Here is a 69,895-nt window from a genome sequence, read left to right as displayed (position 1 = left end):
AGATTGTCATTGGAAGATTTTGGTAATTATTTATTCTCTTTGTAGGATTTGATTGTAATTCTCCTTTCTTTTATCTCAGCTCGAGGTGCTTTCACTGAAAAAAATGAAAGAAATGACATTGAAAAAAAATCAAAGGGTGATACAATTAGAGCATGAGTAAGTCCAAATAGGAGAATGTGGGAGGCAAGGCCGTCTCGTTGAGACAACATCGTGCGAGTTCTAGGCATGTGTTGGGTTGCACTAGGGCAAATCTCATCGGAGGTACCTTGGGCAAGGTCCAATCTCCAATCATAACACAATATATGCTTTATAATATTTAGTAGATTATTTATAAATTTTCGGCCATATTTAATTGAGTATTCATTCAAGTGGCAAGTTTGATTTTAAGGTTGAAAAATAGAAGTTAATAGTTTAAATTAAGGATAATATGGAAATGTTATAATAATGTTCAAAGAAATCAAAATTTCTCTTATTCATTTTAAACTCATTTTTTAGTCTATATGATCTAATTAAGGGCTTGTTTAGAATGAATTATAAGTAACTAATTTTTAATTATGATTTACGGAATATGAGGTAAGTATGTGAAAGAAGTTTTGTCTCAATTTACATGAAATGTGCTTATAAATAATTTCAAACGTAATGACAAACGAGGCCTAAAAAGACTTAGTTGGCCGAAAAATTCAAAATTATTTATAAATAAGACAAGAATAGGTATTAATTATTCTCTCAAATAAAAATTAAAGGAGCTATTGTCACCGGAAAAAAAAAATAAAAGAGTTATTTTTTATTTATTTAGACGGTAAGCATAAAGCCTGATTAATTACTGGGATTAAACCCAAGACCAAGTGTCACCAAGGACACATCTTGTGCCACTAGACCAAATGATCTTTGATAGACGTAAGAGCTAATTAAGAGATTTATTTTAGTTATAAATATAAAACTTTAATCTATGTTGTCTTTTAAATTTGGAGTTTTTTTTTCCAAATGTAGATAGTTTTCAATGCAAACATTGAGAGGGAAAATTTTAGTTTCATGTAGTTTAACTAATTTTCATAACATATTTATATAAATTACTTCTCAAACTCTTATAATTTAAAGTAGAGGAGATAACTACTACTTTTGATCCTTAATAGAAGATCTAGTTGAATAGTTTGGAGAGATTAAAAAAATTAGTTAAATTAATTATTTGTAATAAATAGATATTATCTTTTCCAGAATATTTTCGCTAATAATGTGTATTAGTTAAAATTACTATTTGATAAAACATTTAACGTGTGTAATTACTACAAAAACTACTTTTAAAAAAATAAATAAATGTAAAAAAATAGATTAAGAATTTTATCTTTAAAACCAAATTAAAAATTAAATAGGTTTTTATTTTAAACACCGGAGATAGTATTATTAATAGAACATCTTTTATCTGGTCAAAAAAAAAAAAATAGAACATCTTTTATGTTTGGGATTGTTTAAAGTTGAGAATGAAAGGAAGGGTGCCGGTCCGAGCAGGTTGGAAAAGGAGCAGCAGAAAATGGCGGCATGAGTAACGGAGAAAAGGTAATTAATTAATTAAGCTAAGCCGATCAGTTGATTTGCTGGGCTCTGTGTTCCCACTCCTTACCTTTCACATTTCCTCTTCTTTTTGTTTTCCAACGCCGGTCTAGGAGGAGAGTTTAATTAATAAATAAATAAATTAATCAGTCATATAAAATAAATCTTTCTAGGCAGAATGATATAGTTATGCCTTAAAATCTCAATTTAATGACTTTTAAGTTGCTTATAATATTATCTGAAAAATAACCTGCAAATATTTTTTTTAACCAGCAGTAACTTACAAATATTGATCAGAAAATTTCAGTTACAAAAATAAAAGTTACACTTGAAATTGAAAATTAAAATACTTGATTTGAAATTGAGACTCCAAAATTAAAGCAAGTTCTATATCCTTTCAAAAGTCTTAACTCTTAATATTCACTGCACATTATTACTCCTCCGGTCCTTAATATAGAACTTAATTTTTGAGTTAGTTTTGGTCCTAAATATAAGACTCATCCCTCATATTTATCAATTTTTTTGAAATTACTCCTATGGATACTCCCTCTCAATCATAATTAAATAGAAGAGGGAGAGGGGGTATTAAGAAAGATGATTATGATGTTTTAGGAAAAATGTATCACTTTTCTTATAATTAGTTAACTTACCTAACTTTCTTAATCTAATCAAATTAGTTAAATGAATCTTATATTAAGGATCGGAGGAGTATAAAAGGTAGTCTTGATGTAGCTAATGAAATTGAACCCACTAATTATCACCCACTAAAGTGAACTCCCTGCTATTAAGTCATATTAATGCCTTTGGCTAAGTTTTAGGTATTAAAAAGAGAAGTCGATGACCAAAAAAAAAGGGAAGGAAAGATATTAAAAAAAAGTCCTCTCATACGATAAAAAAATAGATTAGATAGGCATAAACTCTGAAAATGAGTGGTTTAACTTTAACAAAAGACATAATTAAGACATATGATGCTTTAAAGTTTCAGTTGACATAATTAGTTTAGCTTTTGAAAGATAAAATTGATGACAGGAATAGTACACCAAAAGAGCCGGCGATGTAAATGATGATATTAAAATCTTAAATATTAACAAAATATTAATAAAAACATATTAAGTTTAATTGTTTTAAATAAATAATAATTGTTGTAAAAATCATATGAGACTTTAGGGTTAGAGCAATGAAAAATATTTTATAAAATTAAGGGATCAAATTCAACCTTACAAGATCAAATATGTACTTTATCTTATTTTTATTAATTTATTTTTATGTATTATCTTCAATATAAAATCTAATTTATAGTGAAATTTGCACTATAAAGTAAAATTTATATTTAGGATCGGAGGTAGTAGTATTATTTTAGAAAGCTTGTTGTTCATATGTAAAATTATACTCTTATTATTTTTAATAATATTTATCATTTGATTATTCAGTTTCTTTGAGTGTGTGTGAATTTTATTTGTTTTATGACTTTTTAAAATTAGTTATTTTGAGCAAATATTTTTTTGGGATTGGACAATTTACATATGAGAGGTTAATATTCAAAAACATACCTCTTCTGTTGCCATAATTTTTCTTGGCTGTGAAAAAATGCAAACATTTATACGGTCTATTCATTCATACCTTATAAAATTAGCATTTGTTTTGCTTTTCCTATTTAAGATCAATGCTGCCCTGAGTTACTGAAGTTGCACGAACCTTTTCAATATCCTTCAGCTACATCAATATCATTACATGAAAAAAAAAAAAAATTTGCTCAATGATCTATTCATTCATCCAAATTTGAATGATATCTTACAAAAAATATTCATTTACTGCGTCAATTTTTTTAACCACTTTTTTTTAAAAACTAATATTATACTCATCCGGTCCTAAATATAAGGTCCTTATACACACTAGTATAAGGATCTTATATTTAGGATTGGAGGAGTATTGACTCTTCATTTTTTATTTTATAAAAATTGATTCTTGTATTTAAAAAAAAAATCTTATTTTCCAAAAGAAAAACAAAATTGCCAATCTCATGGTAGTTTCACCGGGATTCTCTCTTTAGAAACTATCACGCCTATTTCGTTGACCAACGCAAAACGCACCTTTCTAGTTTCATCATTTACCTCCTGCTCCGTTCGTAATTGATGACCCCTTTTCATGTCTCCTTTCACTTTCCTCTCCTGGTTCGGTCATTCACGACTTGCAGACCTTCTTCGAAGCTCCAAAGCCTTCTTTTTTAACTTTTCTTCCGGGTTCTGATCCTATTTTCATGCTTCTTTAGCATCAGTCGTGGTGCTGTGAGCAATGGCAGCTTGCTGCTGTGACCTCGAAGTTGACGTCAACGGCGAAGCAACTTTCATGGTGAACAAGGTGATTCTTATTTTTTCTTGTACTTCGTCGTTTCTTCAGAAGAATGCTTTGTGGGTGTTTGTTCTTTGTTCCGAGTCAATGAAATAGTTCATTTTCTCACTTAGTTGCAACTTTGATTCCGGAAATTGACCGTCGTTGCTTTTCCTTCTTTCTAACTTGATGACTCCACAGAGTTCGTTAGCCTTAGTTCCTTTTCGTCAAGGTCTTCTTGCAGAACAATTCTTAGGCGCATTCATTGCATCTGAATTTCTGAAATAGGTGTAACGTCTAGAAAATCAATGAAAATTCATCGGAGTTAGTATTTTGGAAAGTGAGATCTGTTGATACACCCATTTTGATGAATTTGTTTTTCCTAGTTGCACTTATTTCTAAGGTGAGGAGAGTGTAATATTGCTTCTTTCTTTATATGGGTTTTATTGCTAATTCCAATATCCCAAGATGTGCTTGATGTTCCCCTGTTATGATGCATGCTATTCTCATATCTGCCATGGAAGTAAGCTATCTGCTACATTTTTCTTTCACATTCTGAAGCTCTTCTTGATTTCTTTGTTACAGGAACTCTTTTTTTTCCCTTTTTTTTTTTTTTTTTTGGGTTGAGTGCTTTTTCTGGCCATCTAACCGTCATATGAAACCACTTTGCAGAATGTTCTTTCTTCCTTCTCCAGTAAATGTAGCAACTTATTGGTAATTTCATGGGTAAAAATGAAGTCCTTAAAGTTATCTTCAATGACTTTCCAGGAGGAGCACATGGTTTTGAGCTCATTGCAAATTTTGTTACAGTAGCACCAAAATGGTGATTACACCTTCCAACATAGTCCTGCTCTATTGTGCGGCTCACTTCATGGAGATGCAGGGTGATTGTCCTTCTGGAACACCAAATGTCATATCCCAAATTGAAAAATTCGCAAGTCATAAACACTGTAGGTTCATTTTTCGGACTTTGCAAGTGCCTGGTAAAATATGTCTTTCATGTTTGAGGGTTTCATTGATATTATATGTGTGTGTGTGTGTGTGTGTATATATATAATGTTTACAGGTTCACGCGGGACTAACTGAAAAGGAAAAGATGAGTATCTGCTGTGCACTGAATCACGAGAAGCTGTCAGCTGAACTTTTGAGGAATCTCACCAGAAACTTGGTATTTCCTGCAGAAGCAAAACCCAGAAGTCATGCTCATACACAAAGCAGAATAAAACACTTACTCCAAGAGAATGATCATCTGAAATACTTTCTTGATTCAGTGTTTCGTAAAAGCTTAAAGAACACAGATGCCAAAGAAAATTCTGAAAACAGAACTGCAGGTGATGGAGAGCTGAAACCTAAGGAGGATTTGCAAGTATTGCAGAGTGTGATGAAGTCTGGATCTCAGATCATGAACAATGCTAGATTCTTACCAAAACTCTGTTCAAGATGATTGGTTTGAAATTTGACACCGAGGTTTTTGTCCCCTTATTTTTTGTTTTCGGAATACAAGATCACTGTCAAAGCCATGCAAGAGAAATCAAAATTAGATCAGGTTGGGAAGCCAGAAAGAAAAAAAGGAAAAAAAAAAAAAAAACTACATCCTAGAGGTGGGTCATTGAGAATCGTAACATCCAAGTTCTTGTGATACGCTTGTTGAGCAAGCCAGTTCGCACAATTATTTGATTCTGTGAAGACATAATTAAGACTGGTGATCCAATCCTGCATGATAGAACTTTGTATAACCAAGAGGTTTGTTGTTTTTGTGCAGTGTGGTTTTCCTTGAATTTAGTTCCCGAGTGATGCTGTAAGTAAAGTGAAGAGAGAGACAGTGATGAAGAGATGAACTTCCTTTTTATGGAGCCCCTGTTGTTAGAAGTGGGACCCATCATATACTATCTTCTTTCTTCACCTAGAATCATTTGAGGATCCAACGATGGTCTTTCTCAGTGATCAAATTTCTAGTATCAGAGAGTTGAGGTTGATAGCGAATTTATATGTGTATGTAAAGTTATGCCGGTCATGTATAGACATTATGAAAGATTCCAAGTGTAGTTTGACATTTGAAGAAGGAAATTGCCAATGAGATTCAAAGATAATATATAAACCACTAGTTCTTTATTATAATATTCAAAGATCACAGTTTCCAGTTCACTTTTAACAGCACAGGTGACCGCTTCCTCCATTGGCAATGCTTCTGCCATGAGAATGGATGTAGCTTTGCGTTTCTTCACTAAACCAGCAAGCAACCAACCATTAGAGTCTAATCACAAAACCGATAGCAGCATCACCGGAGTCCTCTACAAAAGCACAATCTATTTCCTGCTAACTTTCTTTATTTCTTTTAACTATTATTTTTTCCAAAAAATAATTTTTTATTTAAAACGAATTAATTAAAAATAGGAAAAATTCGTCATTAGACTAAGATGATGACTTGCATAAGAAAAAATAAGTTGCATGAAGGGAAGATAATTTGAACAAAATATTATTTGAACACAAGAAACTACTTTGCATATAGAGAAGATGACTTGCACACAACAAAAATTTAGGAGTATAAAAAAAAGTTGAGTTACACATCACATAAAGAAAGATGATTATGCAATAAGAAAGATAAATTGCACGTAAAAAAATTAAATTGCATGAAATGAAAATTGAGTTACACAAAGTACTCAGAGAATACTCCTTCCGTTCCTTATTATAAGAGACAAATAACCAAATTCGTTGATAAAAAAACAATTAAAATTAGTTGAGGACAATTAATATGTAAAAAGTATAATGTTTTTTTCCAACAATGCCTCCATTAATAAGGAGAGAGAGTATGAGAGAAAACAATTAAATTATTAAAAGAAAGAGAAGTGGGAGGAAGAGAGAGTATGAGTTGGAGACAAAATAAATAGGGGTAAAATAGGAAATCAATACAAAAAAATAGAAACAACTTTTAAGTGTTTCTTATATATGGAAACATGTTATAAGCATCAAATGTCTCTTATAATAAGAAACGGAAGAAGTATTTGCCAGTTAAATTTAACAAGAGATTTATCCTCAATTTTTCTTTAAAAATATTAAATCTGGATTGGAGATATGATAAGCACCCAGACGAGGTCACCAGAAGGTTGATTTGACTGGGTTGAGTGTGGACGCTTCCCGGGTTCTCCCATGATTTTAACTAGACGCTGCGTTTTGTTATGCGGAGTACCCAAACCAGAGCGGATGCAGAACGGCGGGAGAAAGCCAAACCAAACCTTTTCTTCGTGATAAGTTTACTGCCAAAACTGGGAGAGTATACGAAAAACAGCAATTTAAGAACAAATATGATTCCCTGCGAAAAGAGTGGCAGACATGGGATAGGCTGCTTCGCGAGACAGGATTGGGATGGGATACTGAAAGGAATACTGTCAGTGCAACTGATGATTGGTGGGAGAGGAAAATAAGGGTAATTATTAAACCTTTTGATCTTACATTTTCTCTGCCTGTTAATGTTTTGTGCATATTTACTGTTTTTTGAATATTTTATGATATTATTGATGTATAATGTGCAGGAAGTTCCAAACTACGAAAAATTTAGAGAAAGAGAACTTCAATTTAGGGATCAATTAACTCAACTGTTTGGGAGTGTGGCTGCAACTGGACCACAAGCATGGGCACCTTCTTCCATGACACTTCCAAGTGAAGGAACACCGAATGAAGATTTGGAAGAAGGGTCTGGAGATAGTGATGAAATTTTAGGCGCACCAACTGGTATAAGTGGGGAATTTAACACAGTGAACTTCAATGATAATAGTGGAGGTAGTGGAGGCAACACTGAATTGAGGCAGGATACCAGTGGTGGGGGTACAAGCAGAGGTAGGAGTCGACCTAGTAGCTCACTGGGGGTCAGAAGGAAGAGTGAAGTCAAGAAGAAACGCACATCTCCCTCTATGAAAATAGCGGATGCAATTAGCAAGATTGCTGAAACAAATATTTCTGAGGCCGAGCATGGAAATGAGGTCATTTCACGAGCAGAAGCTAGAAGGTTGGAAGAAGAAGCGCGTGCTTATGAGATTTCAATTAGAGGAGTCCTGTCTCACCTGAAAACAATTCCTGAAGTTGTCAGTGATCCTGATTTCTTTAGACGGTGCACACAACTCCTTATGGAACGGTCGGATGCACGAGAAATGTATGCAGCTCTGAAGGATCAGAAGGAACAACTTCTACCCATTTTAGAGCATTTTACTAGGGATTTATGACTTGTTTATTATATTAGACAGTTCCATATGTGTATGTTTTATGTGACCAGTGGATTGTTATATGAATCAGACAACTCTGTAACTTTTATAAATGTTTCGTAATTTCTACGTAGGAATTCTAAACTTTATGTGTATGTGCACAGGATAAAACGAATATGGATGATGAAATTAAACATGTGGAAGAGCATGCTAAGGGACGGAAAAAAAGGGTTAACAAAGTTGCAGCATTGGTTGGTGCATACGCTACTTTGAACTTGTGTAAGGAGCCTCGGCATACAAGTGCTTATACAGGCTGCATATGGGTAAGGGATGTTTTAGATGGCAACTCCAGTCGTTGTTATAACATGTTTAGGATGGAACGGGATGTGTTCTTAAGTCTGGTGGAACAATTGCAACAACATGGTCTAAAAGAAACTAAAAATATAGGGATACATGAATCAGTTGCAATGTTTTTACATACCGTTGGGCATGCACTTAGTAGCAGAATGCAGCAAGAAAGATTTCAACATTCAGGGGAGACAATTAGCAGACATTTTCATAATGTCCTAATGGCATGCTGTAGACTTGCCATGTCTAATATCAAACCAAAAGATCCAACATTCCGCCATGTTCATACAAAAATTCGGTTTGGTAAATACTGGCCTTTTTTTAGACATGCTATTGGAGCAATTGATGGCACACATGTTTCCTGCGTTGTCAGTGCAACAGATCAAACTAAATTTATCTCTAGGAAAGGAACAGTGTCACAAAATGTCATGGCGGTTTGTGATTGGGACATGTGTTTTACTTTTGTCTTGGCCGGATGGGAAGGTAGCGCACATGATGCTCGGATATTTGATCATGCCCTCACAACTCCTTCAATGAACTTTCCCCATCCACCTGAAGGTATTTTTTTATTTCCTATATTTTTTTTATATTTAGCTTAACAATAGAAACATAATTTACAATAATTTCATTTTTTATATAGGAAAATATTATTTGGTGGATGCTGGATACCCAACACCGAATGGATATCTCGGCCCATATAGACGGGAGCGTTACCATTTGCCTGATTTTCAAAGGACATCTGGGTTTGAAAATGACAATGAGATCTTTAATTATTTCCATTCAAGTTTAAGGAGTACAATTGAAAGAACTTTCGGAGTTTGGAAAAAAAAGTCGCAATCTTACAAAACATGCCATCTTATGATTTTGAAACACAAGTTAAAATCGTTTGTGCAACGATGGCTATACATAATTTTATTAGAACGACATCTATTACTGATCCTGGATTCGTTCAGTTGGAAGAAGAAGGTACTTATGCAGAAGATGATGATGATGGGGTTAGATTTTCACGTATACATTCATCAATTCAATCTTCATCTTACATGGCTCAGGTTCGTGACAGCATAAGAGACGAACTTGTTAATTCAATACGAGGATAGTAGTCATGTCTTATTTATTTCCTTTTATCATAGATTGTAATATGTAGTTAAAAACAAAACCTATTACAAATGCTTTGTATCGATGCATCATCTTAATGATTACGACACTTCTTTATTTATATTTCTCTTATTAATATTATGCCTTATATTCTCAAGCTAATTATTACTTACTTGAATAATTAATAAATTATTTTAAGACGTGTTTATTCTATTTTATCAAACAATATCATCCCATTTTATGTTTATAATCTTCATGAAAAATACATGACTTTCTGTTTGCAACAAAATAATTCATCTTCTCTAAAAATATTTTTCACTCTTATATTTTATGAATATATATGTGTGGTGACAATTAATTAATTAATTGTATTAAACATCAGAGGTTATTATACATGTAGTATGTTATTACAAAAAGTAGTTATGAAAAAATGTTATGGGATTTCACGTTTACAATCTTTAAACAAAATTAATATTTTTCTATTCTAAAAAAATCATTTTTCTATAAACATATTTAATATTATGTTTTATAAATATATGTACACATATTAATTATGTATTAATTATATTATCTTATATATTATTAATTATGTTAGTAAAAATTATTTCATTAACAATTTTATTTCTTCAAATCAAAATAAATCATAAAATATATCCCTTATATAATTATCATATTAACTTATACCCTTTTTGGTCATTTCCACATGTAAAAAGCACTTCTGGTAATAACTATCCAAACACTCTCACTTCTCAGAATCACTTTTTCTCAGAATCTATTCTCCAGAATCACTTTTCCAAACCACGTTTTGAAGTCATCAACACGCCCCTAATCTGCCTTTTCCCCTCTCACCGCTCTACAACAGTGCGACTATTCGGGCGTGGAATTCTCGTTCCTTTGGTTTGGAAATTCACATACGTTTCCGGATTTGTGAGTAGTCTCTCAGTGTCAGAGTTCTTTCTTTACTAGTTTTGTGGTAGTAATGGATCCTCTTGGTACTTTCTTCGACAAATTGAAAGGTTTTACTAAATCGAGCCAAGAATTCTTCGCCGGCCTTATCCCTGGCAATGGCCACCGCCGGAACTCTGCTTCTCGTAATCCGGTATGTTTCCCCACTTCAACCGTCATGTCTGATTCTAGCATATTCCACACGTATTGTTCTTTGAGCACAATGTTATTCTAGGCGACGCGCTGCTGTCTTTGCATTTTGAATAATGTTGGGCATTGTCCTTTATTTATTGCAAGAAAAGGATTTTCCGCTGGTTTTATTGACGAATAAAACTGCGGCGACCTTTGATCATTTAGTCTGCGTTGCGAAATTGGATGGTTCTAAAGTGAGGGGTGAGCATTATGCGGCACACTTTGATATTTGACATCATTCTTTTATGCCTATCATAAAATGGATGTTGCACAATCTTACCCTAAACTATTCATTTCAGTGGACTTACTTGTTTGTTATCTGATGTTCTATTTGTTTCGTGGGTTCCTTCATTCGCATTTTATTGATACTGGTTTCAATCAATGAGTCTTTGGCATTTCTTATGATTTCAGAAAATGTACGCATCTATACGCTCATTACAATAAGATTTCAGACCATCAACTTGAAAAATCTTTGGTGCTTGATGTTCTCTTGTTGTTCAAATTTGTTTGTCAATGAAGTTTGTTCGCTGTTGTGTATATCATAGACGAACTAGGAGTTCCTTACGCAGTGGTTTCTTCGTGATATGCTTGACAAATGTGTACACGATAATAATTTCAGATTGAAATCCTAAAACGTTTACAGAGAGAAGCTTTTTCGGATCTCATGAAACTGAGGGAAAGACAAGACAAGGTTGAAAGAATACTTTCCTTCTATAAACCCTCTGCAGGAGGTCCATTTCAAGAAGCTACCACCCATGTAAGGGGACAGGTGGATCTTTTGGGAGCTGTGTTGATGATGAATAATATTGATGAGGATAATTTAGATTTAATAAATAGAGCTGGAATAAGGACTGGAGTTGATTCGAGGTTAATTTTTGAAACAAACATCAGGGATAAGAATACTCTTGTTGCAGAGTTTGTGGCCAGTCAGAACGGTAAAGATCATGACACTGATGTCCTGGGAAGCTCGCTTTCTCTGGCGAAACTCTGTTATATGGCAACAGTTAGTGATTGGTTATCTGTGATGGCTATCCCTATGGGAGCTCAATGCAAAGATGTTGCAATTGCTTCGAAATCTTTCCACCAGGTACTACAGAATCTTATTTGTTTCTTTTTGGTGACTTAGTAATGTTCACATTGAGAACTTGAAAATTTTTATCCCAAATCCAAGCTTTTGTCATTTCTACCCTATAAAATTTGGGTAAATATTACTTGTTACAAGTTCTGAGAACATGGAAACAGCCTATAATGGTTAAAAAAAAAAAAAAAGAGAAGAGAAAGAAGAAGAATCTATTTTTATCTTTTTCCCGGGAAGTGTTAGAATTTGCAGCCATTGGTTGTTTGGTTCTCGTATTTGGCTGACAACAGATTTCATCATCCTGAGGTTAAGTCATGTGTATCTAGACAAATAGATGGTTCACCATGCCTTTTAAATTTAATCTGGAGTAACCAAATTGTAAATATATCTTTGCATTTGCAATTGACATGACTTTAAAGTCATACATTTTTTTCTCCTGATTTGTCTTCTTTACCTCCCTATATAAACTGAAAAATTTCTTAGAGTGAAAGTATATTCATGCAAAAAGGACTTGTCTATAATTCTGTTTTTATTTTATCTGGTTTTGGCTATCATTTGTTTATAGGGCCCTAATTGCCTCATGTGTTTCTGTGCATCAAGCACGGAAAGGGCCTTACAGACGTTTCCTCGGCTGGACCACCACTACTGAATCTGCAGAATGGTAGTGCCATCAGCATGATGGTGAGAAAATCAAATATTGTTGCTTCATTGGCTCAATTTGTATCCGGACTTGGAATGCCATTAGGTCCTAATGCAAGTGAGAATTGGTCCAGCACTTTCACTGAACTTTCATGTCAATTACCCAGAGGAACGAAGCTATCTGTTATGGGTCTCTACCAAGTTCCACTCTCATCAGCAGAACCATCAAAACTTGGACCTCTTGCATTTCCAATACTCACGTCAGAACAAGCAGAGCCAGAAGTACCTGAAACTGTCTATGGAGTATATCCTTGGTCGGAAACAAAGACACGTGTCTCCACTAGATCGATTGCCCTTGCATTGGAATCAGAACTTGATGATATCACAAAGATTGGAGGTTGGGTTGAGATGAACAGGTCAAATGTTCAATGGGGAGTGAGTGTGTCTGATGTCTCAGAAGATTCGTTTGGCTGGGGAATGAGCCTTAATGGTATGATTGGAGATTCATTAACCGGGGATCTCTTTCAGGCTGAATCCTATCTGAAATTTAACTTGGGTAATAAATTCTGCTTGAAGCCAGGTCTCGCTTATGCGGCTGCTGGGAATTCTAAAGTAGTTGGTTTGATGCTACGCTCTAGTTGGTCCTTCTGATCATTTAAGCTCAATTGAGTTGCATTGTTATGTACTTTTTGTTCAGGTGCTCATTATTTTTTCATCGACGTATATAATCCAAATCATTTTTTTTCTCGGATCGTTCTGTGCTTATAAATTTAAGATTTTTCTTTTAAAAATTAATTTACAATGTTATATCCATTCGTACAAGCATACATAGTGTCGGATTGTATTCCCTTGGGCATGCCTTTTCAAGGTATGGGAAATTTTACAATAGCCTAGGCGGACTTGTGTGTCATGCAAATCTTATCAATGGTTTTGTTTTTTTTAAATACTCTCAACAGTCTGATTTGTTGTAAATTCTATATTTTTAAGTGTGCATAAATTTTATATTTTACATCAAATTTGTTATATGCTAAAGAAAAAATAATTATCTAAAATAAGATTTGATCATTCGATTTACTTAAATGAATCAATTTATTTGAAAAGATAGATGTAAAAACAGTAACAAATCATATTATAATAATATAAGTGATGAGTAGTTAAATGTTATAACTTATAAGGGATCATGTCCTGTTAATTGGCTTTGAAGACCCACGTTTCCTCTAAATCGTGAGAATTTTTTTTTTTGGATATTAGTTACTTTACTTCTCTTCTTTTTATTATTATTTTAGATATGATCGTTATGGTTCCCCCCCCCCCTATTTCCCAAAATTTATATAATAACACTCATAATTTATGTAATACTTAAAACTCTTGATGTCCCCCTATATTTACCTAAAAATAAAGATAAAAAGGTAATTTTAATCTTAATCTTATTTTTTTAGGTGTAATATTATCTCTAACATTTTTAGTAGTGCAATTTTATTATGATCTTATTAAGTATAATTGTACCCCTGAAGAGTAAAATTGCATAAAAAAAATTTATGGGTGTAATTGCTCAACTAAAAAAATTAGGCATAAAATTGCACATTTACCTTAAAAATTAAACAAAAGGCATCTAAAGTAGTATACACAATTTACAAAAGGCTGATTGTTGCTTACTCAGAATTTAGGGAAAATGACAAATAAAAGAGCTTGAAATTATGATATTCTAATTTAAGGATTTAAAACTTCAAAATGACAGGATTAAAAAAAATCAAATTAAAATTTTGAAATTCAAGAAAAATAATAAAAATACTCTGTTGTTTTTTTCCTTAAAAGTTTGGAATTGTCCAAACTTTGGCATTGGCCAGGTGGCTAGTGTGGGAGCTTTTTTTTTTTTTTTCCCCTCTCCTTTGAAAGGGAGGAAATGGAGTTAGTGGGGGTTTTTTTTTTTTTTTTTTACATTAAAGCATAGGTATCCTCTTATTGGAGGCAATTCTATTTGAAGTACTATCGAACATTAAATGTAGGCAACTCTCTCAGTAGAAATTTGAGCATTGGTTCATTACATTATGAAAGATTAGTCCCTTTTACTAGATCCAATCCTGTTGGCGAGGTTAGTGGTATTTGATCCCCAACTAACCGGTTCTCAAAATTAAAGGTTACCACTAAGCAAAAAGCTTTGTTAACACTATAAAGTTAAAAAAAAAAACAAATAAATTAATTTTTTTACTTTGGCCTCAGCTCTTGTTTTTGATAACATTAGTTTTAGCTCTTGACAGTAATTCATCTAGGAATCAAAAGTCGTGATTGTGAAATAACAAGTCTTGATTATTGTCACAAGTACTTTGTATTTGGCAATAGTAAATGCCTAAATTGAAATATCATAATTTCGAGCTTCTCTATCTGTTATTTTTCCCAGAATTTATTTATTTTTGTTCTCTTTTCTTTTCTATAAAATTCATTTTTATTTGGAAAAAATTTAAAAATGCCAAATAAAAAATGTCAATAAAAATTTATTGTTATTTATAAATTTAATATTGTTAACGTTTATTGGTTCACTTTGATCACCCAGAAAACTTCGCCAAAGAGACAAAGGAACCTGGTATTATTATTATTATTGACATTATTTCGGGAAAGGCCCAAAAGGAATTCCGTTGCCGGGAATCGAACCCGGGTCTCCTGGGTGAAAGCCAGATATCCTAACCGCTGGACGACAACGGATTGGTTGATCGCTCGTTTACGCAAATATGTATTTCATCATTTTTTTAACTTTTCTGGCGTCCATTTAAAGCACCTCATGCCCAGCTCCAACGCAAAGAGGAAAACTTCTGAATTTGGAAACTAAACCAATCGTCTGGTAATTACTGATTGTATGCTTTCCTGATACCAACGGGGTTCTTAGATCAACACCCAAAAAAAAAAAAAATCTCCTATGAGAATTAAAATTTAATTTTTTATTAAGAAAAATATCAATATTTAATATTTAATAATATTTGCTTTCAATAAAAAAATAATTATGCCTAGCAAAAAAAAAAATTTCCCAGTCCTTATTGCCACGATTTATTGGTAATTTAAATTCAAAATTCATTTAAAATTAGCTTATATTTTTAAAAAGTTTAAAAAACTATTCTCACAACTTTATATTCAAGAGAACTTTAAGGGAAATGTTGAGCTATAGGTCCCACATCCCAACATGAGAATCCTTTGATCATAATACCCACTTCGATTTTTATTATAAGTTTGAAATAACTTTCAAATAATTAATTTACAGATAATTAAAAATTAGTTAAAAATAATAAATATGTTAGAAATATATTTTTGTTTTCAAGTATATCTTTATAATAAATAAGAAAAAAAGATAAAAGAGAATGTATGAGAAAATATGACAATAGAAAAATAATTAAAGGTAATATTAAAAATATGTATCAAAATGTTAAAACAAACTCAAATTAAAGTTTGTAAAATAGACTATAATCGTTCTCAAATTTAAAGTTTATAAATATAACCGGAGGGAGCAGTTGAGATATAAGGGATTATTTAGAATAGAAACAGATAATTTCATTAAAAAATGAATGACAGAGAAGCAGATACCAAAAACCAAAAAGGCCATTACGAGGAATAAATCTAGATGTACACGTCTTCAACAGACGCATGAGTTTCTTCTTCCTGACGAAACAGACGAATATAATAGCGACGGTGTTTTGGACTTATGACTTTATTGAAGTACCTACTTTGAATTACTTTTAACAAATCAAATTAGGAATATATAAAAATAAAAATAAGTAGACGTCACACGTGTGAGTAGATAATTACTACCTCCGGTTCTTAATATAAGATCCTGTTTGACTTTTTGTTTGGTCTTAATTATAAGACCCCAATCTATTTTGTCTTTCATATTTATGCATTTTTTTTTTCCAAGATAGTCCTTATAATAATGATATTTTTAGCAAATACACTTAATTAGCAAGAATATTTTAGGAATGACAATACTTATTTATTACAAATAACTAACTTAACTTACTTTCTTAATCTCCTCAAATAAGTCAACTGGGTCTTATAATTAGGATCGAAGGCAGTATTATTTTACGCACACATACACATGTTTTATACGATTATATATGATATTATCACGTCATATTTAAGTGTTATGGCGCCTAATTAAAGGTAGCTCTCCCAACATACTTTCTTTTTTCAAAAAAAAGAAAATGATTCAAACTCTCCACTTTTTTTTTTTTTTAAATAGAATCAAGTTTCTTCATTCAACCACCGTATTTGATTATGAAATTATATTAGGCATCACATATAATTTTGGGATTGTGCAAGTATAAATGCATAACATCCATAAAATATGTTAGATGATCCTCCTCCATGGCATTTTGACTTTTGGTAGATGTTCAAATACCCATTAATTGTAATATATTGATGCTTCAAAATCTTTTTTTTAAAAAAGAAACTAAGCTTTCAGATAATAACAAATGATTCACACGCATATTCAAATACAGTTGCAAGTGTCATTATCTCCCGTTTGATCGTTGATTTATTACATGACATGTGTGCCGTCATTTTGAAAAGTCATTCACAGAGCCACCTTAAAGTCAAACTTAAATCCGCCCATGTTGTTATGTTGGAATTCTCTTCCCTTCAAATGGAATATCAAACATATTCAACCTACACAGACATATTTATTACAGTATGATTGATCCCAATGAAGCTCATTTCCTCGTCTAAAGACATGAGGCTTCCTTCTTCTTTTTACATTCTGCTTCTGTCTCTGCTTTCTGCAACTCTCCATTGTTTCTGCCAACAAGAATACCTTAACAACACAGTCTATGACTGCAATTTCAACCTCACAGCAAAAGCAGGATATGTCTGCAATGGCCTCCAAAAGTCATGCACTTCCTTTGTAACTTTCAGATCAAGGCCTCCATACGATACTCCTCAAAGCATCGCCAATCTTCTTAGCTCAGAAGCAAGTTCCATAGCCTCCATCAACAACATCTCAAGCAATAACATAAACAGCAATATTCCTTCCAATCGGACTGTGATTGTTCCTGTGTATTGTTCATGTTCAGGCAATATCTACCAGCATGCCACTTCTTATGAGATGAAAAAAGGAGACTACTACTTCAAATTGGCCAACAAGACTTATCAAGGCCTTGTCAATTGCCAGATGCTAGTACGTCAGAATTATTACCTTCCTGTCAATATCAGTATTGGAGCTCAAGTTTCAGTTCCAGTGCTGTGTGCTTGTCCCACAGAGAGACAGATCTCAGATGGGGTCTCTTCCTTGCTGGTTCATACCCTTGATTATGGGGATACGCTTGAATCAGTTGCAGAGTCCTATGGTGTGGATCAACACAGTTTGATAACTGCTAATGAGTTGCCTTCAAATGCCACTATCTCTGCTTTGACACCTATTTTAGTTCCACTTAAGCCTTCTTCCTGTAAACTCAATCCACATATATTCTACTGCTCCTGTTCATTCTTTCAGCTTTACCTTTCAAATTCAAGTTTCAAACCTCCCAATTGTGGTCATCTTCAACCACATGCAAACCGTTTCCCTGTAAGATTGGTTGCTTCCATAGGTAAATCTCTTTTCAGATCTTTCCAGATAACCATGTTCTTAGCTAAGCATGATTGCGACTCACGTCAACCTGTTATCATAGGAAAATATGCAGAAGATATAGTTGTTTCCAAAAATGTTTATGAATCTCACTCCCCTAAAATGATATTGACTCTCACTTGTTTGCTGTTGGGTATATGGGAAATAACCTTTAGTAGTATGAAGTTTCAAAGCAGGAATTTCGGAAAGACATGTGATGCACATAATTTCTATATGCCTAATCTATTAGCCTTTTCGTTTATATAATAAATAAAACACATACCGAGTAGATATCTTAACTGTCCAAACTAGCTATTGTCTCACAAGTCACAACCTAATCTTCTCTCATCCTTGCTCGAGTGGCTGATCAAATCAATATCATTCATAAATTTCTGTGTCCAAGTACTGTTTGATAGCTATGTACCATGCTCTGCAAAATCTCTTGTCTGGAAATACATAATTATTCTGTTGCACTTTTGTTCATATATTTGCAGGTGTTGGTACTGGTGCCATCTTTTTGTGCTTATTTCTTTTGGGCTACAAGTCACATCAATGCATAAAACGAAAGCAAGAAAGAGTTCGTAAGGAAAAGTTGTTTAGGCAAAATGGTGGCCTTCTGCTGGAAGAAAAGATGTCAAATTATGGAAATAGAGAAATTGCAAAACTTTTTACAGCAGAAGAACTGGAACGAGCAACAGATAACTATAATCAAAGTAGGTTTCTTGGTCAAGGTGGGTATGGAACCGTTTATAAAGGAATGCTACCAGATGGTACCATTGTTGCAGTTAAGAAGTCCAGAGACATTGCAAGAAACCAGATTGAATCTTTTGTTAATGAAGTGGTGATTCTATCCCAAATAAACCACAGGAACATTGTTAAACTCCTAGGTTGTTGCCTAGAGACTGAAGACCCATTATTAGTTTATGAGTTTATTCCCAATCGAACACTTTCTCACCACATCCATAACGAGGAGCTTAAATCAAAACTTTCCTGGGACAACCGCTTTAGAATCGCTTGTGAGGTTGCCGGGGCAGTGGCGTATATGCATTTTGCAGCTTCCATTCCCATCTTCCATAGAGACATCAAAGCTTCCAACATACTCCTGGATCATAATTACAACTCTAAAGTCTCTGATTTTGGGTCTTCCAGATCCGTTCCGCATGATAGGACTCACTTAACCACAGCAGTACAAGGCACTTTTGGGTACCTTGATCCTGTATACTTCCAATCAAGCCAATTCACTGATAAAAGTGATGTATATAGTTTTGGGGTTGTACTTGTAGAGCTCATTACTGGAAGAAAACCCTTCTTGGAACAAGCTGAGGGTCAAAATCTTGTTGCAGAATTCATTTCTTTGATGAAGAAGGACCAAGTTTTCAAGATTTTAGACGCCAGGGTTGTTCATGAAGGAGGGAAAGATGACATTCTTGGCATTGCAAATCTTGCAATGAGATGCTTGAGACTGAATAGAAACAAGAGACCCACAATGAGAGAGGTTTCAACAGAGCTAGAAGCACTGAGAAAAACACAAAATGCCTTAGAGATCACTGAATGCTCTCATGAGTTTCCAGATGATAAGGACACCATCTCTTCTTTCGAAACAATCCAAGAATCCACAGAAGAAAGCATGTCATTATTTCTCGGAATGGATTCCACATCCATCCGAAAGTGAACCAGACACCTGCAACATTCTTTCTTTTTTTGCATACATGGGGTCCATATCCTTAGATCAGGATTGCGCCATTGGCAAACTTCAAGAAGGTGCAGCAAGAAAGAACAGGCAGGAAAGTCAGTCGCTTTGGTACCATCACATTACAAAAGCATGCAGAACAGGAAGATTGCTGATGCGAGAACAGTAATATTGTATTTCATTTCTTTCATGAGTGCATGTTGCCCAACTAATTTCAGTTTTACAATGTTTGACCACTGACATCCCTTAACTGGCTTAATGGTCTGTAAGTTAGAAAATTCTCCTAACCACCTAACTAACTCATGGATCAACTCATTCCCTACATTAATCTTCACCAATTTGTGGTTAGGCATTAATTATGGAAGGTTCATTTTTCATTTTACATCCTTCTAAAGCTCATTACTGGAGGGAAACCTATTAACTTCTCATAATAAAATCAGGGTCAAAACCTTATTGCAGAATTCATTTCTTTGATGAAGGCTAGAGCTGTTCGATGGAAGGACGCATGATCTTCTCGCATTGAGATGATTGACACTAGAAGGGAACAAGAGACACACAGTGAGAGAGGTTTCAGCAGAGCCAGAAGCACTGAGAAAGACAAAATACATTAAGGATCATTGAACGTTTTCTTGAGTTTTCACATGACAGAAAATCGGTTAAGCATGGCAATCCTTTCAAATCAGATAAAGAACCCAAAGAAGAAAATACATCATCGTTTGATCCGCCTGAAAGTGAAGCAGATACTCACAACACAGAGACATGAAGGTTGGTTGTTTTGATACCGTCACATTACAAAAGCATGCAGAACAGGGAGATAGTAAATTAGAAAAACATAAGCTTTTATTTCAATGCTTTAATGTAGAGGACATTCTCAGATTCAGATATGTAGTTCACAGTCTCAACTAATTCCACTTTTCCAATGCTGTGCTTGACTCGTGAATCAACCAATTCCCTCCATTAACCATCATCAATTGATGGCTTGGCATTCTTTATGCAAGGTCCGTTTTCCATTTTGCATTCTTGTTATCATTTGAAAATTATTACAGCATGGGCTTCCTTTGAAATAAACTTTTCTTGCCCACACCCCACAAGACAAAAACCAGCTCCTAGTCACTGTCCTAGTGATATTCATGGCTAGAGTACTTTCATAATGATCGCCATTATAATTTTGGTTAAGACATACTGAAGATAGTTTACTGAGAAATTAAATTAATTAATCGGTCCCTCTGGTTCACAAAAAGGTCCTTAGACTTCAAAAAATGTATAAATTAGTCGCTATAATTATCTCTTCTTCCCAGTCAATGCTCGGCAAGGAAGTCGCAGCATCAATGGAAATTCCATTGCCCATGAAATTCTAATAACTCATCTCTGATTCCTGCACAGGCCAGTCACAGACTGGGCTAAGGGAAAGGATGAGATGGTACAAGTTACCACTTGATCAGTACAAAGTCTATTTTATATTTAGGACAAAGACAAACTCTTCAACTAACTCTTGCATTTAGGACAAGAAAATGCAGTTAATATGCTCATTATACAGCTCGTCAAGCAATGGAATCTTGAGCATAGGTTCAGACCAGTTCTTAGTTTCTGGTCAAAAGAAAAAAAAAAAGGACCTGCTCTTAGTTTCCTTTGTTTCTATCAATGAGTCTTTTCTTGCTCTTCATCAACGGAGAACAAGAAAAGAACATGATTCTTGTTGTTGAATAAGCATAATTATACCAAAAAAGGGAGTTTTTTAATATTTTTTTTTAATCATATTACTTGATTATAAAATATAATAGGGAAAAAATGTAGTTGATTTGGTCATATAGATGACGTGTTATTGAGATTGTTGGCCTTCGTCTGAAAAACAATTGAGCGCCCACCTTGAGCTTGAAGTCAATGTAAGTCGGTCAACAATACTGTTGTGTTGGAATTCTCCTCTCCCTCCCATTCAATTTTAAACTCCTCTGTAGTGTCAACACATGAAGCTTCCCTTCAGGTTCACATTCTGCTCTTCTCTCTGCAATTTCTTAATGACTCCATTATTTGCTGTCATGGACCCCACGAGGACCTCATAATTGTTTCTAGACAAAATTATGCTGAAAGGACCAAAACCATAAGTTATGTTATTTCATGTGTTGAATGGCTGGATTTCTCAAATTACTATAAAGAACTGAAGTCCTTCTCTACAACTTGGGGGGGGGGGGGGAACCCTTAAATTTTGATAACTGAATTAGCCATACTGACTTCTGGTCAAAAAAAAAAAAAAAAAATAGCCATACTGACGTTGTTAAATTTGCAGTGTAGTGAATTCACATATTGGGACCTGTAAACTTGGGTTCTTTGAGTGTCGTTCAGAACCCAAATTTACAAATTTAAGTACAAGTATTTGAATGAAAATGGGTTCCATATATTAATACTCCCTCTATCTTTTTTTATAAGAAACAATCTCTCTTGGCGTTAGATAAAGAGGCTTTGGGATCTCAATCCCCAGTGTTCTAATTTATTTTCAGCTTCTATCTTCTGTACCCAAAAAAAAAAAAAAAACTCTCTTAGTGGTATCCCTAAATGTCATAAACAAATCATCTTTTCTAAAATTTTTGTCCAAAAAATCTCTCTTAGACGCTAGGGTTGTTCATGAAGGAGGGAAAGATGATATTCTTGTCATTGCAAATCTTGCAATGAGATGCTTGAGACTCAATAGGAAGAAGAGACCTACAGTAAGAGAGGTTTCAACAGAGCTAGAAGCGCTGAGAAAGACACAAAATGCTTATTAAGAGGTCACTGAACGCTCTCATGAGCTTCCAAATGATAAGGACACCATCTCTTCTTTTGAAACAATCCAAGAATCCACAGAAGAAAGCATGTCATTATTTCTCCAAGCGGATTCCACATCCATCTGAAAGTGAACCAGACACCTACAACATTGTTTCCCTTTTTCGGTACATAGGGTCCATATCCTTACGACAAGATTGTGCCATTAACAAACTTCGAGAAGGTGCAGCAAGAAAGAACAGACAGGAATTACTCTGGTACCATGACTGCATGACATTGCAGAAGCATACGCAGAACAGAAAGATAGCAAATGAGAGCAAAGTAAGATTGTATTTCATTTCTTTCATCCGTACATGCTTCTAAACTAATTTTAATTTTACAATGTTTGACCACTAACATCCCTTAACTAACTTAACTGTCTTTAAGCCAGAAAATTTTCCATTAATCTTCACTAATTTGTGGCAAGGCATTCATCATCGAAGGTTCCTTTTTCATTCCACATCTTGAAGTCATTTGAAATTTATTACAGCATGCACTTCCTCTGACATCAATTTTGAGCAGAGGAATCTTGAGCATGCTCACTCAATCAGTGGAATGTTGAGCAAAGTTTCACAGCCAGGAATCTTTCACATTCTCTCATGGACATTAGGAGGGCTGTATGGTTTCCCAGTCTATTGAAATGCACATTAGGACTTGGCTAGACCTGTTCTTATTTTCTTTGTTTCTGTTAAGTTTTAGTTTTCCCTTGTTCTTCATCAAAAGGGAAAAAGAAAAGAACATGACATTTCATTTTTGTTGAATAAGCATAATTATGCAAGAAAAGAATTTGGGAAATTGTTTTGGTTTAATTATATTACTTGATTAAAATATAATAAACATACAAGTCTTTGATGATAATATAATATGATAAATAAATCATAAGTTTACAGTGGAATTCTTCATTAATTTTGAATTGACTTTTTGACTGTCAAATTAAATTTGATGGGATGGTTCTTAAAACTAACAGTATTAATGTGTACTGTTAAAATTTGATATGAATGATTCATAATTACATAGGAATCATTCACAATGAAGAGAAAATGCAGTTGAAAGGAACCAATCCGTGGGCTGAAGTCTTGCAATTTGCTGGTGTCATTTCCTAATGTAGATGAATAGTTATTGAAAGTTCTGCAGCTAATAATGTTAGATGGATAGGAGCTAACCATCCGTTGAGAACAAAAGATCAATGAGGTAAGGAGTGTGATTTACTACTGGGATATCAAAGTGAGTTAAACGCCACGCAAGATTATCCATGTTAATTTCCTGGTTAAGGAAGCCTATCATCAGAATGAGGACATGCCTATTCTTCAGAATCCCCAACTCAGTTTTTTTTTTTTTTTTTAATTTTCTACAATTAAACACAAGCACACAAACATATTAACACCAAGCTAAAGCTTGGGACTTCATCCAAGCATGATGAATGGCGCTACTACGAGGACAACTTGGTGTTGATCCCACCTCATTGTTATACTCTTGAAAATGGATAAAGATGGATCAATTTAATTGTTCTCTTGTTTTTATTTGTATTTTAATTTCCAAGCTGTGAATTTGCCTTTTCATTCAAGGAAAATGAATTGCTATTGAAGGTGTTGGCCTTAGTTTGGGCCAAAAAAAAAAAACTAGGGTCCACCTTGGCTCATGTTTAGCTATCCAATAGAAAAAAATTGGCACCGAGATAGGAGTGGAGAGAAAAGATTTTTAATGATCCCTTATTTAGTTTAAGAGAGGAAGAGAAGGAAGCAATGATTAATTTATTATTCTACCCTTATATATTATTTTTATTTATGTTATATAAATTAATTTACCCCTTAATTCAAACTGCATAATTTATTACAATTCATTCTCATTCCAACACATTGTCAATACATGTAAAATACTGATATAATGATTTTTTTATTTCTAATTAATATAACAATATATTTTAAAACTTGGAATATCACAAAAATCATAAAGGCAAATTATTTAAAATTAGTTTGCTTTGGAGAAGTTTATTTTTATTTTTCTCATGAGCATTGATAAAATATTACAAATATCATAAGAACAAAATAGTCAATAAATTTGACTCACCTCTGGAAGGACCCAAAATGAGGGACTCCCCTCCAAAAAATTTTAACCAAATACTCCTCTTCTCCAACCAAATACGCCCTAAAAAAGTCAACTTAACTCGGTCAACAATACTCTCGTGTAGGAATTCTCTTCCTCTCCCATTGAACTTCAAACTCATCACTAATCAGAACACATGAAGCTTCCCTTCAAGTTTTCTGCAATTTCTCAATCACTCCGTTCTTGCCAACAAAGCATGTCTTCACGAAACTGCCTTTGAGCATATCCCAACATGTGGGGTAAAGCATTTGCTTCCTTGAGCCACCAATTGGACAGAAATTCATTATAAATCAAAAATTTTTCAAACACGTGCACAGGCATGGACTTTCATAGTTACATATAAACACGTACAATAAATGCTAAGAGAGAAAAAATACATGCTATAAATACAATTCAGACAACTATTCTGCCCTGTTGCAATCCCCGCTATATTCTTCAATCAGCAGGGCTGGACAATCGGTTAAGTCTAGAAGGCATACCTCTTGCATAGCCACAATTTTCCTTGGTCACTGTGAAATACAATCGTTCATATGGGTGAAACAACATTCTTCTACCCCTACTCTATTTTGCATTTCTTGTCTAAGATTAACGCTTTTCCTCAAACATTCTCTGCACCATTGAGCCACATCAATGTCACACATGCAAGAAAAATCTGTTAAATAGTTTTCTTGCCCATTCTGACTTTTGTGGCACCTTGGAAAAGGATGTCACTGTACTACTTAGATCTTACTCTAATAATTCCTTCTACAAAACTGATGTTTTATTTATTCCCCGTTCCCCCGAAACTCTTATAACTTTAGTTGTATAACTTATTTTATCAAAAAAAGAAAAAAGGTTGGCCAAGAAAAAAGGACTCCACGGTGCTCAAAAGAGAGAGAACGCGTATAAAAGTAACACTTCAGGCTTATTCTGATTTGAAGTCAACTCAAACCAGTCAACAATGTAGTTTTCAAATTGCCTTCCTCACCAATTTTGAAAAATTTGCCACACTCATGTATATATGTGTGGGTGTGTGTCAGAGAACAATACCAATGCAACCCATCTCTGGTCTGAAGTCATGAAGCTTCCTTCATTTCACATTCTACTGCTCCTGTTTGTGCTTTCTCAATCCCTCCATTGTTGCTGCCAACCTGACCCGGTCACCGACGCACAATGCACTTTCAACGAGACAACAAAATTAGGATACAAGTGCAACGGCTTCCAAAATTCATGCACCTCCTACGTTGCTTACAGATCCAATCCTCGCTATAATACCGCTCTAACCATTGCCAATCTTCTTGACTCCGATGCATCATCCATAGCTTCCCTCAACAACCTATCAAGCAACACCAAGCACATTCCTTCTAATCAAATCGTTGTTGTTCCAATTGATTGTTCCTGTTTGGGTGTTATCTACCAGCATCCCGTTTCTTATGCGGTGCAGAAAGGTGACACCTACTATGAGTTGACCGTATTTTCTTATCAAAACCTCTCCATTTGCCAGATGATAGTCCGGCAAAATTACGGATTTGACGCCCTCAACCTCACTATTGGTGATGAAATTTCAGTTCCCGTCTTATGCGCTTGCCCCACCACTGACCAGATCGCAGATGGGGTTTACTCCCTGCTGGTTCTCCCGGTTAACCCTGGGGATTCACTCGAGTCAATCGCAGAGGACTATGGTACGAATCCACAGACTCTGATGACTGCTAACCAGTTGCATTCGAACACTACTATCAATATCTCCACAACTCTCTTAGTTCCCCTCAAACCCTCCTCTTGTAAACTCAATCCGCATTTATTCTACTGCACCTGCTCATTCTCCGAGAAATACGATCCAGATTCAAGTTCCAACACTCTCAATTGTGATCATATTCAACCTGATCCTGATCCTGATCCTGATCGTTTCCCCGTCAAATTGGTTGCTTCCCTAGGTAATCTCTTTTAAATTTGGGCAAATTAAGTAGCATCATTTTTAATTAGGTTCCTGTACTTCTTTCTTAATTGGGTCCTTATAGTTTCCTTAATTAAAAGTATTAGCCCCTGTACTCATAACGTAGGAGAAAGAGCATTAGCATGATGTCACTCTCAACCTGCATACAACTTGATTGATTTTGCCACATGAATCTAAATAAAATTAAAATCAACTAAATTAGATTATAGATTACAAATGGTACAAGAATACAATTATGAGCATAACAATTTTTTTCTTTCTATGTTGATAATAAAAAAATTATTTCATCATTTTATTTAAAAAAACTTTTTAGTCTATATTTTTGTAGCAACTTCTATACCCCTTTTAGTCCCTATTATGGGACCCTTTGTAGAAGGAATATGTTGTCATTTTTATAAGACCCTCTAATAGTATTAATAAGCATTAAATATTCTTTTCTTATATGCCCATATTCAATAAGAATAGTAGGAGTATGATTAATATGATTTTGGAAGTTAGCGTAATTAATTATGCTAATATTAGAAATCAATTGAATTTTATGATAAGTTTAATACTTTTGACTATTTTTATTTATATGTGTAAATTAATTAGAAGGTTTTTATAATAAGAACTAGAGAGACAATTGCTTAGTTAGTATCCACATGAGCCCTAATTAATAGATTACGAGCCCTGATTAATAGCATCCACTGATTAGAGGTGAAAATAAGCCAGACTTTATCCTAAACAGGTCATGCCTGTTTAGTAACAAGCTAGTCTGAGCTTGGTCTGTAGCCTGTTATAGGCTTTTTTACAACCTTAGCCTGATCTATGCAAAGGCCTGGCCTAGCCTGAGTCTGTTAAAAAAGCCTGTAATTTTAAAAATTTCAAAATGCGTAATAAAAAATACATAGGCTAATAAAAAAAAAAGTAAAATGTACATACTACATAATAATAATTTTTTATTATTATATTTTATTTAAATTTTAATGTCATAAGTAATATTTTAAACTTTAATTACGATTAATATTATCAAAAATAAGTTACAAGTATATATTAAAATTTGAAATAAAACTATATATAAGTACAAAATTAAAATTTTAATTAAGATAAATAAACAGGTCAGGCCAGGCCTAATAGGATTAACATCTTTGGAAAGAGCCTAGACCTAGCCTTTTAAGCTAAACAAGTCATCAAAGAGGCCAGGGTTTTTTTCTATTTAGAAACAAGTCAGGCTATAGACTCTTGACATATCATCCAGCCTATTTCCACTCCTTTTACTGATGCCTATAATTAAGAAATTGTAAACTATAGGGACCTAATTAAAAATTTAGTAAAATTATATGAACTAACAAGTTAGTTGGCCCTTTAAATTCTGAACAAACAATCACATCTGTTTAAAATTTTAAATGAAGTTGAATTCAAATAACAACAACCCAAATTAAAAGGAAACTGTCGGATTTGTTTTTTAAACCAACACTCAAGAGTACCCTTGCGCCAAGACCACAACGAAGATGTCCAAGCCGACTATTGGCTCCAAGATAACCTTCTTTGTTTAAGTAGCAAATAAAATCAAAAACTTGATAAATTGTGGAGTTTATTTTTCGAGGATGGTTGATGAAACTATGCAATGTACTGTAATTGGGATGATCACTTTTCGCAGAACTCATACTTTCAAGGTACCTTATCTTTTGTCTGCAAACATAGAATTACTCCATTGCACTTTTGATCATGTCCTTACAGGTGTTGGCGTTGGTGTTGGCCTGCTAAGCTTATTTCTGTTGGGTCGCAAGTTATATCAATGCCTAAAACAAAAGCAAGAAAGAGCTCGCAAGGAAAAATTGTTCAAGCAAAATGGGGGCCTCCTACTGCAAGAAAAGATGTCATCTTACGAAAATGGAGACAGAGCAAGACTTTTTACGGCAGAAGAGTTGGAACGAGCAACAGATAACTACAACCGAAGTAGGTTTCTTGGTCAAGGTGGGTTTGGAACTGTTTATAAGGGAATGTTACCAGAAGGTACCATTGTTGCAGTCAAGAAGGCGAAAGAAATTGTGAGAAGCCAAATTGAGACTTTCATTAATGAAGTGGTGATTCTATCCCAAATAAACCATAGGAACATCGTCAAACTATTGGGGTGGTGCCTAGAGACTGAAGCGCCATTATTAGTATATGAATTTATTCCCAGTGGAGCACTTTCTCACCACATCCATAACCAGGAACTTGAAGGAAAGCTTTCATGGGACATCCGCCTCAGAATTGCTTGTGAGGTTGCTGGGGCAGTGGCCTATATGCATTCTGCGGCTTCCATTCCTGTCTTTCATAGAGACATCAAGACTTCCAACATACTCCTGGATCACAAGTACAGTGCCAAAATATCTGATTTTGGGACTTCAAGATCAGTCCCAAATGATAGGACTCACTTAACCACAGTGGTACAAGGCACTTTTGGATACCTTGATCCTGAATACTTCCAGTCCAGTCAATTTACAGATAAAAGTGATGTATACAGTTTCGGGGTTGTACTTATAGAGCTCATTACTGGAAGGAAACCGATTACCTTCTCTGAAGAAGATCAAGGTCAGAACCTTGTCTCAGAATTTATTGCTTTGATGAAGAAGGACCAAGTTTTTGAGATTTTAGATGCCAGAGTTGTGCATGAAGCAAGGAAAGATGATATTCTTAGTATTGTGAATCTAGCAAAGAGATGTGTGAAGCTCAATGGGAAGAAGAGACCCACAATGCGAGAGGTTTCAGCAGAGCTAGAAGGAGTGAGAAAAACACAAAATTCTTTACAGATCACTCGTTGTTCTCTTGAGTTTCCACAAGATAAAAAATCAGCTATGCATGCAACTCCTGATTCAGACCAAGAATCCACAGAAGAAAGCATGTCACTAATGTTCCAAATAGACTCCACGCCCATCTGAAAGTGATGCAGACACCAACTACATTTTTAGTCAGTGGGATTGTGCCATTGACAAACTTTAATAAAGTGCAGCAAGAACGAAGAGACAGGAAATTTGGTTTGCTCTGATACTGTTAGTTACAGAAGCATGCAGAACAGAAAGATAGGAGATAAGAGAAAAGTAAGATTAAATTTCATTTCTTTCATGTAGAGTACGTGCTCAGATATATGGTACTTAAATCTACTTTTACAATGCTTGACCGCCAACATCCCTTAACTAACTAACTGTCTTAAAGAACATGCTCCTAGGTACCTGACTAACTCATGGATCAACTAATGCCCTCCATTAATCTTCACCAACTTCCGGCATGGCATTCTTTATGGAAGGTTCACTACCCATTTCACATCCTCGTAGTCGTTTGAAAATTATTACAGCATGCACTTCCTCTGACATCCACTCTCCACACCCACATTACAAAAACAAACTCCTAGCGACAGTGTTCTAATGACAGTTATGTCAATCACGGTTAGAACATTATCATTATAATGGTTAAGACATCCTAATGATATTTTATTGAGAAAACTAATTGACTAGCCTCTTTACTTTGCACCTTTTTTTTTCCCAAAGAGGTCCTTATACTTCAAAAACATATAAATTAGTCCCTATTATTATTATCTCTATTTGCCTCGTTAATCCCCATCGTTTATGAAATTCTAACAACTCGTCCCTGCCTCCTCCACATGGCAGTGACAGCATGAAAGGGGATGGCAAAAGACTCAATGTGGTGTATAAATTACTACATGATGGGACAATGTCAATCTTAACATGTCTAGTATACAAACATGCATCTCTTTTTATGAATGTAGACTACTTGGATAATCAAATTTCATTATTTAAGGAAAGGGAAAACCATATTGGAGGTACCTATACTTTCTCTTAATTTTTAATTTAGTACCTATGTGTTTTTTTCCCTTTAATTAAACATTTAATTTTATCTTTTTAGCAACATTAGCTCTTATAACTTTGTTCTATTGATATTTTTTGTCTCTACATAAGGATTAATGATGTTAATAGAGCAAAATTAAAGATTTAGTTAAGGACAAAAAACACATAGGTACCAAATTAAAAATTGAGAGAAAGTATAGGTACCTCCAATATGATTTTCCCTTTAAGGAAAAAAGGCAAACTAACCAATAATACGAAATATGAATCAGAATGCATATTGATTTTGTTAGTTTTTCTCGCATTCTCAATAGTTGAAAACCCGAATCCAACCAGTGAAATCATTCACATGTTTATCAACAGTCCACTGTCCACTTTCACTAAAAGATTTGCATAACCGGTGGATGTGCTACAAGTTGACAATCACACAAAAAGTAGCTAAGGGGCTAGGGTTTACAAAAACAGTCAAATTTCTAGAAAGAATCATACATACCATAAGTTGGGGTGAAAAATTACCTTTTTTTTTCAATTTGATTTTTAAAAAAGTTAAATCAGATAAAAATTAAATTAAATTAACTAATAAGAGTTAGTCTGCTTGATAAGGAGTTGGCTTATTCAAATCTCATTGTAGATGTGAGCGATGTATAAATACTTTTATAAAAAATTATTTGGCTTATAATCGAATATGTAAATTTTGTTAGTAAACTTATAAAAATTGATACTACTTTTATTAAATAATAAAAGAATATAATAGTTTTAAATTATTTTAATAGGAAGAACTTAAATTTAATGAATAAAAAATTATTTGTGAATATTAAATGAAAAATAATTTTTTATAAAAAATTATTTGGGTTATAATTGAATATGTAAATTTTGCTAGTAAACTTATCAAAATTGATACTACTTTTATTAAATAATAAAAGAATATAATAGTTTTAAATTATTTTAATAGGAAGAACTTAAATTTAATGAATAAAAAATTATTTGTGAATATTAAATGAAAAACAATTTTAGAAAATTAAAAATTATTTATGTATATATCAAGTGTACGTAAAGAGCAAATACTAAATTATAAAGTGAAAGCCTACTAATTTAAAGATCAACTCGAAGAGACCAATCTCTCAGGATACTATCAGGTGTCGTAGCGGTACCCCTTCTAACAGTTTTTTTTTCTATACATACCGCCCTAAAAATCGAACCTAAGATATGATGTTTAAGATGTCCAAGTGTCTTTCTTTTTTTTTTTTTGGGTACAAAAGTTCTTTCTATTTAGACTAACGCCTGTTGGAAAATTTCTCTATTATTGGCACTATACATAGAAAAAGCCCAATATCTGGTAAGATATATATATATACAGCCCAATGGCTCAATACCATCGACCTAGCTCAATGACTCAACACCATCGACCTGCCTTTGCTCTGTTTTTTTCTTCTACATTTTTTCGTTCTCTCTCATTCCACAAGAACAACAAACAAAACAAGCAAAATATCATAAAAGAATCAAACACAAACATGCTAAAAGAATGCAGCGTAAATAATAGGCAAATGGCTATTCAAATGTGCTATTTAAAATATCAAATCAAGTGGTCATTCAAAATTGTTTCCCCAAATGGCTATGCGTATGCTTCCCCATCGGAATAGCTTCAGATGTTCAAAAGATCAGACAAAACCTATCAAACATCCGATAGGGGTAGTGACAGCTCTGAGTACGGCTTGTTGGAGACGTCGATCGCGACTTCGACAGAGGAGCACAAATCGGACAAGACGAGAAGTGAAAGAATGGCGAGCACAGATCGACCGCATCTTCCCCGCAGTGAGCACAAACTGGCAACGGCGACCAAAACTTCCAGCGAAGCTACGGAGGAGAGGAGATGAGCTCGAAATTGGCAGGGAGAGTGAGGGAGAAGCGTGAGACAAAATGAGGGAGAAGACAGAGAACACCAACCACTATAAGCAGAGTTAATAAGCTCATAAGCAGCTCTGAAATGCTTAAGGGAATCGTGCATCTAAATTTAACTTTTGGCCCTCTGAAATGCTTAAGTGCATGTTTGGATTGCCCCATTTCTAGCAGCAAAAGTTTCTTAGAAATAGTAAAACTGATGTTACGAACTGAATTGAACAAAAAACGTTATTTGGCTGGACTAACTTTTTCAACCAACTTCTGTCCTTTAATTTCAGTTGAACTCAGTGGAGGAAAATCTAATTTTTCAAACTGCAGTTTCAAACGGTGATCATTAAAAATGAGCATTCTAGATTTACCCTCATATTTTTCTTTCTGTCTCATCTCCTTTATTAGCATAATGAGTTTTTATTCATGCCAAATAAATTTTAATTTATATTCATGTTTGTCCATTATATATATTTAATTAATTACATACAATGTGTTTTCAAATTTATCTACAATATGTTTTCAAATTTTTCTCCGTAACAATATTTTTTTAATAATTTCACAAATAAACTATTTATATTTTATTATAATAATTTTATGTATTTTTTTAAACTATTATCACATTAAAAATATAAAATTTCAAACACTACTATTCAATAAAGTTCATGTCCTTTTCAATCATTTTATAACTAAATTAACTTTTCTATTAATCATCCAAACAACTTTTAACTTGTTCAACTGACTTTTTAAAAGCACATATCCAAATATACCTTAACTGACTTTTACTCTAATTTCAATTACAAAACTTAGTTGGAGTAGAAGTCGATGTTACCTAATACCAATTCAAACATATCTTAAGGGAATCGTGCATCTAAATTTAACTTTTGGCCCATAAGTAGGATGAACCAAAAGGTCAACAAAACAGACTCAAAATTGCTAAACGTGCTTTTGAGCTTAAATGACGACCTTTTGAACCCCATAAACCGCTAAGCCAAACAGACTTGAAGCCTTGTCGCCCATTAGCCATCAAGGTCATTTGCTATGTCAAGGCTTTCTCTCAGGGGACCAAGAGACACTGTGGTTTGCTTGAATGGTGTGATTGCATGGCTTTTAATCCCACGTGTCAGTGAGAGGCACTTCCAGCTCAGCAAATTCTTAGTGAGATTTGGAGAGTGTTTAAATAAAAACCAAATCATAATTTTAAAAGTACTTTTACAGTATACGAAATAAATATATGGAGGAGTTTGTCTTGTTTTACGAAAAAATACTTTTCAAAAATACTTTTTGAGTTGACCAAACACCCCCTTAATCTTGATCCTATATTTTTAATAGGTTTTAATTTTGCTTTGTACTTTATATTTTTAATGGGTTTTTATTTTTGTTCTTATATTTACCTGTATTAACAAATCCAAATCCTTATAAAACTATAAAGACCATTTATATTCAAAATATTATAAGACAATTTGAAATTAAAATATTTTTAATATTATACCCTCGTGGCTAATGCAAAATTTGAAATAAATTATAAAAATAATTAAGAAAAAAACAATTATAGAAATTAAGTTATACAACTTTTTAAGAATTTATTAACTTTTTTAGTTTATTTACAAGTACTCCTCCGATCCTTAATATAAAACCTATTTAACTAATTTGATTAGATTAAGGAAGTTAGGTAAGTTAGTTAATTATAAGAAATATGACACGTTTGTCCTAAAACACCATAATCATCTTTCTTAATACCCCCTTCTCTCTTCTACTTGATTATGGTTGAGGAGTATCCATAGGGGTAATTTAGAGAAAACTGATAAATATGAGAAATTGGTTTTATATTTAAGACCAAAACCAACTTAATAATTAGGTCTTATACCAAGGATCAAGAAGTAATTAAAATACTGTCTATTTGATGAAACTAGCACACATAGGTTGCTTCCATAAACTGGGGGGGGGGTAAGGAAGGCAGGAAACTTTCTTTGAATAACAGCTAAAATTTTTTATCATCAGGCTTTTACGTTCTCAATTACTATGCAGGAGCCAATTCATCATTCGAAAGCCATGGCTTCCTTAAGTTGTTTCCTTCAAGTTCTACTGAGAATTAAGGATGTTGGCGTCATGTAGGACAACACAAAATATCTCATCATAAATGATGTCATCAATTTATTAAATCCTTTTGCCAAATTATATTGTCTGGTGAATAATACCTGTTATGCTAGGTTAGCTTCAATATATAGGGTGTCTAGTTTCATATGCGAGCCATCAGTGTGCCTAGGTCATTGGCTGGGATAGAGTATTAAACATGTCAGAACCTTTCCAAGCATGTGCAAATGGCTAGTTGTTACCGACAAGCAACTGGGTTCTGTGTGACTAGCTAGTTTTTCTGCTCTTGGTTTGTGGGTGAGTACAATCCCATGCCTTCAAAAAATTCACAGAAAGAAGAAGTTGTTTGGGAGGAATAGAATGTGTGTTGCGGCAAAACAAGCTGCCGCAAATCATTTATTTATTCAAAGCCCTTTGATTTTGCAGTTGTAATGTATTTTAGTTTGCATCTCTTTGATTTCTCTGGATTGATCAATTTTGGTTAACCATTGAATATTGATGCATCGTTGTAAACTTGATCCAAAATGTGGTATGTTAGTATCAAGGGCTTTAGCAATCTCCACGCGTGCCAAAGCCATCCAGTTTGCTCTCGACCACAAAGTTTATTTGTGACTGGCAATTCTCTTGGTTTAAAAATTAAGAGACGTAACACTACACAAAAGAAGCATTGCATTACCAACTTTTGCAGTTTCAAGCAACTTTATCATCAATTTTACAATTCCCAAGAATGATTTTAGAGTTCCTCAAGTAGATTTAAAGCTATGTTTGGTTTCACATTAGAGAAAATAAAGTACTTTCATCAAAACCGTGTTTAGATAACTTTCAACCCAAAATCAAATTCTGCACTTGCATTCCGTCAGGGGAGTATGATCTTGAAGCATATGTGATCATATCACCCTCCACGAGGTCAAATGGAAAGAGGACCTCATAGTGTGGAGTGTTGATTATTTCTTTGGGTTTAAGACTTTTCATACTACTAAAATAAAGTGAGATAAAACCTCTAAACTCCAGGTTGATGTCACCCTCTACATTTTCAAACACTTTTAATCCCAATTGTAAATCCCTGCCTGCCCTATCCCAAAATGTCCTCTGCCAAGTTACACATTGCCTTCTTTATATAAACAGCCGTCCTCCATTTCCTTCTGAATTCCTCCGCAGCAATTGGTAATTACAATGAGGAAGCCCCATTCAACTCAAGCCTTGTCAAGTTGGAAAAGGGCATTGGGGTGAATTGAGCGGTATGGAGAGGTGAGAAGTCATTGAAAGCGATGGAAGCAACTCAACAAGGGAGCAATAGGCAGAAGTGCGTGTAGGTAAATTTCTCGAGTTAAACAAGTCTCAAATCAGCTTACAATTTTCTGTCATTTCAATATTTTAGAATATGGGTTTGGGCTTTCCCTCTTTTAAAGGGATTTTTGTGTGTTATCCATATACAACTACTCCTTCGGTCTTAAATATTAAGACTCTTTTCGAAGTGTAAATTACACTATAAAAAGAGTCATATATTTAGAACCGGAAGAATACCTTTTTTTTTATCAGTGTAGAGGATCTGATTGGCAATAAAAGGTGGATAGATAATAACTTCCTTACTGAAATATCAAGCACAAACCATCCACATGCCCAAGATGAAGAAACTAAAATGATCAATTAAATATTTCATTCCTCCTATAGATCATGCTAGAACCTAAAAGACCTTAAATACTGAAATAAGGTAGGCAAAAGCCCTTTCATCACCTCCTCCATAATGATGAAGTACAGTTGTTTGGGATTGGGCGCATATGGTGAAGGGCAAGGAAAAAAGACAGAAACAAAGTAAAATGATAATTGTAGAATTGGCAATGCCATATCTGGAGTTTGCTAACCAGCAAACAAATAATTTTCTCACTGTTTTCTCACTCATGTCTGCGGATGAGAAAATAAAAACCAGAGAAGTTCCCAGCAACTTCGCCACTTGTATATAACAATTGCCATGTCTCCAGGAAATATATCTCTGATCAAGATGTCCCAATTTCTCTCTAGGCCAATATAGTCAATACCCATTGATCTGAGGTCTCGCAGGAGGGCCAACAAGCCGTGAAAATGGGATCCGTGCGCGGCCACCGTTCAGACCCCTTTGACTGGAAAACCGATCATCTGCTTTCGGATCAGAGATGGATCTGGAGAATGCTTGGGCAAGTTCAACTGCTGAAGCTGCTTTATTGTGCCGCATACCCATGTCAGAAGATGATTTTGACTCCTCAACAGGCTTACGCCATGTCTCAGGCGAAGGCTGCCTCTCAGAGACCTGCTGCCTTTCAGTCTCCCTCATGTTCCTTCGATTATCACCACGCCAATTCCTCCTCTGCCCATTGCCCCTCTCAGCTTCCACCCTTTGCTCCTTCTTTTCCGGCCTTTTTATGGCCCTTTGATCATGAAGGGTATTCTGGGTTTTCTCAACATGGGTTGACCGATCTGGAACATTCTCAGCCCTCCCAATATTATATTCAACCCTATTAACAAAAGAAGAAAAAGCAAAAGAAAAACCTACGTCTGAATTTGATCCCCATTAAAGACAAATGAATTACAATCAGACGCAAAACAACGACCTACCTATTTGAATGTTCAGCCACATCATAATCCTTAATGGCAACATTATCAATCCCTCGCTCCTTCAGAACCTGGGAAACAAATCGTGGACATAATCAAGATGAAAAATATGAAGCCAAAAAAAAAAAAAAAAAACAAAAGAACCATCATCAATCACTAACATTGACAAAACAGCAAAAATGTTTAGGCAAATAAATGACAGCAGAAAGAATTTCAGTTAAGAAAATAAAAATTGCATTTTGAAGGAGTAAGCAGTGAAAATATGTCATCCTGAATTTGGATCCCCCTGAAGTACTTCATAAAATGAAGTAGAGAGAGATAGAAACAAAAGAATGGGTTCCACTTATATGGCTTCATATGTGCAAAAGTGGGATCCATCATTTTGTTTCCATCTCTCTATTCCACCATGGTGAAGTACTTTAGAAGATCCAAATTCATACTATGTAACCTGTCCAAAACCAAAATAAACATAAACAGTTTTTAACTAATTCAGAAGATATAAAGACTAGCCACCTCAAAGGAGTTCAAGTGATAAGAGTAAGATGCGGTATGGTTAGTGAGTGACATCGCTCAAAACCCTCTTGATGTAACCAAAAAATATAATAAAAAAACTTAACTAACCAGTTCTCGAGGTCGAGCACCACCAAATAAAGCATTCCTGAATGATTTGCAACAATTTCATAATTAGACAAAAAGCAATAATAAATTAAACATAGCGAAAGCAAAACTTTTAGTTCACAGACTTTCCCCAAATTTGCAATTTGATCCGTGTTTTGATTGGTATCAAACCAATCCTTCAAGTTTCAAATACCTATTTATCTAATCCTTGTCGTGCTGAGCATTAATAAAATAGAAAATTAACAATGTCGTTATGCTTGTATTAACTATGAAAATATTATGTTACTAGATAAGGTTATGGATGTCATGACATAATAACAATTATCAGTATCAAGCATAAGGATAAAATCCATATAAGCATTTGGAACACAGAAGGTAGCAACACATAAGACAACAAATCATGTGAAATTACTGAATAAAAAACAAACAAGAAGAAAGCCCAGGATACTATTAAGTTCAACATGATCATTTCTTCCTTCACCACCTGGTGACAAGATGACATAACTCAGGGTAAAATATAGATCAAAATATCATAAGAGGATAAAAAAAAAATGAAGATGATAAAAAATAAAGGGAATTTAAAAAAAAAAGTCTAAATTATAGATGGTAGAGTTAATAAAAATACAATCTATAAGGAGTATTCAAAAAAATCTGACCTGCAGATTCAAGTGCCAGAACCAGACAACAAAAACTGATGAAAGCTTACAAACACTGCTGTAAGCCCATAGTGCCTAAAGGATGGGGCTTGTAATGATAATCAATGACACTAAGCTTGACATATATGTTAAGGGGCCAAAAAATATAATGCATATGTAACCCAGGAAATGCGAGAGAAGGAGGCACATGACATTCGGATGGGGCCCACTGGGAAAGAGTATATAGTGATGTGCCAAATGCAAAAGTGCAGGGATAAGGATCCATTTACAGGCATGCATAAGATCTTGACATGCACAAAATCCACATTAATTGTTTTACTTAGAGAAAAAAAATTAGTTGGAAGTTGAAACCATAACATGCATTTTAGTTTTAAGGAATATAAAAAAAAATTAATTGTGGCAGATTTTGTGATGACATTTTTATCATTCATCATTCAATCTTCGTAATTGGAAACCATAAAAGTGGAGTTTTAGGAAAACAAAAGTCCAACAACAAAAAATAATAATCCCCTTTCTCAGTTATATCGATGCTTAAAATGGTATAATAACAGGTCTTCTAAATCTCTGTTACGATAGAAGGCAAAACAAATGATGAAAAATGACATCAACAAAAAAAGGTCACACTAGATGATTACATTGAGATATTTATCACTTTATTCAATTTTCACGCTACAGAAGTGTTTATGATGACTGCATGTAAAAAATAAAACATATTCCTCTTTATTAAAAATCCTTGTTAACATAATCAAGAAAAAGAGGGGGGGAAATCAACAGGTTTCATCAGGAATTTAGTTATTCATACTACTTGCAAAATCACGAGCAAAGAAAATGCTCTCTGAGCACCCTCTAAGTACCGTTAAGCACTCTTCTTCTGCCAAAAAGCAATTCGGACTCCTAAGCTATGCAGTTTGAAAGCAATTAAAAGACCAAACGACCAGACACTAAATTTCAAAGAACTTACAAGAATAATTAGAGTAGAGGACTACAGGCTAATAATGCACCTGACGTACTCACCAAAATAGACAATCACTTGTATTTTCAAATTAATTAACGCAATGTCATTAAATTCTCTTACAAAATTATGAACATCTTACAATTTGAAAAACTGCATCCTTACATCTTTAAATCCAAATGCAGTTCTTCCAACAATTAAAATAAGGTACATGACAATATTATGGTCTCTAGACCCACTGGAAATGTTTCCCAGAAGGCAGGTCACTTGCACACATGCAAAGAAATAGGCATATAGCAAAGTTAAAAATTTCCCAAACCACTACACCATTAACATTACCTCTCTCTATCAACATTTCCCTCCAACTGATCAAGAGGCTGGGACCGAGGCTTCAAATTCAGCTTTGGACGCTGTCCTACCTCCTTCCCAATCTCATTAAAAGTTGAGACAGGCTTCATTAGATTGGCATGGGCATGCACCTGATGAACAGTTTCAACATGCCCAGCATCACTAAATCGACCAGATCCCTTCAATAGAGAAATAAAAGAAATAGTTAAGTCCACTTTGTTATGCAGAAAAATGAAGTCCCTAAGTTGACCGCATGGATACCTGTAAATAATCATAAACAGGGGATTCTGGATTATCCAATGGTTTTGTCCCACTCCGAGGTATCAACTTCAATTTAGGTCGCTCTGTTGGTTCAGAAGGCACTGAATGTTGAAACTCGGACGCACAAAGTTTGCCATCCTGCTGAACAACATCAGTGTGATGAGCTATACCTCTTGGTCGTCCTTCTGAGTACTTGGAAGCCCCAGACCTCTCATAATCCAGTAACTCGTTTCTACCACCTTGCATCTGGTCACCGATAACAAGACCCTTTTCAGCCTGTCTTGCTAATATTACATCGTTATACACCTTTTCACCCAAATCATCAACCCTGCCGTAGGCATTATTACTGGTAACATTGCCATATGATGCACTCTCTACTTCAGATGATTTAACCACCTCAACGTCTGTCTGATGGTGGACTGTCTTCGACTGCCATCTACCAGAAGACACCTTATCAATAGCACTTGCATGAGCCAACTTGGAAACTGCATTAGGACTGGACCAAGCAGAATGCTCTGGCTCAACAGCACTGGCCACCTCCTTCCTCATTGCCCATACATTTGGGTAAACTCCGCCAGTTCCCTGCTCCTGACTACCTCCTCCAACATGCTGAGAGCTCCCCCTCACATGAATTGCCTCAGTAAGCCTAGCGGAGTAGGAATTCACAGTGCCAAAAGAATTTTGAGACACTGGAGCTACTTGCCGACTCAAGGAACTTCTTCCCACTCCAGACTCAGGCTTCATTTCAACACGAGAAGGTGGAGCCCGAACGCTGTCATCACTGACTGTTCTCCGAGGGGCTGAGATACCATCCAGTGGCTTACGCTCATCTTCATCAAAATTCCGGCCAATTTGAGCAGCGTGGGTGAGAAACGGGGTTTTATCATCGTAATGCATAGTAGCCGGAGACGTTTGTGGGCGAGACCGATGATCGGACCGAACCATAGGATTTCCCCATGAGGAGGGTCGGTCATACACAGAACGATCAGAAGTTCTGCCGGTTCTGTAAAATTAGGTTAAAAAGTCAGAAACGGTTTTCCACATACAAATTCGTAAATTGATGGAAAAATATTAACCTAAAGCATTAATAAAGTATAAACAATCACACCCAACAGATCCAATTTCCCTCAAATACCATAATAATCCAAGCATTTAGTACAAGAGCATCAATGGAGATAGTCCATATAACCCATTTATGGATAATCTCACAAACATAAGAAAAAAAATTGCGAATTTGAATCAAGAAGATCAAACAAAGGGAAAGCGCAATAAAGGGCACTTACACGCCGGGCGCGGAAGGGAGAGGGAGATCAGTGGGAATCGAACCTCCATGGAAGTCTTTGAGGGTCATGGTGTTGCCACTAGCCTTCTTCTTCGACATTCTCTCCCCCTCCCTCTTGCCCACCGCCTCTCAAGAACAACGAATTCGGCGCCTGATTCTTCAACCAACGCTCTTCTTCTCGTCAAGACTTCCGAAGACGCGAAGCGCGGAGAGGGCGAGGAGTGGAGAACACCCCCGCAAGTGCAAGGAAGGGGATCACAAGAAGGAACCGAGCACACAAGAATAGAGGCGCAGAGACCTCGCTTTTGCTTTTGGCTTCGACTATGTCTGCGAGCGAACTCACGGGGCTCAGGGTACCGTGGGACAACGAGATTTGATTCTCTGCCAATTAAGGCACTTCAAAGCGGCCTCTTTTTTTTTTTTTTTTTCTTTTCTGTGATATCAACCAACTTATCATATAAAATCTCGCCACTTCATCAAAGAAGCCGAGATTCTCACGTTATTACAATATTATACTCCTCCGGTCCTAATTATAAGACCCAATTGACTTATTTGAGGAGATTAAGAAAGTAAGTTAAGTTGGTTATTTATAATAAATAAGTGTTGTTATTCCTAAAATATCCTTGCTAATTAAGTATATTGGCTAAAACTATCATTATTAGAAGGATTATCTTGGAAAAAAATATATAAATATAAGAGAGAAAATGGATTGGGTCTTATAATTAGGACCAAATAAAAAGTCAAATTGGGTATTATAATAAGGACCGAATGAGTATTATATTTTTTATTAAGTCACATTATCATTTTTAGACAATGAGATTCGGGGAAAAAAAAAAATATTCCAGTGCTTAATATAGGACCTAATTATTAAGTTAGTTTTAATCTGAAATATAAAACTTATTTCTCACATTTATCAATTTTCTCTAAATTACCCTATAGATACTCTCTCAATCATAATTAACTAGAAGAGGAAGGAGGTATTAAAAAAGATGATTATAGTATTTTAGAAAAAATGTATCACTTTTCTTATAATTAACTAATTTACCTAACTTCCTTAATCTAATCAAATTAGTTAAATAGGTCTTATATTAAAGGTTGGAGGTGTACAAAACAAATTTCAGAAGTTATCATTTTATATGTAATAGTTATAAAGATTTTTTTTAGTAATTATTTCTTTTGTAATTCTCCCTTATTTTTAATATGTATATTATTCTTTTATTGCAGGTTCTTGAATTTTTTTTCAATTTGCTTGTGTAAATAATCTTGATGCTGAAAGAAGCAGTGCACAAAGTCATTTTCCCCGTGATGAAACAGAATTAATTAAAGTTATCTCAAACATGATCAAAGACATACACACACACACAAACACACATATCAAATATGCATGGATATATATGTGTGTGTAAATTAGGTTAAATTTTTTATATCCATTATGTTAAATTTCCCAATCATATATGGCCATATATCCTTTTATGTCTTATATGTATTCATTATTAAATATTATTAAATGCTAATATTTTAAAAATAGGTCACATAGTCATATGTAATTAGAAAACTTGATATAATGGATATAAGAAATTTGATGTAAGCATTATCTATACATATATAAATTATTTTGTGTACTAGTTTAGTGATAAATTTTACTTTCTGTAGTTTTTCTTTTTTTATTGGTACTTTTATGGTTTTAAACTTATGTATTTCCTTGTCTATTGAATAAAATATGAAACATAACTTGTCCCGTTCATAATTTATGGATAAAATTATTTTATTATATGCTACTTTCAGTCTTTAATACATATATATATATATATATAAAGTGGTTGGAGATTTAATTTAATTATAAATATAAGACATCAATTCACTTTATCTCCAATATTTATCTATTTTATCCTTAAATAATTTTTATGGTGATTATTTATGTTAAGATATTATTAAGAGGTAATTCAAATGCATATGATTATAAATATATCACAAAAGACAACATTTATTTATTATAAATAATTAATTTAATTAATTTTTTTAATATTCTTTGGACGGAAAATTCTCTATTCACAAATTATATATCTAGCTCTTATACTACTTCCGGTCATTAATAGAAGAAATAGTTCTAACTAAGACACATAATTAGCAATGATATTTTAGGAAAGATAATACCTGTTTATTACAAATAATTAACTTAACAAACTTCTTTAATCTACTCAAATTAATCAACTAACTCTTATATTAAGGATTAGAGGTATTATTAAGGAACCTCCTGTATTGATAATAGTCCATGACTGTTGCTGTTGGGAGTTAATATTTTTGAGAAGAAAACATCTATTTATTACAAAATAACTGATTTAATTAATTTTTTAATATTCTTTAGACCAAAAAATTTCTTAATATTCACAAATTACATATCTATTTCTTATATTATCTCTGGTTCTTAATATAAGAGATAATTCTAACTAATACACATAATTAGCAAGGACATTTTAGGAAAGATAATACATATTTATTATAAATAATTAACTTAACAAACTTCTTTAATCTACTCAAATTAGTTAACTAATTCTTATATTAAAGATCGAAAGTAGTAAGGAACCTCCTGTATTGATAATGGTACATGAATGTTGCTGTTGGGAGTTACTCCCTCCATTCCTTATTATAAGAGACAAATAACCAAATTACGCTGATCAAAAAAATAGTTAAAATTAGTTGAGGACAATTAATGTGTAAAAAGTATAATGTTTTTTCCAACAATACCCCTATTAATAAGGAGAGAGAGTATGAGAAAGAACAATTAAATTATTAAAAGAAAGAGAAGTGGGAGGGAGAGAGAGTATGAGTAGGAGACAAAATAAATAGGGGTAAAATAGGAAATCAATACAAAAAACTAGAGACAACTTTTAAGTGTCTCTTATATATGGGAACATGCCATAAGCATCAAGTGTCTCTTATAATAAGGAACAGAGGGAGTAATAGAGGGAATTTTACTCTTGGAAATTATAATGCACATTTGCGGCACATCCTAACATGATCTTTAGCATGTGTAATGGTGTTTGGGTAGAACCGGAAAAATAGGTCGAATCTATTGGGCAGGCTTGTTTAAGCCCGTTTAAATTAAGGATCGGGCTTGTATTTTGGAGTTTTAAAAAGAAAGTTGGGCTTAAAAAGGCCAACCCTGGTAGGGCTGAAAAATAAACGGGCCAACCCTGTTGGACTGCTGGCCGACCTGTTTAAGCCTGTCGATAATTTTTTTTTAAATTTCTATATTTTTTCTTAACTTAAAAAAAAATCCTAACATTTTACACATAACACATTTTTAATTTCACTAACCCCAACACTCACACATATAGCATTCACAAAAAAAAGGGATCACTATAGTTGTCGGGAATGCAGATACAGGTGTGCATGGCTGTCGTCAGCTCGTGCCGTAAGGTGTTGGGTTAAGTCCTGCTTGGAAAAATAATCAAAAAAACGTGAAAATTACAAAATTTAAAACTAGGTATATTAAAAAAAATGTATTGTTATTGTCAAAATCTATTAAAATATTGTATGTGTAATTTTTACGGTCTTTATTTGTCATTGTCCCATATTTTTTTAATGCGTGAAATTGAATTAATTAAAGAATATTTTGAATTAAAATAAAGATCTATATTATTTTTATAGGTAGAAACGAATTTAGAACTAGGGATGATGGACTCTTTTCTTTTTTGCTGGTAGAACGAATGATTATTCTTTATGTATACTATGTTTGTTAGCTAAACTTTTTTGCTAATTATTTATAATTAAACTAGATCATCCACATTATAATTATTTACTAAACTTAGTACTTATTTAGCTATTTATGTCTGTCTTATATTTAGTTTGTTTATTTAATAGACTATGTTACACTGTGATAAATGTTTAGATATAATGATATTTATGTTGTGACCTAATTTTATTTATATTTATGCTTTTTATTAGTAATTTTATTGTTTCATTTTTATTATTTTTATAAAATATACAAAAACAAAAACAAAAAATTTTATTTTAGTTAAACAAGTCAAAAGTCTGTGGACCGGTCTGAGCCCGTCATCTCATGGACCGGGTTTGAAAAAATTACTTATTTCTAAAATTCAGGCTTAAACAGGGCAAACCTTGTGAGCCCGAGCCCATGACGGGCCGGCCCGTTTTCCTAGTGTTATGTTTGGATATGTTTTCAAGAAAATTATGATTTTGACTCTTATAATTTAAATTTTTCATAATGAATTATACTACTTCAAGTCCTTAATATATAACTCAGTGGACTAATTTGAAGAGATTAAAAAAATCACTAAGTTACTTATTACTTAATTATACCATATTAATACTTATATGTATCATTCGATCATATATCAATTTATAAGTGAGATAAATTAACTTGGATAAAAACAAAACTATAGATATTTCAAAGTAATTTAGTAACTTCATTGATATCTGCAAACTGATTAATTGGGTTTTATATTAAAAACTAGAAGTAGTATATGGTCAAACCTTTGTTTTGTTAAAAATGATCCAAACACCCCATATTCTAATGTAAAATGAGGCATGGCTGCCAAATTTTCCAATGTGCCAAACAAAATGATAGTCAGATGCTCATTGTTGTTCCTTAAATCTCGCCAAAAATATGCATATGAAGGTTTGATCTTTTGTACTGTAAATATGTTGTATAAAACTAAGGTCACATTTGATATCACGCATTGAGAATGTGAGGTAAGAATTAGGATTGTAATAAAAAAAAAACTCATTAAAATAGTATTTTATTACTTGATCAAGTAACAAGCAATTCCTCGTATACCAAACGCTCTTATAATAAATTTTTTCAATCTCAATCTTGATTATTATCTCTCATTCTCAATACTTCATACCAAACGTGACCTAATTGTTTAGCCTTCTCGATTAAAAAAAAAAAAAGGAAAGCTATAGAGCCATGAGATCATCAAAATATATGGCACATAGTTGTAGAAGAAAGAAGATGGGAGGTATCTGCAACCGCAAGCACTGTGACGAGAAGCAAAACTAGGTAGGATTCAGAGGGAAATTTCATGATAATATTCACTCTTCAAAATCCTGTTCAAGCACTCTTTGTTATTAAATATGAATATTTCTCCTAACAAGCATTCAAACCTTAGTTCTATACAAAGAACTAGTTCTTTTCGCTAGATTTAACTCTATTAGGGAGTGTTTGAGTAAGAACAAAACCACAGTTTCAGAAGTGTTTTTACGGTATACGAAGTAAATATGTGGAGAAGTTTACCTTAATTTGCAGAAAAATATTTCTAGAGTTACCCAAACACCCCTTAATTCTGAAACCCTTCCTGCTACTTCTCTGTTCTCTAATTAATACTTCATTTAAGCTCATATGCATAAGCCCAGTAATTACCTCTTCTAGCCCATTCTTTGCTACCGCATGATCTCAACCGTATTATTATTATGAAGCCTATTTATTATACTACTAGCTTATAATTTTAAACGGTTTTTAAAAGAATTGTTTTTAAGAAATCAAGTTGTGAGGTGCTCACCCCCTTAAATACGCCCAAGTGTCTAGCAAAGTCCATCACGGTATCATATCGCCCATGCACTTGTTTGGCTAGTTGACCTTTGATATTAACTAATTAACTAACTAATCATAACAGTTCGTTCCTTCTCGTGCATTCAGAATTCACTCTTTCCAAGAAACATAGCAAGCCGTTACAAAAATAAAAGCTGTGTGAATAAACAGTAGTAATAAATAATTTTATTTTCATATATTTTGTTGATTATTAATAAACTACTTTTCCGGTCTTTAATATAGGACCCAATTGTTGAGTTGGTTTTAATCTTAAATATAAGACCCATTTTTCATATTTATCAATTTTCTCTAAATTACCCCTATAAATACTCCCTCAACCATAATCAAGTAAAAGAGGGAGATAAGACATTAAGAAAGATGATTATAGTGTTTTAGGAAAAACGTGTCATATTTCTTATAATTAACTAACTTACCTAACTTTCTTAATCTAATCAAATTAGTTAAATGGATCTTATATTAAGAACTTGAAGAGTAATATTTACCATGAAATCTCAAAAAATAAAAGTTATACAACAGCGTGCAATAACAAGTTTTAAAATAAAAATATTGATAACTACTCAGTTGTGATTGACACTTTCGTTAATTTATTTTCTCTGAGGCTCTCATTGTAATTCTGCCATGATCAATTGATGCTATTTTGGGGTCTACCTTTGAAGTTTGAACGTTTCATGCATGGCAGGAAATAAGGCGCGCTTCCTTCTGATTCAAAACGCACTGCCGTTTCGGCAACTGAGCGGCTTTGAAAGTCGAAACCACACGAAACGACACCACTTGAGCCCTTTGCATTGAGGCCGATGCTTTGTTTGTCCGTACGGTTCTACGTCAACGACGCCTTGCTCTTCCTTCTCCCTCCCTCTCTCATTCATGGCTTCGCAAGGGAAGTTCTAACCCTGAGAGGTTTTAGATTCGCTTTCTTGTTCCTTTATGGGTACTCTTTCTCTTTCTCTCGGTTCGAAATGGCTTACATTTTTTTCAGATGTAATGAAGTTTATTCTGCTTTTTTTTTTTTTTGGTAGTTTCTATGCTAAGAATGTGACGTTTAGTACTATCGACGTTCTTGATCATAGAATCCTAGTTCTGATTCTCGGTACAACATGCTTGTGATTTTTTTCCTTTTATTGTGATGGTCGTAATGTAACTGAAGGATTAGTGGAAAATTATTTTCTCATGAATGACGACATTGTTTGGTTCTGTTTTTGATTAAAACTTTCTGGTTTACTCTTATTTAATTGTTTAGGTGGAAATGCTCACTTTTCCCATCCATTTGAATCTATGCAAGGTGATTATAAAGCAACTTTCATTAGGTGTTTATTTTACCTTACCTGGTGATTGTTTCTGTATCTGTTAGTTAAAGAATTCTTCTCTCTCACTCCCCTGATCTATGGCGATTACTTAATTTTTAAGTTGGGCATTGCTATTAAATTAATGCTGTGGTATAGGAAGCGTACCTTACTATCTGTCCTTTTTTTCCCTAAAGGTTATATTGCATACATTTTCAGGTACACGGGCAAATGCTAAAGTGTCTAGAATAAGGTCTCAGTTTGCATGAGATGAAAAGGAATCTCTTGGCCTTAATAGTAGGGACTTGTGTAGGCTTTGTCTTTGGAGTGGGTGTGGCAGCTGCATTACTGTGCTGCTTCTGGTGCCAAAATAAGCATACACAAGTAGGGAGAAGCTCTGAGAAATTAGGAAACATTCCCTTTCGTATCAAAGTAGTGGATCCTGGGGCATCAGTGTCAAGCTCAAATGTGGGGCAGGAGTCACCCGTATCATCTGACTGGAGTAACATGCCTCTTTGGTTGGAAGGACTTAAGAGGAAGGATGTTGGTTCTGCATGCGGAATTCCAAAGTATTCTTACAAGTATGCTGTTTTAGTTATTATTTACATGAATGCTGCATACTTGATGTTGTTTGTAGATATTCTTCCACTAAACGCATAATGTTATTTGTTTTCTATCACTCCGGTTCATAAAGTTTAAAATGACGGACATGCTAAGCTTAACATTTGTTGCTAATTTCCTCATGTTCTATAGACTTTATAAGCGAAAGAAGTGAAAAGAACCTCATAAGGATTTCCTGCTTTAGCCGAAAACTCCTAGCTTCCTGAACTCTAAAAATCATGATATCTGCAGATAAGCAGGAAGGACAGTGAGGAATACTTAGTATAATTGCTTTAAGTTGTTGGAAGCAAATAAATCTAACAAGGTTATATGAGAATATTATGGTTGATATGTAACAAAACAAGAAAAGGAATAAAGTTGCCAACTTAAATGCAGAGTTAGCTTCACTTGACAAGAAGAAATGGCAAATTGTTTGGAAATTGGAGATAATGAAATTGGAAAGAAAAGATGCAATTTCTCTGATACGTAAGAGATTAAAATCAACCAGAGGTGACTAGAAATAATCATGAAAGATTAATAATAGAAGAATTAGCCCTAGGAAAGATTGAACTATTCAGCTTCCAAGGTTATGACAAACTTCAATTAGCTTTACCCTCAGGTATTCTAAATTTGTAATGTTTCTTGTTTTGGGTTCCAAATGCGGGTTTATCAGCCCTATCTCACTTACTGTTGACTCAGTGATTGAAGTGGGGAGGCATGCAGTAATCTCCCTAGTTTGTCGACAACCCCCCCCCCCAAAAAAAAAAGATTTTAGGGTTGTCAACATTATATATCATCTCTCTTCCTAATTTTGACCTTGTGATATCTTGTCCAGAGATATGCAGAGGGCAACTTCTAATTTCACAACCATCATAGGTCGTGGTGCATTTGGTTCAGTTTACAAAGCTCAGATGCTCGCTGGTGAAACAATTGCTGTTAAAGTTCTTGGTAACAATTCAAGACATGGAGAGAAAGAGTTTTTGACCGAGGTAATTTTAAATGATGTTCTTACGAGTTAAAGAATTTTTTGGTCCACAAGAGTGCCGATGTCTGAAATGAAGAAAGGCCTCTTTGACTTGCAATGGTGATTAAGTGCGCAAGTAGGCTTAAAATGTGGATGATTTGTGATGTTAATACAATTGGCTCTTCGACTACAGGAAACTTGTTGGAGCAGAAGTAAATATTACATGAGGAATGAACTTCACTTAAAAAACTATGATGTTGATAAATCTCCTATTCTGCTGCTATGAATAGAAAGAGGACTTATCCTTATATATAATTCAGAATGCCAGTTGATTGGTCCCTTCTCTGTTATCTTTCCTAGAAACTGCACTTCATAAATAGCATGGTAGGAGGAAACATCATTTCATCTTTTTTCCAAATACAAAGGAACCTTCATATTGGAATTGAAAAGTTCTATCGGACATTTGTGGATACATGTGCACGCACGCACTTTTCTTTGTATTACAATCAATTCTTGCACTTTATTCCTATAGCAATCTTGGTATTCTATTTTGCTACCCGTATCTTACCATAATATGTACTCAAACTTTTCCTCGCACCCGATATTTTAAACAAGGATAGAGTTGAAAGGGAGATGAATTTGGAAAGTTATACCACAAAAATGTTGCAAGTGAAAGCTAAACTATTCAGCAGCAGAGTGAAGATATAGAAAGAGGATGAATCCAATTATTCTTTTTCCATATCGTGTATTAAATGCTGTTGTCCTCCATCACTTCTTTCTTATGTACAACCACTACTAATCTATGACTTCTACTACCCATGGTTCCAATAACGCAGCAAATCATTATTTGAATCAACTCACTAAAAGCTAATATACTTGTGATGAAGTGGCGCTATAGCCTTTGAAAATTATAACAAAAACCTATCTTACATTTTGATCCTTTCCTGTTAACAGGTCTTGTTACTTGGAAGATTACACCACAAACGTCTTGTGGATTTAGTGGGATATACTGCCGAGAGAGGACATCATATGCTCCTTTTTGCGTACATGAGTAATGGCAACCTCGCCTCTCACTTATATGGTTAGAATGAGTGCAACTCTTTAGCAGAATGCTTTCTAATATTTCCTGACTAGGTATTTTTCTTTAGAAAGAGAGTATAATGATTTCTTCCTTTGGTCCACACAGAAAATGGTTAACCCATAGTATTCTGAATCCACAAAAGCATGTACAATTGCTTGAATTTATATAACTTTCTTAAAAGAAATTAAATTGGTTTGAGTTTTTCTTGGAAATAAACCACGTTGGCGAACTATATTTGTACATTCTGGAGGCATAGTTCAGTGTCACGCCTTGTGGTCTTCTCTTGCCGTTCATGAATCAATTTGTTGCTTCAAACCGCTATGGGTTTTTCACTTATAAATTTAAAACCACTATAAGATGTAATCAGACTGGATGGTTATATGTAACGAAAAAGAAATACTGGGTGGTTATATGCTGGCCTGAATTTCAATCACCTACCTGCTTCCCTTGACCATTTATTTGTCTATTAGTAGAAGTTTTTCCACTTGGAAAAATGAGCTTCAGTTTTTCTTCTGAGAGCTTAAAAAAAAAAAATTTTTTGATAACTCTTTGTTCCTCATGAATCAATAGCTTAATGGAAGATTTATTTGACGTCTTTATAACTATTTTATGTGTTGAAGGTTTAGGCAAAAATCAGGAGCCATTAAACTGGGATGCAAGATTTCAGATAGCACTAGATGTTGCGAGGGGACTGGAATATCTACATTATGGGGTACATAGTATACTTGTTTCTTTTTTGTTGGAGTTTGTACAAATCATTTGTATAGAACATTGCAATAGGTTTAATTTTGGTTTCTTATTCAACGAACTCCATATTTCAGGCTTCTCCCCCTGTTGTGCACCGTGACATTAAATCTTCCAACATATTGCTGGACCAGTTTATGAGAGCGAAGGTATGATGCTTGTTTCTGTGAAAATTATGCTGCAAATCTCCTTTCTTTTAATGCAACACACTTCAACGTGTATTACTTGCTTAGCAGGTAACTGACTTTGGGCTTTCTAGACCAGAGATGATTAAACGTCGTTCATCTAATATCAAAGGAACTTTTGGCTATCTTGATCCTGAATACATGTCTACAAAAACCTTTACCAAGAAGAGTGATGTTTATAGTTTTGGTGTGCTACTCTTTGAATTGATTACTGGCAGGAATCCACAGCAAGGCCTGATGGAATATGTGAAACTAGTAAGTTCTAGTGTTCTGCTGTTCTAGTGCTATGTTGGATGTGAGCTCGTGCTACGGTGCATATGGATGTATAATATTTTGGGGAAAAAAACGTAGATGGACTTTTTATTATTTTTCTATCATTGACATGAAAAATTATTAAGCTGTCAATAAGGGAGTACCATGTTATACAACATAAAACACGTTTTCTTGTGCTGAAAGTTGAGTCATAATATTCATGGTTTGTTAATAGTAGGATTTGTTATAGATTTTTATCTTATATGTTGGTATGTAGATGTGAACTGTTCTAATTGTTGACGGGGAAAAAAAAAAAAAACTGTTCTAACTGGATATGCATTTCATGTAGACAATAGATTATTAAGCCTATGCGATTAAAGTTTGAACTGCATTTAAAGTTGCAAGATTTTTATCTTTTACATATCAATAACCATTAAATATTATAGCGACATTGCCATAATATCTCTTCGTGGTGATGATTAATTAGGCAGCCATGGAAGCCGAGAGTAAGGTTGGGTGGGAAGAAATTGTGGATTCACAGCTTAATGGAAAATATGATGTGCATACGCTTAATGATATGGCTGCTCTTGCTTTGAAATGTGTCAATGAAGCATCCAGAGATCGGCCTTCCATGAGGGACATCGTTGGAGCATTATCCCAGCTCTGTAAGAAGAAGCATGGTGGAAATAGTAATATGAAGTCTCCTGCAGTGAATGAAGTTTCCATTGAAATGGATGAAGTTTTCATCCACAGAGCACTCAAATGTGATGCGCAAATTGCATAGCCGATGATGATATCTGGTTTGATTTGGATATTTGTAAATACTTGTTTCTCTATATCCTTTATTCTTATTATATGTAAATATCTAGCGTGATCTTGGATTATTATTGTTCTTGTTGTTATTATTATTAGCATTATTATTACTGGGCAGTTATTGGCCAGTACACACACACACTCTATTGGGTTTGCCCATCTCCCTCTGCCACTAATCTAATCCATACCCTTTTTCTTCATTCACCCTATCAATTAGTCTTTCTCTCACAATCACATTCCGTTTCATTTTCCTCCTATTCCATTCCAGGGATTCAATTTGGGACGATTGTGTAGAGAGGAGAAAAAGTAAACGATTTACCTTTTCATTAATATACATATATATATATGTGTGTGTGTGTGTGTGTGTGTGTGTCAGATATGATAAGGTGCTGTGATGAGGGGTATAGGCAAAATTGTTCTTAGTGTGAATGGTATGAATGAGTCTCTCATAATGTTGAACTTATTTTTAACTTGAACAATTTTTAGTGTAGTGTTTTAGTAAGTAATTAATTTTTACCATGTAAGATTTCCGAAAAATTTTTTACTGCTTGCAATATATTAGTTAAAAAAAAAAAAGACAATCATCATTATCTATATTTCTGTGTATGATTTGTAGGAATTTTTTATTTTGTGAAATTTTATAATTTTGATTCAGTTTCATTTTGGAATAAAATAAAAGTTTAGGAATACTTTTATATAGCATATTCCCATATAGACCTCTCCTTTCTAATTTGTAGCCCAGTGCTTAATATATCACATTAAGCTTCACAAATCAGATAGTTATTACACAAGCTCAGAGTCTGCAACATTAACTTCAAACATATCAAAGTTCAATTCTTGAGAACTCCCTTAGTCTTGAAGTATTCCACAGTCTGATCATAGATTTCTTCGATCCCAAACTTGAATTCAAACCCTTCTTTGATGAGCTTCTCTGAAGAGAACACTAACTTGGGCTTGGAGGGGCAATCAGCAAATCTTCATATACAAAATATAGCAGTTCATTAGTATAAATGTTGAAGAATATATATATTTTTAACAGAAAAAAAAAAGCTCCTGAACAATGCTATTTAAAACACAAGAGTATTGTGAGATTTTCTTTGAAGGCATCAAATAGGGTGGTTCATTCGGAAAAGCATGAGACCTTCTACGTTCTGTGAAGAAGTTACTCCTCCGGTCCTTAATATAGGACCCAATTCTTGAGTTGGTTTTGGTCTTAAATATAAGACCTATTTCTCATATTTATCAATTTTCTCTAAATTACCCTTATAGATACTCTCTCACTCATAATTAAGTAGAAGTGGGAAAGGGGGTATTAAGAAAGATGATTATGGTATTTTGAGAAAAATGTGTCACTTTTCTTATAATTAACTAACTTCCTAATTTTCTTAATCTAATCAAATTAGTTAAATGGGTCTTACATTAAGGACCGGAGGAGTATTACTCCCTCTAGTACTTCATACGAGACTTAATTAGAAGATTGGATTTGGTCCTAAATCTCAATCCAATTTGTCGCTCAAATTTATAATTTTTTTCTCAAAATATCTTATTAATTGCCCATTAACAAATAATTACAATACACATTATTAAATAAAATAATAATTTAAGAAAACCAGCACATATTTATTATAAATAACAAATCTAACTAATTTTTTTAATATTACAAAATTAATTATCTAAATCTTATGTTAACAGCAGGAGATAGTAATTTTTTTTATTTTTGATCTAAGTCGACATTTATTTATAAAATTTGGTAGTTATAAACATTTATTTTGTATTGTACTTCTTTAAAATAAGATAAAGAAGGACAATACAAGCAGTCCAAGGAAAATATGCGCATCCTTCTAGATGAATGAGCACGGCCACATCTTTAATTTGGAAGACTGGCAGGTAGACAATTTGTTGATGTGGTATTAGCAAAGGTGGGGTCATTCACGTTAGACTATGACATGAGATATTCACAAGAGAATTACTTCTCAAATATTTAAAAAAAGAAGAAGCAAAAAACAAAACCGTAGCATGGTTGAACTGGTTATTAATAAATTGATGTATGATTAAAATAATAAATAATTATCTATAATAATAAAAATTGAAATTGAAATTATATATATAAAATATCTACCAATGCTCCGTCATTTTCAATCCAAAATGTATATACTTATTTCATTTTTAATAATTATAATTTTAGAATATATACATATACACACATATATCTCTCTATTTTTTTCTTTATTTCTAAATGCTTATTACTAGATATAAATATGCATAAATTGTAGCTTAGAAATATAGACTGAAAAAAAATGTGAGCAATTCGAGGCTGATTCTTAACTTTTTTGTTTTTCCTCATAAATATGAGACTGGTTTCCAGTTCGATTTTGATTCGATTTTTAAAACATTTTTTTCGTCACATCCAAATAAATGAGCAAAATTATTATTTCAATTTTACTGTTTAAACTTCATTTCTTCTTCCTTATCTCATAAACATTTGAAAATTGCACCTTTACAAGGGCAAGAATTAACAAATAACTATTAATTTAAAAAATCAATTTTAAAATTTCATGATTGAGTTTCAATTGTTAAGTTGTCTATCATGTTATACCCATGAATTTCTCAATTAAATAATGGGTGTTTTTCAAAACAAAATCCCTAAAATCTAAAAATTTAGGACCTTTAGTCAAATTTAAGATCATTTAATTTCTAGGGCCAACTTGACAAAATCTTAACACTACAAAACTTCGGCTCAACAAGCCCAAAATGACCAGACAAAACTGAGCCATCAAGCCATTTTAATGTCACCCTTAGTTAAATTTTTGTAATATGTAAAAAATCCACAAGTGAAAAGGGGAACAAGAAAGAAACAATAAGAAAGTTGAATATTTGGATCAGAAAGCTTACTCAGTTGGAACATTGTACTGAGGATATCGCTTGCTAAGGAACTTGGCAAGCTCAGGAACACTTGTGTTATGAACACAGCAATTGTATCTGCCAGAAGCTGATTCTCTCTCAGCTAAAAATATCTGTGCTCTGCAAACATCTTCCACATGAGTTATGTTTATTGAACCTGACAGCTTTTGCATTCCTTTCAATCCATTTATCAGAAACTCATTTCCTGCAAAGTTTTAATCCATCAGAGATAAATATAAATAGACCTATTTAATCATATGAACATCACAGGATCATGTCAGATTCAGTTTTGAATAGGACTTAGAATGTTTAACTTGTTGGCTTGGCTTGTACTGATCCTTAGTATGTAGACCAAACCATATATAAGGAAAGATTAAAGTGTCTTTGTATCCCAAAAGTGTTCTTAAAGGAGGAGCTATGGGCATCACAGAAAAAAAGTTGTAGGGTAATGTAGTACACAATCGTCTGAAATTGGGACAATTTTGCCCTTTATCAACAAGCAATGTTAAGTCAACATCAGGTCTAAAAAAGTCTTTTGACTCACGCTAATAGTTGACCTAACATTAATTGTTAAGGAAGGATGAAATTGCGCCGATTTTGAAAAATTATATGCAATATCACTCTATAATTTTCTTTAGGGTGTCCATAACTCTTCTGAAATACTTTTGAAGTGAAAATAAATTTTAACCCGATAAGAAATTAATCCAAAAAAAAAAGTGGGTCAATTAGCCTTATCAAAGGGTAACACCCCCTCTTACGAGTTTATTTGCAGCCATGCAGCAATGCAGCAGTGAGGGGGGAAGAGACAGAGAGGGTGGTGGGACCCACTTCTCTGGGTCTATCTCTGTCCAGCCAAAACATATGTATGATCTAAAATAGTCTTGTCCATGTTTCTAACATGCAAGTTTAAGAATTCCTTTTAAGCAGATGGCATGAAGTTTTGGACCTGTAATGAGGGACATGGCTAGATCGGCACTGCTTGGGATATCTGGGGTGAGAGAAGGACCAGCCATGAGACTTGGTATCACAGTGATGAGATCTATGTTGTTTTCTTCAGCAAATTTCCATGCAGCTTTCTCAGCTAATGTTTTGGACACAGGATATCCCTAAATACATAATTTCAAAACCAATCCAATTCTCAACTACTTCAAATCAGAGAAACCATTGGTAAAATATCCACACACACACCCCAAAAAAAAAAAAAAAAAAACTTAAACCCAAAACCATAAAATCTAAACCCTCTGAAGTTAAGAATCTGTAAAATTAGCAAAGTAATACTCTATGTGAATACTAGTACCTTATAGTCAACTTCACCGGCTTTAACCTTTGAACACCCGCTCATATTAAAGAAAATGGGTTTGCTAAGGGTTTGGTAACTTACCCAAGTAGGAGGTTTTGCAGTGGTCAAGAACTCAGTGTCAGTCCAGTTGCTTTCATCCATGACCAAACCAGTCCCATTGAGTGTGTTTATAGTCACAGCAGCAGCTGAAGATGTCAGTATCACTCTTTTCACTGATTTTGCTCTTGCACATGCCTTCAATACATTCAAAACTCCTTGGATTGCTGGCTTTATCATGTCATTCTATATCATATAGGAAATCACATAAACATAATCTTGTATTAGCTACTAGCTAGGTATGTGCGCGCGTGTGCGTGTGTGTGTGCTTGTGCGTTTGGGTAGATGAATGTATGTACCTCGGGATCTTGGGAAGCGAAGTTGACGGGTGTAGCAACATGGAAGACTAGATCACAGTCTGCTATAGGGGCATCAAACTTGTCCTCTTCAGTTAAATCTGCTCCAAATATTTTCAGCTCTCCCAGATTTTGAAGTGCCACAAGGTGGGATATCTTTTTAGGGTTACCTGCACAAAACACTCAAGTCAAAACTTTGATTCAGAAAAAAAAAAAATCACACAATATCATATCTGATTGTGGTGTTATATTTTCTTCTACATATAGAAAATTCCATGGTGCTCGCTATCATGATTACTGTGTGCTATATTTTCTTCAACACATATCCTACCTACCCCCTCTTAATTGAAAGAAAAAGTTGTAATATCTGTGAGTCATACTTCAAGCTGGGCATTATAGTGCTTGATTAAGAATTTTATGTGGTTATCAGATCTGCTGAATTATGAGTTAGCTTTATGACTGTAGTTAAGGAAATGAGGATGGAAGCTGAGATGTCTCCTAATAATGAGGCCCTACGTCTAGCATAGTAATACATACTATCTCGGTCTTAAATATAAAATCTAGTTTGTAACGCAAATCTAAATATAAATTCCAATTTAGGATCCGAGGTAGTAAAATATATAGTGAGAGAGAGGAGAGAGAGAGAGAGACCTGGATCTCTAACAGTGGTATTGACGGAATAACCCTTGAGAAGCAAGTGCTTGATGAGAACGGAGGCTACAAAACCAGACCCACCAATGACACACGCCTTCTTCATCATCTTTCCTCTTTATATGAACAGTACACAGCCACACACACAATATTCTCTTCTTTTCTGATCTCTCTCTCTCTCTCTCTAAGGAGTAATATCTGATGGATGGACGGTATAGAGTTGAATTTGATGCTTAAATAGAACATATTTCTTAGGTAAGCACGTGATCTGCCTGTGAGGTATGGTGTGAGAGCTACCAACCGTTGAAAGCAGAAACCATTTTTATTTTCATGAAGACAACTGTATCTACCTCTCCTCGCTTCATGGGAGCAGATAACGTCAGGTACGGATCCAGATTTTATGAGAATTTTTTTTTACAATGTTTTCTAAAGATACCAAAAAAAAAAGAAAAGAAAACAATTTTGTGGCATAGAAAATAGTTAAAAAAATTGTTTGATGTGTGCCAAGAAGGTTATAGAAAGTGCCAATAAGAATGGTAGATCAAATAATATGGAATCCTATAAAAAGAAAAAAGATGAAAATTGAAGGAAAAATTTGTTAAACTACAAAAAAAATAGCAAATTATTGATAGGCAACAAAATTTGCAAATTTCATCATTAAAAAAAATACTGTCACTAATTGATTAACAATGAAAATCTACATGTAAATTGATTGGCAACAAAATAATTTGTTGATTTTTTTTCTTATAATTTGTACGTTTAAAATGGTATGGACATATACAAAGAAAATTGTTAGAATATTATTCCCAAAAAAAAAAAGTTGCTAGAAGCACTTACTAAGGAGAGTAAATCCAACAATATGAAATTATCTTAAAAATGAGAGAAGAAAATCGAACCTAAAAATTTAGTTAAAGACATGATACAACTACTAATTATATAACCCAAGCATGTGGCTATCGTCCATTCAATTCAAAGTTTAAACCAACCCCATATCTTCACATTTGGGCCCACCCCGTTAGCTGAGTGGGCTGAAGGCTTTTGTGCTGATTGTCTCCCTTTTGTTATGAGCACAAATTTACTGGACTACAGCATCACGTGCGGCTCGCTACTCCTTTAGTTGCCAGAATGCACCGTTGGATGCACACAAATAAAGATCAAATTTTAAACTTCTAATTTTAATCCTTAAAATTTAATCCATTTTAAGGTTTTAGTCCCTAAAAGTGTTACAATATTAAAATTTACTCAAGTATTATAAATGACATTAAAAGTAGTGATATGAATTCACTAAATGGAACCCATTTTGATCTTATATGGGTAACAGGGAAAAAAAACAAGACTTCAAAATATAATATAGAGGGAGATGAATTCTCAAAATGTAGCATACTAAATAGCTCCTAAAACAAACAATGAGGAAAAAAAACCTGAGGGAAGCTAAAAGCTACATTTTGAGGATTTATTCTTTTTTTCTCCCTCTTTGATATCCACAAAAGATCTAGGCAGATGCTATCTGTTAAGTCTATATCACAACTTTAATGTTGTTTATGACATTTTAATATATTTTAACACTGTTACACTTTAAAGGATTATCATTTTAAGATAAATTAAATTTCATATACTAAAACTATGAGTTTAAAATTTGAGAGATCAAAATTAAAATAGACCTAAATTTCAAGAACAAAAAATTATACTCCTCCGGTCCTTATTATAAGACCCAATTTGACTTTTTATTTGGTCCTAATTATAAGACCCAATCCATTTTGTCTCTTATATTTATGCATTTTTTTCCAAGATAATCCTTCTAATAATGATAGTTTTAGCCAATATACTTAATTAGCAAGGATATTTTAGGAATGACAACACTTATTTATTATAAATAACCAACTTAACTTACTTCCTTAATCTCCTCAAATAAGTCAATTGGGTCTTATAATTAGGACCGGAGGAGTATTAACCAATTAAAAAATGAAAATAAAAAATAAATTTATAAATAAAAGTGTCTCCTTTGATCTTTAAAATAATAAAAAGGATTAATAATTATAATATAAATATAATCAATATAATTACATAATATCAAAATACCTCTCCTATTTTTTGAACAAAAAGATATAGGATAAAATAGCATCCAACACTTTAATTTTATTTTTTTAGTGATTCTAACACTATGATTTTATCTATGGTACATCTAACTCCCTAAACTATAAATAGAGTTAGTAATGTTGACTCGCTCACTGGTTACAGGTCAGCATGTCACAAGTTGGAAACTTGGCAAGGCTGAAAAGACCCATATTTTAGCGGACTAGCATTTAACCAACCCGAACCTATTAGGAATGGGTTGGCCTTTTTAGTTTTATTTACATTTTAAATATAGGTTTTTAAATTTCAAAATTAAATTACAAACTTTTAATCTTTTATAGACTAAATTCTAATTATTTTTATATTTTCATATAATTATATAAATAAATTAATCTCAAAACTTGCGTTAACATATAATTTATTTTTATTAATATAAAAATAATAAATTGATAAATAAGAAATGAAATCAAACTTAAAAAGGTAAAAGTATGATTTTATCCCTAACTTTATTTCTCAAATTGCACTTGCTCCTGATTTTTTTTAGTACTATAATTTTATCTATAATTTTTTTTTTATTTTGATGCAATCATAAACATAAACATGTGATATATTAACCACGTGGCATTAGATTTCTTTTAGATATTAACCTTGCAAACACAGAGAGAAGAAGAAATAACCAAAGAACACCAAGTAAACTCAGAATTGAATTAGGATATTCCATCACATGAATATTCAGTTTCTTTCTTTTAGACTTATGTTGGTTTATTTAATCAATTTTGTTTAGTTTCCACATCCTTAATGCTCATACAAAATTTTTGAAGCTGCAGCGCATGTTCACTAACATTTGAACATATCAGCAGGGATATGACTTGAACTTTTTTTAAAACTTTTTTTGAATAATTTTTTATACGACTTGATTAAAAATTTTTAGATTATAAGAGTTAATTTAAAATTGAGTGATATTGCAAGAAGTACATCCCAAATTAATTGTAAGATAAAACTTATTTCTTTTTTCCTCTTTCAAAATTGAATAGAAAGCTGAACTTAATTGACGAGGACGACTTTTCGGGTCCAATAAATTTAAAAGGGAAAATTTTTCCAACTCATAAAAAAAAAGAAAGAAAGAAGTACTCAAGAAATTATATGAAATAATGATATTATTAAAAGTAACAAGAAGATTAAGGCTATCACTAGCACCTTTTTTAATAGCTTCGTTGACACTTTAACCATGAATAATAATTTTTAAAAAATAGTATGGATAACTTTGGGACAAGTTATAATTTGTCAAATTTTTTAAAAATAATCATCATTTCACATATGAATTGTAAAGGCCCTTAATCTATTTTGAACCAAAAGTTACAAGGAGGTGGTTAACCTTATTACTAAGGGTCGTGATGAAAAACATCTTTTTAAACATATCATTGATGATGCTTGATTGATCATACATAGAGATCGGCAGTTTTACCACGGGCCGTCTGGCCGAGTGGTATGCGTGCGTGCGTGTGGGATGCGTACGTGCGGGTTCGATCCCGCCTCTTGTAACCGAAAAAAAGAGATCAGCAGTTTTCTCTGTGAGACATTCATCAGGAGAATATTCTTTTTACTGATCACTTAACCAAACACGAACATAGAAAATGTCTTTTATATCCTTAATCAACCATCATCGTATTTACATAAAGTGGACTTTGATAGTGGAAACTAAAATTTGATTGTATTGCTATGTTCTTTACTATGTAAATGAATTACATACATATTTTTATTCAAAAAAAAAAAATTGTAAAGCCACCCCCAACCAGGAAAAAAAAGATCTAAAAGTTCTTAGTTTCCGAGAAACAACAGAAAGATTTTTTATTTTTTCAGTCTATGTATATGTATAAACTTTTTTATATATAAAAGAAGGAAAATGTGTACATGCATGTGATATATATATATATATATATATATGAAGTTTGCTTGTTTGGATGGTGATACTGTGGTTTCCTTGTCCAGCGTAGATAAGAATATGAGAAAGGCAAAGAGAGAAGAAAGATGAAGCAGAATAAAGTGAAAATGTGAACAAAACAAAAGCAACTTTTGATATGATATATTAATATCTACAGCTAGCGAATTCGGACCCTCGTTGTATACTATGATATGATATATTATGCACCGAACCTGCCTCCATATCTTTATTCCTTATTCCTTCTTCCTTTTTTCTTTTTTCTTTATCTGACACTCACATATATATAGAGTTACTTATTATTAAAGTGAAGAGTTGGCAACAAAGCTAATAATAAGCTCACATCTCTTTCTCCTCCTCTCCTTCTTCTTCTTCTTCTTGGGCCTTGTCTGTGTACTCTCTCTTCTGACAGGAAAAATAATGGCAGTTAAAGGCAAAAACTATGGCTTCCTTATCTGCATATTTGTCATCGTCGTGGATGCTGTTGCTGGCATTCTTGGAATTCAAGCAGAAATTGCTCAGAGCAAGGTACACAAACTCTCAAAATTCCTATATATACATCCTTATTTTTTGTCATTTATTATATGAACAGTTATATGATATGATCTATTTAGCCGACTTTGATTAGTTAATGGGACAAATCTTGTTATTGATGCACTGATTTACAAATAGTTAGTTTTTTCATAAAAAGTGTTTGGATAGAATCAAAACTATAATTTTAAAAGTATTTTTACGGTATATGAAATAAATATATGGAGAAATTTATCTCGATTTACAAAAAAATACTTTTTAGAAACACTTTTGATGCTTCCCAAATACCATTATAGTATGATAAAGTTATGTGAACTATATATGTAATCAACTTCACTTTGTAAGATAAGAATCACAATGTTTTGATATAACGAATGATACTAAACAGGTAAAGCATGTAAGAATGTCAGTAGTAGAGTGTAGAGATCCAAGTATGAAAGCCTTCCAACTAGGGTTGGCTGCAGCAATTCTGTTGGGCGTTGCTCATCTTATTGCAAACTTGCTGGGTGGCTGCATTTGTATTTGGAACAGACAGCAGTATATGAGAGCCTCTGCCAACAAGCAATTAGGAATGGCTTTCCTCATTTTCTCATGGTATTAACCTTCACATCCCCTTTTAATTTCATTTTTTTTCTTGCTTTTAAATTTATGTTTAAGGTTTTCACAATGCATCCTTTAAAAACTTTTATTTTTCTTGCACTCCATTTGACCCTGTATATAAGATACTTCTAACTATTTCAACATAACCACACAAAAAAAATAGTTAAATCTATTTCAAAATTTAAAATAAAATTTTAAATTCACCCTATTTAAAAGCAGGGATTTAAAAAGGGAAATTTTTGAAATTTGTAAGCAATGGCTTTTTGGGGAAAAAATAATTAATACTCCACTTTTTTATGCAAAGCAACCGATACATAGGACTATCAATTTGTTTTCCTTTCAGAATGCGACTATTATATATAGGACTGAATAAGAGAATAAAATTGGAATAGTGTAATTAATTTTTTATGTAAAGTGACTCGTAAAAACAGCCATTAATTTCTTGTAAAAGACGATTTATACATAGAATGGGCCAGAATTAACCCAATATTTGGTATGAAAACGGAGACGGAAGGATTAGGAAAATTTTACAAAAAACGACAAAAATAGAAAGTGAAAATTACTAAATCTCAAAGAAGGTTTGATAATAACACTTTATTTAGTATTGACAATACTGAATTTACAAATAATAATAACTTTTTTTTGACATTTTTTATTTGACATTTATTAATTTCTAACTTTTTTTGGGTCATTTTTCCAAAATTTTAACAAGTTCAATTTAAAAAAAATAGAGAAGTGAAATTATGAAATTTCAATAAAAAGAAAATGTAAGATAAAAGATTGAAAACTCATTCACTTTCTTCAATTTTTTTTAAATCGAATTTATTAAGATTCTTCCTCCCCTCGTTTCTCCTTCATTCCATTTTTTGTACCAAAAAGACTGTTAAGTGGAGATGCATGAACGCAGGGTGACAATGGGAGTGGCATTGTCAATTCTGATAATGGGGACATTGGCAAACTCAGAGACAAGATCAAGAGCACAATGTACCATCTCAACTCATCGTTTCTTGTCCATTGGAGGCATCTTGTGTTTCGTCCATGGCCTCTTCACCGTTTCCTATTATGTCTCCGCCGCCGCCGCCGCCAGAGAAGATCAAAGACTACCAGCCACAACAACAAACCGCTAGATATATACACACACATGCCACACACACTCATCATACATATACACACACACACATACTCCAACCTCTTGTATGTACTATATGTATTCTGCTTCATAATTCATGACTTTTCCATTGTAAAATTAATTCACATTTTCATCTCAAATATTACTTCAACTTTTTCCCTCCCCTGTTCTACTGCCAACAAGGCAAGAATTTATAGCCCCGTGCAAAGATAGTTTGATAGATACCGTTGATTTTTTTTTTTTTAACAATAATTCAAACTGCCTTCTTCCACATATCTGTTACAACTGCACTACACTAGCTGTTGATTTCCTCAATTACAAGCAAAAACCAATTCAATGCACGAAATCTTCTGCATCAAACAATGCATTTAGCCCTCAACTTTTGATCCGATGGCCATTTTCTTCGACAAGAGCATGTTGTGAATGTTCGGCAAAACGCCGCCGTTGGAGATCGTCACTTTCGTCAGCAACCTGCTCAGCTCATCGTCGTTCCTCACCGCCAATTGAATGTGCCGAGGAACAATCCGAGTCTTCTTGTTGTCTCTTGCCGCATTCCCAGCCAATTCCAACACCTGCATTGCATTTTATCCATGATCAACATTCACTGTGTTTCCAAATTAACGAAGCGCGATCTATGAATTCTGAGATTTTGAAGATTGGATTCCGTTTTAGAAGTGTTGTTTCTGAGGAATGAAACTGACCTCGGCGGAGAGATATTCCAAGATGGCGGCGAGGTAGACTGGAGCTCCGGCACCGAGACGGTCGGAGTATTTCCCGGACTTCAAGAAGCGGGCGATCCGACCCACGGGGAATTGAAGACCTGCTTTACTGCTCCGAGAGACGCCTTTCTTGCCGGTGCGAGCACTGAGAGATTTTCCTCTGCCGGCCATTTTTGTCACAGAAGGAAGAAGGGTTTAGGCTTTTAGTTCTGAAGACGGTTCAAGCGTCGACGACGATTCTTGGGATGGCGGAGTCCGATGATTCCGTTCGGTTTTATATAACGACGTGGGAGGAGGATGTTGGGCCAATTAGGAAACGTCACACGGATCGTAATCTTAAACCGTTGATTGGTGAGTGATTGTACGGTCAGATATTAGGATTCCATTAGGCTTTAAGTATAATTTTATAAGTAAGTTTTAATTTACATTTATGACTATTAAATACATTTAATAAATACTAGCTCTGATATTTAATATAAAAACTAGATAATTAATTTTTAAACATTAAGAAATTTAGTTAAGTTAATAATTTGTAATAAATTGGTATTTTTTTTTCTAAAATATTCTTATTAATTATATGCATTAAAACTATCACTTAATGAAAATTCTTTAACATGATAGAGATTACATGAGGGCAAAACAAATAAATATTGAAGACAAAAAGAATTGGAGTTTGATATTTAGAATCAAACTAAATCTTCAAATAAATCTTATATTAAGAGTCAGAAATAATATATGTAAAATAATATATGTGTATGTATGAGTTCTCAAAAGAACTTCATTAGTTGTTAATTCTAATATGATGGTTGTTCTTAATGAAAGATTAATAAATTTATTGGGTGTATCAGGGAGGGAGAGCATCATTGTGGGATGAAGCCTTTTATTAATCTTCTTCTGTTCTCTGCTACGAAGTCAATTATATATAGCTTGTCTTACAATTAAAATTTGTTTTGGATAGCATGATTTAAATTGAGTCATTTAATTATGAATTATCTGAAGTTGAATCAAAATTGAATAACATAGTTCATTTCATGCCCATTCAACTGTATTGTATTGTAAATTCATAATTTTTCTTTTTTTATTTTATTTTATTTATAAGTCATTTTCAATATGTTTCACAGAGGAAAAAAACCGTAGATTTCATTAATTTTTATTTAAAATTTAACTACTTTTTAACTTTATCCATATTTAACATACATTATATCTTATAAAAACAAAGTCAATATAATATTAAATAAAAGATAAAATTATATATACATATGAAAATTTTCGCTCTCTACCCTATAAATATAACAAAAAATTTTCTTTTCTCCCTATCATATAAAAAGCACCAATAATTGTAATGTATCTCATACAAAATTTTTTGGGTGTGCTTGACTAAAATTCAAATAGAAAAATATATAATTAAATTGGTGATAAAAACTTACATTAACTTCACATGCTAATTGCCGCTCATAAGAACCCTCAGTTTCGTCACAACGCTTGTGATCTAATGGCTAATCCGTAGTGCAATTGAATTAATTAAAGTTAAGTACCTCTAAATGCAAAATACAGGATCTTAAAGGAGCGAAATGCAAATAATGAGCAGGCGATAAAATTTTCCTCATTTGATTTTCCTTGAAATAGCATCCAATTCACAAACTGTCTGACGCAAAGCATACACAAACCATAGAGGAGAAGAAAAGGAGCATGGAATTTTATTAGTAATTATTTATAATTATTAACCAAGCTTGGAAAGAACATCGTTCAGGGTAGATACTGTCTCTGCGTAATACTTCTCTGCCTCTGGTGTGCTCTTAATTTTTGCAGCATGATCCAACTGTTAATCAATTAAAAAGAAAAAAAAAATATTAATTCAATCATTAAAAAAAATAAATACGTAAGCTTAAATGCTTTATAGAATAATAGAACATTTGTCTAACATATTGCAGAAATTTGACAGAATCAATTTGCAAAATAAATTATTTACCTATGCTTAGAACAAAAAGTTTTTTTTATTTTAATATTTTGATTGTTTAAAGTAATTAAGACATAAATTGTTAAAATATTTCACATGTTAATTGAAAAACTGTTTTAAGTTAAAAAAATAAAAAAATTTCAAAATATGAAGGAAAAATAAGTGAAAAGTTTCTGCTTGACAATTTTATTAGTTAGAAGAATCTGAATTCGAGTACCGGTTGAAATTCTTCATGGCACCAATATTTTTTGAGTATAAAAACATATTAACTCTTTCTAGACTATAAAATTTTCAAACATAGATGTTTAACTAATTTTCTTAAATATAAATCACTCAATCAGATATGACACAATACATATACTTTCTTTCATACAACATTATATACATTACATTATTCTTTATAGCTTTAACTGGAATTTTTTACTTGGAATAAAAATAACATCATGGTAGAAATATAACTTTTCAATTAATAATTAAAAAAATCATATTTCAAATTACAAATTGATAGGAACTTGTTAAAACACAATATATATGAATTGGGAAATATTAATTAGTATGATGAAAAAAGTAAAAAAAATTGTTGAGATTACTCTAAAGCATATAATTAAATTTGAAGGGACATATAAGTTTGATGTTAAAACTTGAAGATAATGAAATGAACTTACATTGCTGATGGTCTGGAAGAGCTTGCCGGTGAGTTCCTTGAGCGACTTCTTCTGGTCCTTAGGCTTAGCAGAGATAACAGTGTTGAGATCATAGCGAAGGTACTCTGCTCTCAAACGCAGATCGTTCTGAACGTACGGCCATGCCTTCTTGTCGATCAGTCCCTTCACGTTCAGTATCTCCTTCGCCGATTCCTTCGCCCTCAGCGCCGCCTCGCTCGGCCCCAATGGCTGCAGGAAGAACCTGTCCTTCAATGGTAACTGCAGATCCCTTGGCTCATCGGAGTTCAGTGTACCAGCTGCCACATTCCATGAGATTTGACCCTTAGATTCTGAAAACGATCTAATGGGTATGGAAGTTTCGGAAGGAATGATTCGAAATACTTACGCAGACCACCGGACGGCGGGGGAGGAGGGCCAACTTTGATGGTCTTGGCGTCAGCAAGGACGGCCTGAACGAAAGACCCAGTGGCCAGACCGGCGGCGACGAGTCCGAGCACGGCACGGCGGCTTGTCTCCGGCTCAGATTGGCCTTGCTGGGCTCTGACAACGAGCCCAGGACGGATCAATGAGAGAGTCCTTCCGTTGCCGGAGGCGTTCAAGCGAGAGCTACCCTCGAACACGGGTTGAGAGGAAGAACGTAAGCCAGCCATTGAAGACGATGCCATAGCTTGAGCCATTAGGATTGAAGCTTGTTGTGATTCGTGTGAAGTGCTTCAGTGAAGTGACAGAATGGGAATATAATTTTGTGGACGATGATGATGACGGGGACGAAGACGACGATATGTATTTTGGGGTTTCTTTGTGAGTGAAGCGAGTGATTCAGAGGCGTTCAATCAAACACCTTATCTGCGATTTTGAAGTTGGATAAGCTGGATATGGTGTTTGGCCAATCAGGGCAGAGGATGATTGGCGAGGAAGGAGACGAGCTGGATTATGTTTCCACGTGGCTTCCTAGCTCCCGACACGTGTAATGACCTGTTATAAGTCCATAGCCAAGATCCGTTACCTATTGTTGTTTTTATTTATAAAATATTTGTTAAAAAGGAGAATTACAATAAATTTTCAAAAAAAAATTATTAAAAAATCCTAATAACAATTGAAACAGCCTGTAATGACAAGTTTCAGAATAAGAAATAATAATTTTTAGAACTTGTTTTGTAATTATTTTCTTTTTGTGGAATCTCATTACAATTTTCTCTTGTTAAAATTTTAAAAAGGTGAGTCTAATTTTAAAAATTTCAAAATTTGCCCCTAAATAAGTAAATAAATAAAAAAGAGCCCTCAACCCTCGTCGCCCAACTGTCGCTGGCAATTAAAGTTCTGGCATTGTTCCAAGAAATTTACTGCATTAGAAGTGTGAAATTCATCAAAAAAATATTGCAAATTGCTAGTGTGAAATGGTGAAACTCACTTTGGGGGTGTTTGGAAGCCCTTAAAACCATGCATTAGAAGTGTGAATTTCACCTCTGGTGTTGTGATGAATTCCCAGAAATATGTCCTTTTACTTTGATTGTCAAGTGTGAAATTCATATAAAGGTGATGTAAATTGCTACCATTGAATGATGATGCTCGCTTTCTAAGCGCAGTAAATTCTACTACCTCTGCTACAGTAAATTCCCTGAAATATGTTCTTTTACTTTAATTTTCCCAGTGTGTAATTGGTAAATAGGTTTTGTAAACAGAATTTTTTATTTTAATGGTTATTTTATATATATTTGTATTATTTTAACAAAATAGTATTATTTTAACAAAATAGTTACTTTTTTTTTCTTGGTGCCCATTTTGTAAGGGCTTTTAAATTAATGTTTTAATCAGTAGTCATGATTACTGATAAGAACTACTTATTAAATTCATTGTTTTGACTCAAATAAATTAAAGATTGCTCATGCTACTCTACCTAGCGCCTCGAGCATTGTACAGGAATGTGTTGTATGAGTAACTCATTACATTTTGGGTGGAATTGTGATAACATAGGCATTCTTCTTAGAAAGAATCATTGCAGCACGATAATAGCTCGGAAATGTGATATTATAAAAAGTGGCATATAATAAAATGAAAAAAAAAATTATATACTAAAAAGGGAAAATTAATCTTGCTCAAACACAGAAGTCGCTTGAGGTTGAGGGGAAAGGGAAAAGGGATTAGGGCATCACACCTAGCTATTGTGGACATTGGAGAAGTTAGTTGGCGATATGATCATCTATTGAAGGTCAGCATTTCATCTCTTCAAAAGTTTATTCATTTTGACAGTCTTCGACATGCTCTTCACAACCTTATCCTCAATCTCATCTTCTTGAATGGAGTTTTATTTTTGTTTTTCCGTTCAATTTTGTCTTGTTTTAGTGAAGGGTAGGTGAAAATGGGGTAAAAGATGTAATTCTCATCTCATAGACGTAGAAAATTTATAGAGGAGGATGCTATTAAGTGTCCCAATTATACAGTCAATATGATAAGTTTATCTAATACTATTTCCGATCCTAAATATAAAAGCTAGTTGACTAATTTGAGTAGATTAAAAAAAAAGGGATAATTAATCCACAGCTCCTTATAGTTTCAACTAATTT

The 69,895-nt window shown here is 33.6% G+C and overlaps 9 protein-coding genes and 1 non-coding gene across 14 annotated transcripts; 5 read left to right on the top strand and 5 right to left on the bottom strand.

Annotated features, from left to right (window-relative positions):
- The first annotated feature begins 10,366 nt into the window (after positions 1-10,366).
- Positions 10,367-13,114, top strand: LOC114734499 (uncharacterized). 4 transcript variants are annotated; one of them, XM_028922123.1, is made up of 4 exons: positions 10,557-10,614; positions 10,696-10,853; positions 11,296-11,739; positions 12,331-13,114. In XM_028922123.1, the coding sequence occupies exons 3-4, from the start codon at positions 11,317-11,319 to the stop codon at positions 13,018-13,020; spliced, it is 1,113 nt and encodes a 370-aa protein (XP_028777956.1). In that variant the 5' UTR covers positions 10,557-10,614; positions 10,696-10,853; positions 11,296-11,316; the 3' UTR covers positions 13,021-13,114. The 4 variants fall into 4 exon arrangements, with proteins under 4 accessions (XP_028777954.1, XP_028777953.1, XP_028777956.1 ...); XM_028922122.1 differs by having other exon boundaries at positions 11,272-11,739; XM_028922121.1 differs by lacking the exon at positions 10,696-10,853 and having other exon boundaries at positions 10,367-10,614.
- A 1,883-nt stretch (positions 13,115-14,997) lies between these two features.
- On the bottom strand, positions 14,998-15,069 carry TRNAE-UUC (transfer RNA glutamic acid (anticodon UUC)). The gene has a single exon. It is a non-coding gene; the product is annotated as a tRNA-Glu (tRNA).
- Positions 15,070-17,080: 2,011 nt separating this feature from the next.
- On the top strand, positions 17,081-20,584 carry LOC114734503 (wall-associated receptor kinase-like 22). Its single transcript, XM_028922126.1, has 3 exons — positions 17,081-17,933; positions 18,445-19,805; positions 20,120-20,584. The coding sequence occupies exons 1-2, from the start codon at positions 17,081-17,083 to the stop codon at positions 19,620-19,622; spliced, it is 2,031 nt and encodes a 676-aa protein (XP_028777959.1). The 3' UTR covers positions 19,623-19,805; positions 20,120-20,584.
- A 5,012-nt stretch (positions 20,585-25,596) lies between these two features.
- LOC114734502 (wall-associated receptor kinase-like 22) lies at positions 25,597-29,375 on the top strand. The gene is made up of 2 exons (XM_028922125.1): positions 25,597-26,452; positions 28,192-29,375. Exons 1-2 carry the CDS (start codon positions 25,597-25,599, stop codon positions 29,373-29,375), a joined length of 2,040 nt encoding a protein of 679 aa, XP_028777958.1.
- Positions 29,376-35,844: 6,469 nt separating this feature from the next.
- LOC114734494 (uncharacterized) lies at positions 35,845-41,373 on the bottom strand. 2 transcript variants are annotated; one of them, XM_028922113.1, is made up of 6 exons: positions 40,982-41,373; positions 39,699-40,701; positions 39,429-39,568; positions 37,485-37,521; positions 36,867-36,934; positions 35,845-36,766 (listed from the first exon to the last, which is right to left on the bottom strand). In XM_028922113.1, exons 1-6 carry the CDS (start codon positions 41,077-41,079, stop codon positions 36,307-36,309), a joined length of 1,806 nt encoding a protein of 601 aa, XP_028777946.1. In that variant the 5' UTR covers positions 41,080-41,373; the 3' UTR covers positions 35,845-36,306. The 2 variants fall into 2 exon arrangements, with proteins under 2 accessions (XP_028777946.1, XP_028777945.1); XM_028922112.1 differs by having other exon boundaries at positions 39,429-39,616; positions 40,982-41,372.
- A 5,976-nt stretch (positions 41,374-47,349) lies between these two features.
- LOC114734500 (calcium/calmodulin-regulated receptor-like kinase 1) lies at positions 47,350-52,646 on the top strand. The gene is made up of 10 exons (XM_028922124.1): positions 47,350-47,483; positions 47,572-47,642; positions 47,793-47,834; positions 48,149-48,416; positions 49,271-49,424; positions 50,354-50,480; positions 51,107-51,192; positions 51,302-51,373; positions 51,461-51,664; positions 52,149-52,646. The coding sequence occupies exons 1-10, from the start codon at positions 47,350-47,352 to the stop codon at positions 52,443-52,445; spliced, it is 1,455 nt and encodes a 484-aa protein (XP_028777957.1). The 3' UTR covers positions 52,446-52,646.
- Positions 52,647-53,115: 469 nt separating this feature from the next.
- On the bottom strand, positions 53,116-57,911 carry LOC114734495 (anthocyanidin reductase ((2S)-flavan-3-ol-forming)). Its single transcript, XM_028922114.1, has 6 exons — positions 57,719-57,911; positions 57,071-57,237; positions 56,757-56,957; positions 56,322-56,481; positions 55,367-55,580; positions 53,116-53,449 (listed from the first exon to the last, which is right to left on the bottom strand). Exons 1-6 carry the CDS (start codon positions 57,825-57,827, stop codon positions 53,305-53,307), a joined length of 996 nt encoding a protein of 331 aa, XP_028777947.1. The 5' UTR covers positions 57,828-57,911; the 3' UTR covers positions 53,116-53,304.
- A 4,165-nt stretch (positions 57,912-62,076) lies between these two features.
- On the top strand, positions 62,077-64,151 carry LOC114734496 (uncharacterized). Its single transcript, XM_028922115.1, has 3 exons — positions 62,077-62,258; positions 62,650-62,855; positions 63,769-64,151. The coding sequence occupies exons 1-3, from the start codon at positions 62,151-62,153 to the stop codon at positions 63,986-63,988; spliced, it is 534 nt and encodes a 177-aa protein (XP_028777948.1). The 5' UTR covers positions 62,077-62,150; the 3' UTR covers positions 63,989-64,151.
- A 68-nt stretch (positions 64,152-64,219) lies between these two features.
- Positions 64,220-64,950, bottom strand: LOC114734497 (probable histone H2A.3). The gene is made up of 2 exons (XM_028922117.1): positions 64,692-64,950; positions 64,220-64,562 (listed from the first exon to the last, which is right to left on the bottom strand). Exons 1-2 carry the CDS (start codon positions 64,878-64,880, stop codon positions 64,359-64,361), a joined length of 393 nt encoding a protein of 130 aa, XP_028777950.1. The 5' UTR covers positions 64,881-64,950; the 3' UTR covers positions 64,220-64,358.
- A 1,340-nt stretch (positions 64,951-66,290) lies between these two features.
- On the bottom strand, positions 66,291-68,134 carry LOC114734513 (oxygen-evolving enhancer protein 3-2, chloroplastic-like). Its single transcript, XM_028922130.1, has 3 exons — positions 67,717-68,134; positions 67,332-67,627; positions 66,291-66,528 (listed from the first exon to the last, which is right to left on the bottom strand). Exons 1-3 carry the CDS (start codon positions 68,006-68,008, stop codon positions 66,430-66,432), a joined length of 687 nt encoding a protein of 228 aa, XP_028777963.1. The 5' UTR covers positions 68,009-68,134; the 3' UTR covers positions 66,291-66,429.
- Positions 68,135-69,895: the final 1,761 nt, after the last annotated feature.

The sequence above is a fragment of the Neltuma alba genome, unplaced genomic scaffold (genome assembly GCF_004799145.2).
Source record: "Neltuma alba isolate B1F8T4 unplaced genomic scaffold, ASM479914v2 tig00013107_pilon, whole genome shotgun sequence".
NCBI classification, from domain to species: domain Eukaryota; kingdom Viridiplantae; phylum Streptophyta; class Magnoliopsida; order Fabales; family Fabaceae; genus Neltuma; species Neltuma alba.
The sequence above is the reverse complement of the archived record's forward strand: the minus strand, read 5'-3'. Positions and strand labels throughout refer to the sequence as shown.

Bases quoted from the DNA above. Each gene is read 5' to 3' on its own strand.
- LOC114734499 (XM_028922120.1), top strand. From the start codon at position 10,495: ATGGATCCTCTTGGTACTTTCTTCGACAAATTGAAAGGTTTTACTAAA. The intron at 10,615-11,271 runs GTATGTTTCCCC...TAATAATTTCAG, and splicing joins ACTCTGCTTCTCGTAATCCG to ATTGAAATCCTAAAACGTTT. The intron at 11,740-12,330 runs GTACTACAGAAT...CTGTGCATCAAG, and splicing joins CTTCGAAATCTTTCCACCAG to CACGGAAAGGGCCTTACAGA.
- LOC114734503 (XM_028922126.1), top strand. From the start codon at position 17,081: ATGAGGCTTCCTTCTTCTTTTTACATTCTGCTTCTGTCTCTGCTTTCT. The intron at 17,934-18,444 runs GTAAATCTCTTT...ATATATTTGCAG, and splicing joins AAGATTGGTTGCTTCCATAG to GTGTTGGTACTGGTGCCATC.
- LOC114734502 (XM_028922125.1), top strand. From the start codon at position 25,597: ATGAAGCTTCCTTCATTTCACATTCTACTGCTCCTGTTTGTGCTTTCT. The intron at 26,453-28,191 runs GTAATCTCTTTT...ATGTCCTTACAG, and splicing joins CAAATTGGTTGCTTCCCTAG to GTGTTGGCGTTGGTGTTGGC.
- LOC114734494 (XM_028922112.1), bottom strand. From the start codon at position 41,079: ATGTCGAAGAAGAAGGCTAGTGGCAACACCATGACCCTCAAAGACTTC. The intron at 39,617-39,698 runs GTATCCATGCGG...TCTCTATTGAAG, and splicing joins CTGTTTATGATTATTTACAG to GGATCTGGTCGATTTAGTGA. The intron at 36,935-37,484 runs GTTAGTTAAGTT...TTTGTTTCCCAG, and splicing joins GTGCTCGACCTCGAGAACTG to GTTCTGAAGGAGCGAGGGAT.
- LOC114734500 (XM_028922124.1), top strand. From the start codon at position 47,350: ATGCTTTGTTTGTCCGTACGGTTCTACGTCAACGACGCCTTGCTCTTC. The intron at 50,481-51,106 runs GTTAGAATGAGT...TTGAAGGTTTAG, and splicing joins CCTCGCCTCTCACTTATATG to GCAAAAATCAGGAGCCATTA. The intron at 51,374-51,460 runs GTATGATGCTTG...CTTGCTTAGCAG, and splicing joins ACCAGTTTATGAGAGCGAAG to GTAACTGACTTTGGGCTTTC.
- LOC114734495 (XM_028922114.1), bottom strand. From the start codon at position 57,827: ATGATGAAGAAGGCGTGTGTCATTGGTGGGTCTGGTTTTGTAGCCTCC. The intron at 56,958-57,070 runs GTACATACATTC...TATATGATATAG, and splicing joins TCGCTTCCCAAGATCCCGAG to AATGACATGATAAAGCCAGC. The intron at 56,482-56,756 runs GTAAGTTACCAA...TTATGTATTTAG, and splicing joins CTGCAAAACCTCCTACTTGG to GGATATCCTGTGTCCAAAAC.
- LOC114734496 (XM_028922115.1), top strand. From the start codon at position 62,151: ATGGCAGTTAAAGGCAAAAACTATGGCTTCCTTATCTGCATATTTGTC. The intron at 62,259-62,649 runs GTACACAAACTC...GATACTAAACAG, and splicing joins CAGAAATTGCTCAGAGCAAG to GTAAAGCATGTAAGAATGTC. The intron at 62,856-63,768 runs GTATTAACCTTC...GCATGAACGCAG, and splicing joins GCTTTCCTCATTTTCTCATG to GGTGACAATGGGAGTGGCAT.
- LOC114734497 (XM_028922117.1), bottom strand. From the start codon at position 64,880: ATGGCCGGCAGAGGAAAATCTCTCAGTGCTCGCACCGGCAAGAAAGGC. The intron at 64,563-64,691 runs GTCAGTTTCATT...AATGCAATGCAG, and splicing joins TGGAATATCTCTCCGCCGAG to GTGTTGGAATTGGCTGGGAA.
- LOC114734513 (XM_028922130.1), bottom strand. From the start codon at position 68,008: ATGGCTCAAGCTATGGCATCGTCTTCAATGGCTGGCTTACGTTCTTCC. The intron at 67,628-67,716 runs GTAAGTATTTCG...GGAATGTGGCAG, and splicing joins CCCGCCGTCCGGTGGTCTGC to CTGGTACACTGAACTCCGAT. The intron at 66,529-67,331 runs GTAAGTTCATTT...ATTGATTAACAG, and splicing joins TCTTCCAGACCATCAGCAAT to TTGGATCATGCTGCAAAAAT.